This window comes from Aythya ferina (genome assembly GCF_964211825.1).
Source record: "Aythya ferina genome assembly, chromosome: 2".
Classification (NCBI taxonomy): Eukaryota; Metazoa; Chordata; class Aves; order Anseriformes; family Anatidae; genus Aythya; species Aythya ferina.
This window is the reverse complement of record NC_140297.1, coordinates 136,268,768-136,340,856: the sequence shown is the minus strand read 5'-3', so window position 1 is coordinate 136,340,856 and position 72,089 is coordinate 136,268,768. Positions and strand designations below refer to the sequence as shown.

The following is a 72,089-nucleotide window of genomic DNA, read 5'->3' as shown; positions in this document are numbered from 1 at the left end:
TGCTGCTCCCATGCTGGTTCAAGGGGTATTTCACACTTCTGAATATTCAGCTTTTTTATAGAGGTTGAAACATCTTCAATGAGACAAGCAGAGACTCTCAGTCCCTGGCGCCTCTCTAGGGGCATGAAAAATTCAGCTTTATGGCTCTTTTAAGTGCTTGTCTTCTGAGTCAGGCAGAGCAGGTCTGGAAGCTGGGGTTTTGTGCAAATACAGTTGTACCAGTGACAAGCTCAGAGACAACATCCTTTTTCTCAGACGGACCAGAAATTATATCTTGCTGTGGAGACTGACTTGCTGACAGGAGTTTTGCTGAGCCTCATAAACCATAAAAAGTTTTTATGTAGATGAAATAGTTTTTTTTCAACTGCTTTGCCAGAAAACTTGCAGTTAAGGTCTATTTGTGTTAAGCTCTATTTGGGGATTGGACTAGATGACCTCCAGAGATCCGTTCCAACCCAGATCTAAACCTGAACCTGAACCTGAACCTAAACCCAAACCAAGCTATGCTGTGATTTCATGGCAATGCATCTGTATTAGAGACTTGCAGGAAATTATTATGGGTTTGAACACATGAAGGAGTAGAAAAGACTGGATCCAAAGCCTGCATAAATCTGTGAGGATTTCCCCTGCAACCTGTCTTCCCTTCATTGGGTCATCATCCCGTGTACTCATGAATCACTGAATCACAGAATCACAGAATTTTCTAGGTTGGAAGAGACCTCAAGGTCATCGAGAAGCATCAGCTTGGTGGGAACCCAGAAATTCCTAGTTGCTCTTTGAAGTCCCCTTCCCACAACACAGATAGCTTGGAATAAGTCAACTAAATTAGCAGTTTATCTCAGCTAACGGCCTCTTGAACTCCTCAGCTGTCGTTCCAGTCCCCAGGGCAGCCTTATAGATGCTGATCACACTGGACAGGAGACAGTGAAGCTGGGTGATGGGCAGCCTGTGCTGAAACAGAGCACCTAGCTCGGCTTGTCAGCTTTTTCAGCCTTGAGGATGAATATTATTGCTGCAAGAGCAGCAGCTCCTGTGGGAAGAATTTTCTTCTCACATTATCCACTGGAGGCCCTTTTAAAATTAAAATTCATTCTCCAGAGAGACTGTAACAACCCACAAGGATGCTGAGGAGAAGAAAGACTATAAATAAGTTCAATTGCCCCGAGACCAACTGTGCTACTAATGCAAACTCCCTTTTCAGTTCTGCGCCCAGCTCAGTTGCTGCAGCCTGGACTTTGGGTGTTGGTACCAGAGGACACTGAACATGGTGTTGTGTGGTCTGAAGCTCACACCAACCAAGCAGGGCTCAGCCAGGTAGCAGGAGGTCAGCAGGCACCAGATCTCCTCTCCGTACGGCAGAAATTTCAGCACGTGTCCTCCATGGGGACGGCTGAGAGCTTCAGTACCAAACCAGATGCAAACAGCATATTTGTAGTCCAAATGTGGCTTACAGCCTGCTTAGCCCCGTCTTTGTGAGGGATAGGAATGAAGGCATCAAGCCCTCTGACTTGGGCTTGAATTTCTGATCTAATACCAGATTGACTTGGGCTTGAATTTCTGATCTAATACCAGATTCTTCTCTGTTTCTCGTGTAATTAGTCTCACTGAGAGAGGCGCTGGAACTGTTGAGAGGTCTTAGGATAATAGCATGAATATTCCTTTTGCCCAAAGCTTGAGAGGAAAAACCTTCATATTGGCATTCCTCAACATGTTTTCTGAATAATTCTTTTATTCATGTTTGGACGCAAATGATCTTTTGAGGCTTGGAACGTGTGAGGCTACTGCTACTTGTTTTATATAGGGGATGTAGACAAATACGGATGCTATAACAAAACCAGGGCATCTGGAGCTGAATGCAGCTCTGGGAAGTCTGGCAGTGTATCTTTACTGGGACCTTGTCCCACTGTGGTTCTGCAGCTTTTATCTGTTCTCAGCACAATTACAGTGGATTTGCAGGAACTTTGAAAATTCCCCTTCAGGCTTGATTTGGGCAGCCCTCTGATTACAGAATTGATTTCTGCCTTTTAAAAATTCTTTCTGATCATCCCATTAGTTGAGCTGGGTGGAGAACGCAAAACACAAAGCTACATAAAACTAGGCAAACCGTGTTTATTTTCCCCTCCCTCTGATGGCTCATTCTGCACCCTTTGTGGGCACACAGCCTTTATGCTGGCCAGTCTAGATCTTAAAAGGGACAATAACGATTTAAACTGCAACCTAACAAAGCATCTATAACCATGCATCTCCTCTGGTATGTGGGTAGCCCCTGTGACCATCAGGGGCCTTACTACCCTTGCTGTCTTTGTGAATAAGAGATTTTTCCATGTATCTCAGCAGAGATGAGCAATCAAAGAAACTAATAAGAAAAGAAGTGGAAACCACCTTTGAAATGCTAAGTGGGTAAAAGACACATGTATTCATTTGATTTTGATGCTTTGAAACTATTAGGAACCAATGCCATAAAATATTAAAGATATTTATATTTATGTTAAAAATATTTACTTATATGATTTAAACATAAAACTAAGGGTACAGTTTTAATTAATATTTCTGTGTGAATTTCATTAGTTGTGGAAACCAATTAGTTTTTCTCCTGGTATCTGTAATAGAGACACTATCCACCGAGAATTTGGGTGAACTTAGCTCATTTCCCATAGGGCACTTGACACCCATAACATTTTTCAGGGTCACTACTGGCCCTGAGTGGTCGTGATGAAGGGAGCCCTCTCCTGCTTCCTCCTGCCTTCACCTCATGTACAGGGATGAAGGAGCAAACATTCAAATCCCTAGATTTGACCATCTCCAGAAATGACCTATCCTCCCATTACAAAGGGCTGTAAATACAACACAATTTACTAAGACAAAAGGATGTTAGACGTAAATATATTTTCATCCAGGGTTTCCTCACAAACCTGGTTCCTTGGAAATGATGATTGACTGACTAGCTTGCTTATTTCCCGTGGTGTTATTTGAGCTTCTTTTTTAGCAATTGTATGTTTTTATTTGAACTACAAGTAATTTCTTGCCAATTATGCTGATGAAGTGTGAAGCTCATTCACAATTCCTTTTTCAGATTCCAGTTCAGTGCACAATAATGTTCAAACTACCTACGGCTGGATTGTCAAGGTAGAAGTAGGTTATTTGCTGCTGACATGATTTGACCTACATTAGATGGCGGAAAGAATAATCTCTCCCCTCTTTGTGGGTTCCATAATCCTTATTTACAAAAACGTGTGAAGTCAAACTTCAAGCAGAGAATTTGGTACCCAGGCCCAAGAGCGTGCCAGAACTCTGGTTAAGTGACATTGTAGTGACTTCGCTGCAGATGTAAGGGGAAATAATTTAGCAGTGGTGAAAAATGTTTTAATTTGAAATTTGTGTATGCACATGTGTCCTGCAGAGCAGTTACTTCAAACAACAACAACAAAAAAGGATCAGCATCCTGAAGGGAATTCCCTTGGGGTGTAACAGCCATGGTTTGAACACTGCATACTAAAAAAAAAAAACAGATTCAAATACAAGGCCCTTGCTATTCAAGCGAATGCTTTAACCATGCCCAAGGTGATCAGTGCTGGCACTTTTTACCTTGACATGCTTTTGTATGAATGTGCCCAGGGCTGGTGCCTTCAGGGATGAAGCTAGTGCTGCTGGTGCAGTATTGGCCTGATGGAGAGGAGGTTTTGGTGCCCCTTGTACTACCTCTCTGAATTACAGCAGTGCTTTGGCAGGGTGTGGGTCTGCTCAAATCTCGTGCCTCTGAGTGACAGCAAGTGTCTGTGCGTGGCCTAGGTGATGGCAGAGTTCAAAAAGCTTTTTTTAAAGTGTGGCCAGGGACAGAGGGTGGTGGAAAGCAGGTCTTTTAATCTCCTGCCCAGGCTTATGGCTGCCTAGGATGCAAGCTTAGCTGAGATTTTTTGTCTTCCGTATCTGCACTCTACAACAGAAAGTTGTTGTACTTGGTTGGAGTAGTTGTGTTTTTGGACTGGATTGTATTTACTTTATGGCCTGTCTGACAATAACTCTGATAAAATCTGATCTCACTACTGGAAGAGTTACTCCAGATGGACACCGGTGTGACAGAGGGCAAAACTTATCCTACAAGAATTTAGTAGCAGAATTGTTTTGCAGGGGAAGCTGAAGTGACTGGATACACTGGAAGCTCTGCAGCTGATGTGAAGCCTGTGCTTCCCAACCAGTTTTTGTGTTGGGTACCTAATCAGTTACCCAGCCAGCCTGAGCACTAATAAAGCCATGTGAATCAGTTTTTACCAAAGTTCAGGTCACAGTCATCTTACAATGAATAGCACATAAGCCCAAAGAAAAGCCCACTGCAAGTGGGAAGGGAAGGGAAGGGAAGGGAAGGGAAGGGAAGGGAAGGGAAGGGAAGGGAAGGGAAGGGAAGGGAAGGGAAGGGAAGGGAAGGGAAGGGAAGGGAAGGGAAGGGAAGGGAAGGGAAGGGAAGGGAAGGGAAGGGAAGGGAAGGGAAGGAAAGGAGAGGAAAGGAGAGGAGAGGAGAGGAGAGGAAAGGAAAGGAAAGGAAAGGAAAGGAAAGGAAAGGAAAGGAAAGGAAAGGAAAGGAAAGGAAAGGAAAGGAAAGGAAAGGAAAGGAAAGGAAAGGAAAGGAAAGGAAAGGAAAGGAAAGGAAAGGAAAGGAAAGGAAAGGAAAGGAAAGGAAAGGAAAGGAAAGGAAAGGAAAGGAAAGGAAAGGAAAGGAAAGGAAAGGAAAGGAAAGGAAAGGAAAGGAAAGGAAAGTCATCCAACTGCACTTTGCACATTATTTGTGGGATTTCACCTAGCAAATGAAGCTACATGATCTGCTAAGGGGTTAATCAGCTTGGTTTACTTAAAAATTCTTAGCCACGATGAAAACATTTTAGCACCTAAGAGGAGAGATTGTGGGTGAAAAACTGAAGATACATGATTTATCACTCCCCTCACAAATAAAATTTATTCATTGCATCCACCAGCCATCACACAGATGGTCAGAAAATTGGCTTTGTGTAGGGATGTGGATTCAGGCATGAATATTAATATGAGACAGATGTAAACGCATATTAATATGCATTTGCTTTGCATGGACTGACATTACAATATTTTCATTAAAGAAACCGCATTTGAAATGGAAAGTATAGGTCACCTTTTAAAAACATAAAATAGTAGGGTACGGTGTATTTACACTTTCCTGAAACAACAGAAACAAACTACAGAAATATTTTTCTTTTTTAAAAAGAGCAGTGCATGACATTTTTTGTAGCAAAATATGTTGGATGCCACATAATAATTAATAAATCAGGAAGACGTTTCTCACTTTGTGCTTAAAACACGTTTCCTCCTTTTTGCCCACCTTGTTACGCTGGCAGCAATGCAAGCCATAATGCTCAGGTGAGAGATGCAGGGCTCCAGATCAGTGTATGGTGAAGTAAAGCTGAGCTAGGCTGACATACTAAGCTCACCTCAAAATGCACCATTCAATACATTATTGTTTTTCCGATGGCGGCAATGCATAAGGCTGTGAGATTTATGAAGTTACGGTATTTCACGTGTTTTATTTTTTTTAGGGGACAGCATTTATGTTCACAGTGGCGTTCACATCTGTGCATTGCTAGTGTTTGTTCATGGTAACATTTGCATTTGCACAAAGAGAAACATGGTGTTATTATATATGTTGCATTATAAAAGGCTATTCCACTGAAATCGGCTAAACATTTTTAACAAGGATTTGGTGATAGAAATTGCATTTCAGGGGGGAAATTGTGTCAATTTTATTCTTATATAAAACATCCAGGTGTTTTCTGGGTGGTAGTCGTAACACTTGAGTGTCTAAAAAGGTTTATAGTTATACTCACCAAGGAAAGGTGGCTGAAGGTAAGATGGAAGCTGTCAGAGGGCTGTCCAGTGTCTTGTCACATCCTTTGCATCTTCCTAGAATGGTTAGGATCAAAGAATGGTTTGGGTAGGAAGGGATCCTTGAATATCACCCAGTTTCCAACCCCTCTGTCATAAGCAACAACACCAGACCAGGTTGCTCAAAGTCCTATCCAACCCAACCTTGAACAGTCCTAATGATGGGCTATCCAGATCTCCTCTGGGCAAACTGTTTCAGTGCCTCACCATCTCCATCATGAATCATTTCTTCCTTATATCCAATTTAAATCTATCCCTTTCAGATGGAAACTCTTGCCCCTTGTCCTGTCACTATGGGCCCTGGTAAAAACCTTTCTCCATCTCTCTTATAAGCCCCCTTTGTGTACTGAAGGTCACAGTAAGGTCTCCTTGGAGCCTTCTCTTTTCCAGGCTGGACAAACCCAACTCTCTCAACCTTTCTTAGGAGAAGGTTCTTTTCTTAGAAGAAAATAAATATAGCTATGGAGTTTAAAATCTGTGGAAGCAGGCCACTGGCTTCTGCTTGGTCTGAAGTCAGGAGCAAAGCCACCCTGTGCATCCTGCACATGCAGATCTGACTTAAAGGTGACACAGACGTTGGTGTAAGCAGGATGGAGAATTTTGTGCATGTCTGATTCCTGTGGCTACTGATGAAAACCTCATTAATAAACTGGACATAATTATTATGCCAACTGCTGTAAATTGCTTTGAGTGATGAAGATCACTGTAAGGTATGGGCCAGAACCTGGACAAGGTGCTGTAAAGCTGTGACATTTTTGTGTCACTTGTGGATTACCCTAGATAGGGAGACTCTTTGACTGGCTTCTGTAGCAACCAGCCATCCCTTTTGTGATACTGGGGCAGTTTCTAATCCACCACTGTATTTTGGAAACCTGCACAAAAACAGTGGCCTAATAGCTCTTCAAGCTGTGATGGTGTCAAATGCCAACTGAGGCTTTTTGTACTTCTTGCAGCAGATGCTGGGTAAATAAATGTGTACTTTGTGACCTTTGCTCCAGCCCTCCCAGGTGCTTGGATGACTCTGAGACTCCTGCATGCATGTATGTGTGTGGGTGTACATCAGTTTAATGATGGAAGGGGAAGAGGAAAGTTTATATTTGCTTTACTTCATGTTTTTTTTTTACTGCTTCCTGAATTTAAGAAAGTTTCACACAGAAGATTGCTCAGCAGCTCTCTAGAGCATGCTGCCCTTGTTTTCCCAGTGGCTGCCTAGCTCCAGCTCTGCTGTCAATCAAGTGGAGCAGCTACAGAAAGGCAATGCAGAGGGGACCAGGAGCTGGGCTCATTATGCACTTCTGTCAATAGAACAGAAGAGATCTCATTCACATAACATATTTTGTATCACAGGTAACTTTCTCAAATTCCCAGTCATAAATCTTGCTCATTCAATATTCTGTGGTCTGATTCAGTTGGGAAGCCAGCAGAGGTTTCAGCAAATCTGGCAGCTCCCTGCAAAGATTGTCTCTCTCCCTTTCCTCTGCCTCTTGGGTTTTCTTTTCACAAAATCCCAAAGAATCAGCATCCTGATTCAGCAAGTTTCTTCGGAAATGATTTTCAACTGAAAAATATAGATTAATAAAGGATGTAGGTAGATAGATATTAGTTAAATTAGTTTGAGTTTGTTGAACACTCCTATCTTATTTCTGGCTCAAATCACCTCTGATTCAATTGGTCTCCCTGGGAGAAGAGGTCTTTTGGCAGAGAAGCTGTAGTTAGGGTACCCAGTTCCTTGTGTCTTCCAGATGGCCAGATGTACTGTCATAAAGTGAGGACGGTCTTCCCTTGTTGACATTGTTTATTCTCTGAAAGTGTTTGTTTTTGACATCCTCTTGAGATCTATGCCTTGAACAGTGAAGTGCATGATGATGGTATCAGTGTGGGACAGTGAGGAAAAACAACTTGAGGGTTGTGCTGAGTTTAGGTTGTTGCACCTGAGGTGTTCCCCAAAAAGAAAAAAAAAAAGAAAAAAAAAACGTTATCTAATGGCCCAAAATAAAGACTTCTTGTACATGAAATATTTTTGAATATTTTTGTATATTTATTTCTAGAAGTAGACTGACTTGGTGAAAAAGACAAAGGACCTGGGTTCTGTCTGCCTTAGCTCACTCATTTTGTTTTTCCTAACACATGAAGGATTCCCATGGTTCCCACCTAATCATTTTCAGGACAATGGTGCTGAGACCAGCTTACTAGCAAGATTATTAGATTTCTTTGGATCAGACTGCAATGTCCTCATCAAGATCTTTTCTTTCTGTCCCAGCAGCAGCAGGAGAAGTGGGGATTATGGAACAACATTCACCTCCATCCAGGATCTTCTGTGCAGTCTGTTGGCTCTGCCCCCGACTGAGTAATTTTATCCTGCTCTATTCAACCCACTGCATATCTTGAGGCTTCTGTTCCTTGTACCATTTGCTTGTTTCCTACTCACATGGAGTTCTACTATTCATGAAGTCAAACTCTTTTTCCCTTTGAAGAAAACATAGGTTTTAATGAACAGTCTCATTGTGAGCGGTGTCTTGAGGACCTTTGGGGCTTAAACAACTCCCTAACACCCTACTGAAGGCCAAGGAGCCTTCTGGCCTTAGCCATGGTCATCAGAGGACCTAATTCGTGTTGCCCCCTCATTGCCAGTCTCTGTGGGGCTCTGTGCTGCTTCCTTCTGGGTACTCCGGGGAGGATGCTGGTGAAGTAGGACACCTCTTCAGAGGTGCTTTTTTAGTTGCCTTGAAATCACACTCAAGTCAAGCCAGGGTAAGGTTAAACACCAATTCAGCATCCCCAGCACCCAAAATAGATAACACACTTATAAATGTTTGTAAAAATTCTGTGGACAAAACAAACAAACAAATAAACAAAAACTAACTTATGATAAACTTCCTTACACAGGGTTCTGCCTTTTGGCAGGTGGATACCCCTCAGAGCCCTATCAGCTAGTGCCTCCATCCCCATGTTCAATGGGGTCAGGGCAATTCATCTTCACCCCCAGGCTCATTTCTTTCTGAGAAGACAGACAGACAGACCATTGCTCCTGGTGAAAGCAGAAGCTATTTCCTTTCCTGAGAGATGCTGAGGATTTGTCTGCGTTGCTACCACTCCCTGATTCAGCAAGGGTAAAGCTTTCCTCCCTTGCTCCTCTGCACACCCTATTGAGCATTAATAGATAAGTTATGATATAAAATATTACTTCCTCTCAACCTTACATTTTAACCCCTTCTGTGCTTTGTCAGCCACGCTTTTACAGCTGCCTGAATAGGGCACAGACATTTTGTGCTGAAACAACCTTGGGAGGATTGGACCCCAACACCTTTTTCTTTGATGAGGACTGAAATAACTGTGTATTTCTGGTTCAAGTCAGTCAGGACTGTTTTCTGTCTGTATTGGATTTGCAAAGACAGATGGCTTCCAACGTCTAGAGCTCAATCCAAGTTAAAAGTGGAGGGGAAAGTTGTTTGATTCTTTGCAGGAATTACTGTCTAAACAAAACCTGACTTCAACAGATTTCTATGTAAAATGCTTTGATTCCCATTTTCCATCTGTGAGAAATTTGGGATGTTATTGTTGAGTTTGTAGCTTTCTTTTGATAAACATATTAAAACATTGTTCAAAATAGTTTTTATCACGTTAAAGATATAATGCAAATGAAATCCCCTCTCACTCCCGCAGGTTTGGAAGCAGTTTTCCTGCTTTTGTTACCTTTGCACCAGGTTTCTGCAGTTCCTTGCTTGTGGCTCTCCTCACATTGCTAGTGCAGAGGTTGTGTTTGGCTCAGGCAGCAGCCATAAAACTGACTCTGGTACCTAGAGATATTGATATTTCCCTCACCTTGACACTTTCACTATTTTTTGCTTTTGGTTGCTACTTCCACCAAGAGTGAAATTCAGTCTTGGCAGGCAGTGGTAGAGCGGGTTGCTGAATACCACACTTCTGAGGTCAGCCTTAAGCTCTTTCTCAGCATAGGCCTTAGTACCCAGACAGTAAGAACTCAGAGCCTGCAATCTTTAATCTTTTTTATTTGTGTTTTCTCTGGTCTAGCAACCCATAGCTGCAAAGAAAGACATCACGGTTGTCAAGAGCTTATGGTCTGTGTGGTGATGGCTCATCATAGTATAAAAGTTGGATTTTTTTTTTTTCATACCATAATGTAGACAAAATAAGAAAAAAATTCTTCAGCATTGATGCATTCAAACTTAAGCCATGGTCAACTCTTCACAGTTCTTTTCCTGTGAAAATATCCCACTTTTTAATGTTTTCTCCACCAGTACTACTACCAGTAAAGGTGTCATCGTTAATATCACTAGTAGGGCTATGGTCACGGACTAGCATCTGTGTAGTGCAGTAATCTCAGCTGTTGGCCTCTAGCTGGCAGTGATGCTGGGTGTGTCTGGGATGTTTCAGCCAGGGGCATCCATCTCCTCGAAGCAGGCGTGAACCCCATGCAGTGGCTGTCCTGCATGGTGCTGCCACATCAGAGTTGGGCAGGGTGCCTGGTCCACACCTATTTTCTTCTTAAAAGCCCCTTCCTGTCACAAACTGCACCCTTACCCTTGTCCTCCTGTGGTTCTCTGTCTGCCAGTCCAAGGCCAAATGCAAAGACCATTTTGAGAGCTGGATTCACACCAAAGCTCAACAATTTTATTCCTGCTAAGCTTTTGGTCAGTGTTGACACACTGTGTGCTTTTGCTTCAGTTAATGGGTTATTTCTGTTGTGCAGGGAGGATTAATTGCACTGGGCTTATTTTGCTGTTAGTATGTCATGGATATTAATCAATCTTAGTCTGGAAAATGATGAGTATTGATCTGTAATACTTGAGAGAAGCACAGTGCCACTGCCACCTTTTTGCCTGAGATTTCCCTTATGAAATAAAGCAGCAGCGCTTCCACTGAAATAATTTGGTTGTGCGAGTCTGCAATGAAAATTCAGTCACGAAAAGAGCTAATTAAAATAATTGCCTGTTACTATTTTAATACTAATTCACTTTTCAGCCACTCATAGCACCACATGCCTTCCTGCCATCGCTGCAGGCCCATGCGATGGGCTAATGCAGGTGGAAATGCACAGGAACCCAACCTGGAGGTGTCAGGCAGTATCCAGGTGATGTAAAACTGTATCCCCCATCCCTATAGCCCATGGTCCTCTTCTTCCCACTGCCCTTCTGCCACCAGGGAGCAGCTCCATCTCCCCAGGGTTTGGTGCAGACCCCCAGGTGCATCCCACAGCACATGTGGAGGGAGGATGCCATGGGGGACAGGACACTCTGCCCTCACAATGAAGCTCTCCTTAACCCTCCTGTTGGTCACAGACAGGCAAACCATGGAAAACCCCATGCCAAAAATGTGACCAAGGCCACCAACTGTTCTCACCAAGGCTTCAGAATAGCTATGAGCTGCTGGGAGCAGCTTTTGGGCAACACCAGTCTGGAATGAATTTAAAAAGAAATCTGTCTCAGTGGTTTCTCTCCCTCCCTTAACATTCCTTTTTTTTTTTTTTTTTTTTTTTTTTTTTTTTTTTTAATGAAAAAAATCTTAAACACTTTAGAGCTGGTTTTCTGGTCTTTGGTTTTAGACAGATGAACAGCAGGGTTTTATAAGCTGATTGTGTTCAGATGTACATCTGCAGCAATAATTGGGATACACAGGGAATGGTGTCACTATAACGTTTCACAATAGATGTTGGAATGAAACCACAAATAAGAACCACATTCTGTTGTTAATTGTTTGAGTTAAACCCACAAAAAAAAAAAAGAAAAGAAAAAAACAAGAAAAAAACAACACCCTCAAAGATGTAAGAACAATAAAATATCATGATGATGGTAAAAGTCATGCAAGTTTGGGGACTGTATTCTTGTCCCCACATTAACATCAGGTGATGCACAGGCCTTATGAAGCAGGTTAGGACATAAAACCTTTCTTTCCAGTCTGCAGATACACACCATAGCAGAAAAACTGAGTGATTACCTTCCTGTCTGTGTTTTTGCAGGGTCACGGGTGTCACTCCAGCCTCTGCCTTGCAGCACTCCCTGACTCCTTCCATCAGTGCTGCAGGGGGAAATCTGGGAAGACCTGAATATTTTACAAATATGGAGAATTTCTACCCTCTGTTCTCCCCTTTCTTTTGCTCTCCCTCCTCTTCTATGGCTCTTCTCCCTCCAGGCACCTCCTGTGGGAGAGCCTGCTTTGACTCAGCCATGCTTTTCCCTTAACCACTGTGTTGTCCTGAGGAAGCAGCATTAGGGAGGTGCAGGGCACTCCATGCAGCTTTGTTGTAGCCTCATTAGACTCAGTGGGAACAAAAAAGAACCTTTTCATAGGGAAAAAAAAGGCAATTGAGATTTCAGCCATCCTTTGGTAACAGAGTATTCTGTTTTCAATTTTTTTTTTTTTTTTTTTTTTTTTTTTTTTTTTTTTGAGAAGAAAATAGAGGATTCTCCTTCTGTTCAGCATAGCCTAAAGTTGCCTGAACTTGGTTCTGTTTTTCCCTATTCTGACTGTGATGGTGAAAAAAAAGATGCTGTTCCCAAACAGGAATAATAAAACTCTGCCGAAGTTAATTCTTTGCAGTCATGGGCCAGGAAGATGAGGGGAACTTGAACTAACGATGGTAAAATTGGTCTTAAGTCTGAAACAACCTTGACTGGGACTGATGAATTTATTACCAAAAGGACAAAACCACATGAATTTGGCCTGACCTCATATAAAACTTTTTTTTGGAGAACATGGTATATACACACACATTATATATAGGACGACAAGTGACAGAAGGTATAGAATTTGGTTAAGTGAATAAATAGTTCTACTCCATGCCAATAAAGTGGAAAAAGGGCTCAAAACAAATCTAAATCACCTTTTTCAGACAACTTAGAATCCAATTAGAAGCTACCATGCTGAAAGCTTTTTGAAAGTAGGTCTGGTAAAGCTAAATAAGCCCTGCACATCTGTGAGTTTTCAGGTAAACTGTGAATAGATAATGCACACACATTTCCTTGCATAGGTTTTAACCATTCATATTCAGTCAGGTCCTTGTATACCATTCAATACTTTCTTTCCAAGCTTTTTCATTTTTAATTTTCACTCATTCTGTGATCTGTTTCTCCTCTACTCCTCCACAAAATCATATTCTGGTAGTTCATCTTAGTGGAAAAACTTCATTGCTGCTTCTCTAGATCTTGCTTGTATTATTAGTTATAAGTCTATTTTTCTGCTTTGCTTACGGAGATATGAAAATATTCCTATTTTTCCCTTACTGATATTTGTCATTTAACCCGATGAGTGCATTCATAACAGCATTTCTGTCCCAAAGCCTCTGTGACTGTGCACCAAGGGTGGCCATCACCCATCCCAGAGCACTGTTACTTCCAGGATCCTGTCTTATCATAGCTTGGTACAGGCAGAGATGTTGTGCAATGTCAACTGAATGATGAACATCAACGTAAAACATAATTAACACAGACAGGCATTTATTGTCAGCAGTAGTAGGAAACAGTTTTATTCCCTTACTTGTTGCCAGCTTTGGCAGGTTAAAGAGCCAAGTGTATCAGAACATTGTCAGTATATGTGGAGTTCTGTGCATGCTTTTACATCCAGTTTAAAAAAAAAAAAAACAGTAAAAAAAAAAAGGAAGAATAGCTTGGTGTCACTTTTGCTGGTGTGGGATTTTGTAGGTAATGTATTCCTATGGATTGTTCCAGTTTATTTTCCATACACTTTTGTATCACTAAAGTTCCTTTTGTGTGCCAGTGAACACTTTTTTATGAGAAATTAGTGAGGAGTAACTGATACACTGTAGGAAAATGTACAGTAAACAGAATGACCTCATTACGAATTTTGCTTCATGTGTTCAATGAAGAATATGTATATGAAAATAAATAGTAAGTCAGGAAGAAGATTATTAAAGTGACATTCTTCTTCCACTTAAATCATATCTTCACAGGGGGAAAAATATTATTTTAAAAGTATCATCATCCCCAGAAAAGATTACTATGCAAAAATATGGCAACTCTACATAGTGGCTTTGTGAGATGGGAAAATACAAATATATATGTGCATAGAGTAACATTCATTACCTTTTCCTGAACTACAACTTTGGAAGATTACTGTTATATTTCCAAGCTTGTCACTGACACTCAATGAACCCGAGAAACCTTCCCTATTTTTTTTTTTTAATAATCTCATATAGGTTTGTGGGATGGAAATTCCTAAAAGATTTCCAACCAGCTCTACCTTGAACTTGAATATGTCATTGTTTATAATTCAGATAAATATCATGTAAGAGTGATTTAAATACAATAATCAGGTAGAAAGATATAACAAAAATTCAGGTTTGGGGCAACTACAAGCATATGTTTATATAGTAGTAGCTATGAGATTAGGCCTTATAAGTAGTGGGCCTTAGGCCTATAAGCAGTGGGTTGTCTTTTCTTCTCTGAAAGACAGAAGGGAAAATCAGGATGACACAACAAATGTGAATCCTGCTTCAAAACTTTTTGAAGGAAGCGTACTGAATAAGCATAGAGAGCATTTCAAAATAATTTCATACTCTCACAGAATCATGGAATGATTTGGGTTGGAAGGGACCTTAAAGCCCACCTGGTTCCAGCCCCCTGCCATGGGCAGGGACACCTCCCACCAGCCCAGGTTGCCCAAAGCCCCATCCAGCCTGGCCTTGAGCACCTCTAGGGATGGGGCATCCACAGCAGGGCAACATGAGCCAGTGACCTATCTCCTGCATAGTGAATATTTTTTTCCTGATGCTATATTCAGTGTTTTTGATGCCAGGCAGGCTTAGTTTTACTTAAATGATGTTAGCCCATGTACGTCTGGGTACTTTCCTGGACTTTGCAGAGGGCAGGTGCCAGACTAGCCTATGCCTCTGAGAGTTTAGGCTCGTGCTTTCCAGGAACAGAGCTGCTGTGGTTCCTCCACTCAGGTTCTTCCACTTTTCAGAACCTGCATGACAATATTGAAAATTAAACCCAGTTAATAGAAAAAAATGTTAAATCAATGGCCATAAAATTTAATGGGTTTATAGCAGTCTTAACACAGTAGGACTGAATTATCATGTTAATTTAATTTCCATTTCTAAATGAACCAGAAGGCACAATAAAGGTCAATTAACCACTACCTTCCTTATCTTATTTTTTCATTTACTGCCAGTTTTAAATCACAGTCACCCCCTTTTCTGGAAGTTCTTTACTTTCTCTTAGAAAACCACTATAAACAGAATACAGGCTAGCAGCCTTCAATGTGCTCAATCACACTGATTGCTTTACCTTGCTATATCTATATCTGTTACATCAGAGGTAAATAAAAACTGCTGAGAGTTTTTGTCTGCCGATAATCCTTGCTGTGTCGTTGTGGAGGGCTTTGGGCTTTGGCAGATTGTCAGCAGCTCAGTCTTGCACCCTTACAAGCAAGAGATGTGTGTGCATCCTCTGCTCACAAAGTGCTCCCCATCAAGTTTGCGAAGCTGCTCCAATGCCTTGCTTAAAATTAACATATGCCATGATGCCTAAAGAAAATCATAGTAGGTAGCCTACCCACACTGAAAATGCTGCTTAACACATCAACCAGGCTCATCTCTTTGCATCTGCTCTTCTCTACAGTCAATGCTTGTCCCTTGGAAAACACGAAGTCTATGGCTTATCTGCCCTTACTTTTCTTCTCATGGTAAAATGGAATCACATAAACACTAAATAGAGCAACTGATATATTGGAGTAGTGTTTTTATTTATTATTTATTATTTATTTCTAAAGTTTGTTAAGGCGTTGACAAACTTTCCTGCCTCATATTTAAATATTTTAAAAATAGTGGCATAAAGAGATGATGAAAAAAGATAAAAATTCAGTTTTACAGATTCTTCTGTCTGGAATAGCACAAAGCATGGAATATCATGATATAAAACAATGCTATTTGTATGGTCATATGTGCAGCATGAGCAGAAAGTTGAACAGGGCTAGAGGCAACTTAAGTTTTTATATTCAAGCAGCAATATTATTCAGGTCCACAAAACACCCACATGCATGCACACAGCTGACCACATGGGCTCTGGAGCAGCTGCACCACCCATGTATTTAGTAAATCTGCCCCTGGTCTTGCTAAGTGATGTGTGTTCTGCTGGGCTTTTAAGGGACATGGTTGGTGAGGGAGGTGACGTGTTAGCCTAAAATTTAGCATAGTTTCCTGAAAGTTCAAACTTTTTCCTACTTTGGGAAATGAAGTAAATCATGCCTGTTGTGTTTCTTAAAGCAAATTTCAGACTGCTGTTATGGCAATGTAAAAGGAGAGTAAAAATAAAGATAGTGAGCCAAAGTTTAAAGAGGTTTCTGTAATTGTCGATTTCAGATGCAGAAGGCCCTTAGGCAAGTGTCAGGCGAGGCTGGTAAGAAACCAAGAATAGTCTAGAAATAACTCCAAACTGCCACAGAAAAATAGGAATAAATCAATTATATGGAGCTCTTTAAACTTTCCATTAGAGGAAAATAATTCTCTGCTAAATGCCATTGCATGAGGCAAAAGATCTGCAGAAGTAACTTTATTCCTTTTAAACCTTCTCATATCTTCCATCAAGGCAGCAATGCTATCCGTTGTTCTGTGTGAATTCTTCAAGATGTAATTCTAAAGAGTTTTTCTGCTGAAATGCTTCAAACCTGTATCATAGGCTTTCTACATGGGCTCATAGTGGTGACTTTTTTGCCTTTTCAGCTTTCAGCTTGCCAGGTCCAGGTACACCAGTCATCATATTTGTTTGTGTGAAGGCTCGTGCTGGGAATGTCTTTGTGGCTATCTCGACATCACTTAGGTTTCGGTTCATAAAGGCTTGTCAGACATCTGGAAATGATAGCTCGTGGTCCGACACGAACAATCACGCACTGCACCTATCAGCTAGCAGACAGACAGCCAAAGGGAATAGCTCGGAGGATGAACTCTTTGCACAGAGTGTGCTTAGCTCGTCAGACAATTTTGAATAATAATCCCATGAATTTCAAACCTGTCCTGGAATTTCCTGAGCAGAAGAAAAACCTTGGAGAAGTTATTTGATGTCCATAGTTTTAAGTTTTTGTTGAAAAGAAGTCACAGTGGAATTGAACAAGCTGGACATGTTCAATATGTTGGAAAAACAGGAAAACTGCTTGTTAATAAAGTGCATGCAAAGGAAATCTTGGTTGATAGAGCTGGTGATCATTATGTACCACCCTTGACTCTGATGTGTAACTTTTAATTCCAGACAAGGTTTAGAGAAGTTATTTTTTGGAATCTGATTTTGGATGTGCCAGATCCAAGTTTTTTTTGGTGTTTTATCCACCTTAAAAACAGCTTATTCTCACAAAGTGCACAGAGTATGTGCTGACCACTCTCTTCCTTTCCAAAGGCCTTTTGATGGGGTCGCTGCTCCCCTGCTAAAAGCCAAGCACTCAAGAGCAAGCACCCAAATATAAAAGCTGCTGTCACTTGGAGTCCCTGCCAAGGGCATCATAGTGGATCTAGACTGATGGTTGCAGTCATTCTGCACAATATTTATTTTATGTTAGGATTTTAAAAATTACTTTCCTTCCTTTTTGAGTTTTTCACAGCTTTGCTTCAGATGACAAAGGATCACCTCATCTGCTGAGTTCTTAACATCATAACAGTTAAAAAAAAAAAAAAAGGAAACCAGTTTCTTAGTTTCTTAATTCTTAAAATCTAAAACCAGCCATTTTTAATCTAACTTCAAAGCTGATTTCATTGTGTTTTGTGTTTATTAAATTATACAAAAATGCATGCGGTTAGCTGCCTTTAATTGCCTTTTATTTAGTAAAAGTAGCTCCTTTGATAATATCAGAATAGCTAAAGCTGCAGAAGTGTATTTTGCAATTTCTTTTTCTAAATGTTTTATCATATTTAGCACAAGAATCTTGTCCTAGTTTTCTTAATGACCTTCTATTTTCTGTTTTTCTGTGAGATAGATTTCTGATTTTTGTGTGAGATAGAATATTGTTTTGAAAAGTTTATTGATGTTTCTTGTTCTGTGCTTGAAAATAAACAGCCTTCAGGTTCCTTTTCCCCCTTTTTATGGATACTTGTTAGTTCATTCATGTGACTGGAATGACTTCCTATGACCAATTTAATTTGTATTACAGAACATGCAGTGTGAAAACTGTATCAATTTTTCCTGTTCTTCAGACCAAAATGGCTATTGAATTAGGCTAGCAGTGGCTTGTGGTGTTTTTAGGGGTGATTGTTATGTAGTTTCAGCCAATTAAAGGAGAAACTTAGATATTGAATGTGTGAGAAAATCATTTTCTTTGACCAGCTTGGCCACTGAAAGGAAACTGCCGGTAACATGATTTCTCTGAGAGGAGTGTAACCTATGTGTGCATATGTATTTGTTTTCAGCTGCGTCTGCCAGGAAAGCTGGAGAAAGATGTTACTCATTACCTACTTGGAAACATCTGTCCATTTTCAGAGCGTAGCTTTTACAAGGCATGATATTAAACATTGCATTTACACATCCTGAAAAGATTTACAAGGGGAACAAAACTGTTACAAACAGTGAAGGGAATGTGGTTAGGCTTAGCAGACAGAAATGAATGAGCGTGTGTTCGTGAAGGAACGCCCTGCAAGGCTGCTCCTGGAGAGTCTGGCTGGGACCAGTCCTATGCAGGGGGCTCCTGTCCTGCACCCTGACTCCCTCTTTCTCTTTTTCCAAATTCAGTGAGCCTGTACTGCCCACAAGGCAAAGGCTGGAAAAAAAAACAGAAGCCTTGAACTGCTATTGTGTGTATGCAAACCTATTTCTGCCCCGGTTTTGTGATTTGAGTGTGATGGGTGAACCATTTGCAACATTGCAAAGGAGACCAGTTGCTTGGAAGCTCCAAGAAGAGGATGATGAAAAGATCTGAAACTCAGCTACCAAATGTATCAATTACTCTCAGCTGTTATTGTTCCTTTAATAGTTACATACTCCTGTATTTTCTGCTCTCTTAGTCATGAAAATTAAGCTAAAATACTGATTCAATGTCCATTTTATAAGCCAGTGTCAGAAGGCACCAAGAAGGAAGAAACCTCACTATTGACTGAAAAACAGATGGTATAATATCATAATATACTTTTGTGCAGGGAGGTGAGCCAGTTGAATGCATTTCTCCCTTGCCTCACATCCCCTGCACAGACATATAGAGGAGGGACACAGATGACATCTCTGGGCCTAATGGCCCTTCTTCTATTTTTATTTCTCAGCTGGGGGTTGACTGCTTACATTTTTATAGTCACTTGTCCTTTTCAACTCATAGAAGGGCTTCTTCTTTTTCTTCCTTTTTTTTTTTTTTTTTTTTTTCCAGGCTAGCTGTCTTTCTCTAGAAACCTTTCTCCTTTCAGAAAATCTTTAGTGGGATTATTGCATGCATTGTCTCTCTGCTGATAGTGCTGCTTTTAGCATTACACAACTGCATTTGTCTAAAGCTGTTTATTAAATACAGATATACATTACTCAAGTATAAGTTTCATGCTATAATTTTAACCATAGCATCCTGCAATCCACAAGGGCATGATTTGGTAGAAAAATTACGACTGCTTTATGAACTCTGGAAGTCCACATGTGTTACTCAGTGCATAGCTCCATTCTCCAGAGACTCCCCACAGGTTTACACAATGCCAGAATCAGATGTCTTTTTTTAGATTTAAATTAGGCTTTAAAACAGTGAGAGCCTTTAAAATTATCCACACCAAAAATATTTCTAAGTCTGCAAGTCTGTATCTAAGCAGCTTTTGGTTCAGTAAGTTGCAGGAAACTATTTCCAGGACTTTAATTTTTCCTTAATGCATCCAAATACTATATGGGAGCATGAAATAAATGGCAGTAAGATTTATAATTTGTAAGTTAACAGTGCTATTATTATTGTAATGATATTCTAGTATGCTTCTTTGATTACAAACGCAATCATTCTTAAAATCAGTACTAGATAAATTTTAAGAAAATTAGTCTTAAATCTCTAATATGGTCTCATTTCTTGAGAGTCTATTTAATTTAGTTGAAGGTTTAAAGTAAAAAAAAATAAAGCAAAGCAGTCAACCTGCTCAAATTTTTTTTTTTTTTTTAAAAAAAAACAAAACGAAATATAAACATTTAGATTTTTATTCAGAGAAACATTTATTCTGTAAACTTGAAATTAAAATGGTAACATGCTTTTGAAAATGACTTATTGTAACATGAATACCTGGGTACTTGTGTCAGAGTGATGGGAAAAAAATGCTAATTGACTTTGCAGTTTACATATCACTCAATGTGGGGAATATGGCACAGGTCTTTATTGTAATCTAATCGAATCATCTATCAATTTTTGGCTCCTATAACACCAATCATGCTAGTAAGAAAGTGCTTATTATTACAGAGCTTCACAGGGCCTTGAAATAAAATTGGGCTTTGTTTGAGCTTGTATATACCCACTCAACCAAGACTCTTACCTAAATCTTAAAATAACTCAATATGCTGAAATTTGTGCTTGCACTGTGTTGCAAACATCCACAAGGCATAAGCTCAACATCTCCACCTTCATAGATACATTCATTTGTGGGTGCACAGACATTTGAGACTAATCACATGTGCTCATGAGATCAGCTCATGCAGGTCAGAGACGAGCTGCCCAGTTGTCCCATGCCTGTCTGTGTAGTCTATTGCAGGTTTCATTTTTTCTTTGTCATCTGAATAAGAAAATCCATGGCTTACCTTTTAAAATAAAGACTATGCTCTTCAGATTTTAATGGGGACACAACAGATCCTTTTTTTTTTTTTTTTTTTTTTTTTTTTTTTTTTTTTCTGGTGTTGTTACCATTTCAGATGGATTCAAGTATGTGATAAAATGCTAGATGACAATATTGCTTCCTTTCCCGGTTTCCATGCTGACTGCCTGTTCTAGAAGCTTTCTGTGCACCATGTTATCTATGTATTATTTAGGAACTGAAATTCAATGTGAGGGCAAAAATATAACAAGCAGTCTGGTTTCTATCTTCTTCACCTGTCAACAAACAGAATTCACCCAATAAGAAATGTACAGTAGGGAGAGTCATGTTTAAAAGGTCTCACTCTGCAGCCCAAAACTAGGGAGATATGGACCAATTGAGGTGTCAGCAGGAACATGTTCTAAAGATAAGCCTGTTATATATCTGACCTCCCTGATTTTGTATCCTGTACATTCATGTCTGTGAGTCAGTAACAGAAACATCTCCGCATATTCTAACTACTGAATTCAGACGGATACAAGGAAACACCTGGGTATCATGTTAGGTGACCTAGGAACAGCTAAGCTGGACAGATGAGGTAAAAGTGTGTGAGGGAAAGTGGTTTCTGAGGTGCTTATTCATGTGGTGGTCTGTGATAGTATCCAAAGAGCTTTTCATCCCAAAGGATCTGAGGATTCCTTACAGATGATGTACTGTCTTGAAAATCCATGTGTCTAGTTTCCGGAGCACATCAACTCTGGGATGAGACTTGTGAGCTGCTTCCTTCCTTATGTTGCATTTGCACTGATATTTTTCAGAAGAACAGAGACAGTGCTTGTCTGATCCCTAAAAAACCTTTGAAAAACTCTAAAAACCTGCCAGTCTTTGGGGTGTCCTTCTCCCAGGGTCATCCTGGGGGTGGTGGTCCAAGGCAGCAGTTTGCCTGGGCCCTTCTGCTTGCTTTGCTTGCCCTAGACCCTGGCCAGCTGCCACTAAGGAAGGGTGTAGCTCTTCTTGCATCTGTCAGAAAGGTCCAAAATCTCAGGTATTGCTTTGGCTGCATCCCCCAGTCTTTCCTCAGGAGGCACTCTGTCCAACTTCTGCTTCTTCCCAAAGCCTGATTCCAGCCACAACTCCTTGTCTGTAGGGAACCACGTGCAGTTTCCCCTATGCATCATTTGAGGACTGAACTGCCACTGCTTTTGCTTCTATTGGAATTTATGACTAAGAGTACAAAAGGCCTCTAATCTGTGTGTAAGGTATGAACATGTAAGCTGTGATGGCCCCTTTTGTACAGAACCTGATCTCTCCTGAGAAATGGGGTGGACTCTAGTGTGCTGAATCCAGTTACAGTTTGAGGCATTTTAACCACTGACTGAGGTCAATTATCCTACATCTTATCAAAGAGACATTATGAAACTAGGGATTTTAATTGCAAGGTGCTGTATTGGCCATTAACACTAAGACTATAAGATTTTGAAATGCTGACTTCAACTTAATCAATCAGTTGGGTGTCTGCTGAGAAATTCTCCTGTAATAAGTTGCAATAAAAAGAATATATATATTTTACTGTACATGCAGTGCTCTCATGCTGTAGAGACGATGGTCCTATGGTTGCACACCACTGAACTAACAAAATAATTTAGTTCTGACAAGGTGCTGTATATACTGAAGTTGTTAAATGGAAACAGCCGTGTTAATTTCACCTTTGCAGAAAACAGAAAGCAAGAAATAAAAATCAATGTTTGCCAAATGGAAAAGAACAAAATGGATAGGAAGAAAAAAAACATTTTCCAGCAACCGTAACAGAGTGCTGCAAAAAATGGATAGAAAAAAGCCCCCAGAGCAGTTATGAGGCAGAACAGGAAAGCAGAGTCAAAATATTGGTTTTCCTCTGAAAAAAAGGGGATATTTTAGAAATTGTAACTGCTCTTCATTCTCTTCTAATCTAACACGATCATGATTGAAAAGGTATTCTTGGAAAAATTAACATTGCGTGGTGTTAAACACACCTTGTTCCTCATGGAGGGAGGTCCACTTTTTTTTTTTTTATGCTGCAAATTGCGTCATAAGACAGCTAATGTTAGGCACTGCATCTGGGTAATGACTTGATAAATTACTTGACTCATTGGTCGCTGACCCCGAGTTTATAACGTGGTTTCATAAGAACCTTTCTAAAGCCCTAATGGAGATAGACGTGGTGCTTTTCTAAATATAACAGCAAAATAGAGAACAGTAAAATAGGTAAGTACAAAAGTTACTTGGAGCCCCCTGAGTTTTTTGCTAACTGTAGGATACTTGGTTGTGAAAACCTTTTGCTGCTACCACCGTCAGTTGTTTTAATGTGTTGGAAAATGTTAAAGTACCTTCACTGGGCTCTGAAGGTACACTGATAATAATTAATAACAGGCCAAAACATGTAAAATCTAACTTACACTCGTGGTGACAGTTCACTGGGAGCCTGCTGGCCCAGCCCTATGGGTGACCAAGAGCAATTGCTGCAGTGACTGAGGGGAGGGAGGGAGAAGCAAAAAGCATCTACAGAACTGAAGGATGGTGGGGGCTGAGGACCAGGGCATACTCTCATGTAAATCCAGTAGAAACAATCCATCTCCTAAGAGGTATTTCATCAAGGGACGGCAATAAATTGCAAAGGGGTCAATAGCTCTCACATCCAAGATTTAAATTTGACAAACCACATTAAATGGAGTGGTTACAGGCTCCTTGGGTTCAAACACATACATTCAGTTTATTTCTCATGGTAGCTGAATACATAAACTGTTTTCTTTATTTTTAGGGACTTTTAAATGTTTGGGTCATACATGGTGGTGCTCCTTGTGGAACAGTCATCAATTTGCTGCCAAAAAGAGAGATTTCTTACAAAGGCAAGAGCTTTCAAGGGACATAGTGTAACACTAGCAATATGGAAATTTAATCCTGACCTCAAATCTACCAGTTTTAAACTTTATAAGATTGATTCCTTTCTAATTAAAATATTTTTTAAATGCTTCCCTTTGTCTTTTCGGTCTCTCAATCTGTCTATTAACAGGGATGTACTTAAATCACTAAATCAGGTCAAATGTTGACACATTCATGGATATGGAATCTGAGTTTTCCTCCTATTATTAAAGATGACATCTGTAGAAACACTAGGGAAATTTGACTTGTTACAGCAGAGTAAAATCTAGACTGCGCCTCAATCTTTGGTAAAGAGGAATTTAAATGCTACAACTTTCTCTTGTTTTAAAAGAATTTGAAACTTTGAAGAAACCTGAAGGTAACATCTTGTTAGTGTTAGGTCAGAGGTTGGACTCGATGATCTTGAGGTCTCTTCCAACCTAGACAATTCTGTGATTCTGTGATCTACTGCCAAAACCAGAACATTCTGCCTGCTCCTGCTGGATGCAGTTCAACTATTGCACTCCTCTAACGATAACCAAATCAGTGATGAAACTGGAAACAACTGGGATAAAAGCCCTTTGAAGTATTGAAGAAGTTTCTATTAGATAACTAATACATAACTAATATAACTAATATTAGATAACCAATATAACTAATATAACTAATATGCTCACCATAATTTAACTGTAAGTCCAGTCTTGCACTTGCTTGTGTCTGATGTGGTACAGAATAGATTTAAAGTTCTATTAAGTGAGAATATATGTCAATACAGATAATTGAGAAAAGTTTATATCTATTTTCTTAACATACTCATTATAATATTCTTGGATTATATATGTTAAGCACAGAAAGTTCTGGATGAATATGAGGGGGCACATCTTTACTGTGAGGGTGACAGAGCACTGGAACAGGTTGCCCAGAGAGGTTGTGAAGTCTCCTTCTCTGGAGATATCCAAAACCCATCTGGATGCTATCCTGTGCAGTGTGCTCTAGGTGATCCTTCTCGGCTAGATGATCTTCAGAGATCCCTTCCAACCTCAACCATACTGTTGTGTGATCAACACTTCTACAAATTGCAACTAGCAACATTTTTATTTTTTCATTAGAAAATCCAGTAAAACAATTACCAATATTTAAATATCCTCAGATCTCTTTTAAATAAATAAAGATATCTGGTTTTATGTTTAAAACCTATTCTAATTAATAATTACACTTTTCTAGTTTCTGATGGACAGTGTAGCAACGTTTTTGTATGGCAGTTATTCACAGGCTTGGCACACTGGACCTGCTCAGCTGAACTTGTAACACCTGAGAGATAATTTTATTATTACCATTATCAAAGTTCCTGGCTATCAAACTTTTAATTTAAGGTCTGACTTATAGAGGTCAAATGTAATATTTAAAAAAGCTCACATGCAAACTCAATAATCCTTTGCCCTTCTGCAAAAGACTGCTTTCCAGGAGCTCAGAGTTCATTACTGAAGTTAATGAATTGTAGTTCACAGCACTATTATGGGAAATCCTATTCATTGTATCTTACACCTGAGGAAACAGGAGTGGAGAATTTGAGACAGATCTGAATCAGAACCATGTCTCCTGACTCTCAGCACTCTCCTTCTTCTGCTCTCCAATGAATTTTTAAGATACTTCCGCTCAGTGGGAGTATAGAAAAGAAGTATAGAGTATATATAGAGAGAGAGTATACAGAGTATAGAAAGAAGGTGTATTTGGCTAACATCTTCTACTACATCATATGGAGTGAGCAAAGGGATCCTGCCAACTTACAGCATGAATTGATTGACATCTATTCTTTTCTTTGTACTATGGCTTTCCATCGGTAAAATGTGGAGTGATACAGCGCTGCATGTGCTGACAGCTCCTTTCAAGCTCTGCAGGCTTTGAAGTGCAACTACACTAAATATGACAAAGTTTAGCAGGCTTGATTCTGTGTGGAGGGTCCTTGATAGCAGTGCAGGAGAAGCATTTGCCAATGGTGTGGGCCCTCAGCAGAGTAACTGGTGCATCATCAAACCAGAACACGTCCAGGGGTCTCTGATTGCTTTGGTGTTCCTTCAGCCAGGAGTTAAAAGCATCATATGCATCACTTTTGGAAACTTTAAACTCGATCCAGTCTTGTCTGATTGCAGTCACCTCTCTGCAGTCCCCCAATCAGTCACAAACCCAATTAGCTTTGGCCTTCAGTTCTTCTTTCCAGCTGTAGGCCGAGGGAGGGAGCTGAAGTCCATTTTGAGCTCTGAGACACCACCTGAGTCCTGCAGCCAGCTTACAGACGTGCTCCAAGGGCAAACACACCACAGTGCCCTTCCATTCACTTCACAGTTCCTTTTTTCCTCGAAAACAACTGATCTGTGTGCAGGAAAACCATTTACTCAAAAATAAAGAGTAAAATGTTTTTCCTCTTCGATAATGTTCCCCATTCTTTCAGTAGGTATTATGTTCTGTAATGTGCTGTGTGCACCCATTTTGTCATCGCTTTGGGTCATCCTTGCTCACAATTGGTTATTTACTCAGGGGCTTTTGAAATTATTGAGTTGACACATCTGTCAGACGGCAAAAGCAGAAATGCTAAAAGGTCACTTGGAGAGAAACCAGCTGCTTCAGACAAACCTTTCTGCCTTCAAATAGCACAATCATTATGGTCTAACAGATGGGGCCTCTGCTTTCATTTCTGTTTTTCTCCTTCACTTCAGGTATTTAGATACGACTACCTCATTGCCAGGTCAACATAGGCCTTCTTGTAATTACCCACACAATAGGCTGCTCGCTGCTTAAGAAAAAACAGCTCCATTTTCTGTAAATGGGGAACCTGTTTCCTCACAGATATGAGTTACAGAATGCTTGCCTCAAACTTTCCTATTAACAGATTAATTTTGACAGCGGTAAGTATGTTTTTATTACTCCTGCTTCAGCCATTACACTATGAAACATGCATTTAGTACTGATCTAACGGTTCTGAGAGCCTGGAGGCTTTTGGCAAAGATGGTGATAAGTAGAAGTGACTGAATAATTCTTAACAAATAATTTATTCAACACATTTGGACTCCCTCTCTGTTTGGTGAACATTAACCAGGTGATTGTGATTTCCTCTGATTTATTCAATATCCATATTTTTGGAAAAGTGTCTATCCAGATGATTTATATCGCAGCTTGTGAGTAATTGCAATTTTGAATTGGGGTGTTTGGCCACTGTGAGTCATAAATCACATGATATTACTTGTGTTTTGTGATTGGGCAAAGAGGAATTGCTTTTGACATAATTGCTCTCCTGTTTTAAAGTTCTCTTTGGGAGAAAAACTGTCAAAAACTCAATTGAACATCTGTATGTGGAAAAAGAACAATGAAAGGTTGCAGAAGCGTTAACGTGAATGGAAAAGAAATACACTTGCTAAGTGTCTGTTATAAAAGACCTGCTGCTCTTCAGAAACATCACATGCATCTGCACAATTGTTGGACAAGAAAAAGATAATTTTCAAAAGGAGGAATACACAGGGAAATCAAAAGCATTAACATTTCTGCCATTGTTTCAAATAATCCAATTTAATTTCAAAAGAAATGTGTCCAAGATGATAGTTATTTTTACTGAAAGTGTACTTTTAAACTGCATGAAAATCCTTAATTTTCCATAAACATACTTGAGCACAGTGTTTAATAAAATTCTTGCTCTGTGGGCACTAACAGAAAACTGAAAAATTCTTCTTTAGGTAAGTTATTGCTCTATAAATCAAGCAGTTTTGGAAATGATGCATTCAAACTAAGTGTGTACCTGTTAAGCATCCAATTTCAGAGAGTTTTAACACCAACTGGCAGCAGCAAATTTAAATTGAAAAATAATAAAATTGAACCCACTGTAAAACAGTGATTCTTTGGAAACATGGAAGGAGATGGAGGAAGATCTTTACTCTGCTGGGCTGATCAGCTGGTGTAAAGAAGGAAAAGACCAATTTAGAAGGTGTCGGAAGGTTTGGTGGTGGTTGGTTCTAATGGACTGTCTTGGTTTACTCATTTTGGGGTAACTGAGGTATGGCAAGGTAACCCTCAAACTATGGTTTGTAAATTTGAAGAATACTGTAAGCTGTATGAAAATGCATTACAGGAAATAAAAGTTTTAATCAGAAGGACCAATTTATGATGAAACTGGTCATAAAATTCTCCATTAGGGATATGGTTTAGTGGGGACTGTTAGCGTTAGGTCAGAGGTTGGACTCAATGATCTTGAGGTCTCTTCCAACCTAGAAATTCTGTGATTCTGTGATTCTGTGATAATGTGAAATCTCAACTACCAATCTTGCAACTTTGAAAGAGGAACTCCCTGGTAAGAGAAAGGGCTGGAATTGCAATTAGTGTCAAAACGTGTAATATCTAGATTTTATTTTGATGTAACATTTGAATTTGAAAAAGGGCACAAAGATCTAGTCCAGGATAAAGCTTTGAAAAAAGAAGATACTCCTTCCAAGTATACTTGAATAAAGCCAAATGATTTTAGAAAGACTTCATATATGAGGACCTGCAAAACTCAAAAATTAAGTCAAGCAAAAATTCCCCAAAATGCATACAGCTACAGCTAACCCAAACCAGAATAATCTCTGACAAATGGAGAAAGATGCAAAAGAGCAGTGATACGTTTTCATCCTTTTAAAAGAATTTATAGGGGCTGACGCCACAGCATAGCAGAGAACTCTAAGAAGAGTGGGCACTGCATAGCAGTACTAATCTGTGTTGGGAAAAGTCCACATAACAGCCGTTTGAAATGTGCTTTACTCAACAGGTAACAACATGTTGCAGGTGCCTTGGAAAAATAAATTATGAATGAATATTAACACTCCTTTTCTGTGAATAGGATTTACTGCTGTTACTTAGTAGTATAGTTAAAATCACTAATGTAGTTAATATATAACAAACAATGAAACTCCGTGTGGTCAAAGAAAGAGGTTTTATGTGAAGCCAGTCTTGGAGAAAACTTGACCAGGTGTCACTTACCATAGTACCTTTGCCAAAGTGAAAAAAAACATAGTAATGAAAGAATAATTATTATTATTTCACTGAAGTTTTCTGATCTTGAACCAAAATGCAGATAGATGAGTGTGGAGTGACAGGATGCTCTTGGGACTACTTGCCAGTACTTGAAGTAGAAACAGGTCCAGAGCAGTCTATCCATATGAAGTATATCCATATGGCCAAATCCATACAAAGTCTGGACAGAGACTGAATGATTTCTGTGGAAATAAAAGGTCAACAGCACAGGATGGTCAAGAACCCTTGCTCCAGTCTCTTCTTTCACAAGTAGAGGAACCCCTAGGTCTTGAAGTGCCAGAATGTACCCCCTATAATGGTACAGAATAAAATATATTTGCATCAATATACAGAAGCTGTTCAGGAACTGAAAGATGCAAGGAAGGGCCAGTACTTGTCCCAAATGAATACTGACACTGAGGAAGTTGTCAAGGCTTGGAACCTATGCCAAAAATACAGGCCAAGTCAAGCAAGAGAGACTGTGTTGGCACAAGAAAAAGTGTTTTCCTGGAGCAAAGTGTGCATAGAATTGTTTAGAATGACTGGAAAACATTATGTACTTGTCCTAGACTATTATTCTCATGTCAGTAATATAGCTTTACTAAAAGATACTGGAGCTAAACTGTGATTATGCTTGTCAAATGTGTTTACACTAGACATGGAATGCCTGGCATAGCAATGCTTGGCAAAGAAGTGCAGCTTAGTCGGCATGAGTGCTGGCTGCTGGTGGTAACTTTGGTAGTTGGATCTGTAATCCCCCATATTTTATTTACACCAGGCCAATGGGCGAGTTGCAAACAGTGCCAGTGTAATAAATTTCCTCTTAAAAGAGCTTGTGAAGTCAGACTGTAATCTACAGTTAGGATAAATCGGTGAATTGCACTGAGAACACAATGCTGCCTGCAGCCCTGAGCAGAACCAGGAGCTGAAAACAGCAGTGGTGCCCTGGGACTCATCAGTCTGATGACATGGCCATCACACAGAAGGGAAGCCCACAGTCCCACTGCTTTCGAGCTTGCAAGGTAAGGAACAACATCTTAACTATTTATTTATTTTTTGGCTTTTCAGAGAAGGCCTTATGGGGGTAATATTTATGGGAGGCTAAAACATGAAAGCACGTGGATGTTGTGCTGCTGGACCAAAGCAGGCTGGGTGGTAGCTGCTGCTCTCAGGGAGGCGATGGACTTGAAGTCTGTGGAGCCCTCCCACCCCTGTGGCAGCTCTGTTGGAGGGTGTCCGGCCACACCAGAGCAGGAAAAGCACCTAAAACAACATGTCCTCGCGGTTCTTGTGTGAGCATCTCCAGGGATCAGGGCTGTGGTGAGGCCTGCAGAGTCTTTTCTATTCAAGTTAATGGCTTGAAAAGGGTTTGTGCAAATCACTGAAAGTCATTACCAGCCTAAGGTTGTTCTATGTCCAATGTGAAATGAATTGGTTGTGCTTGACAGCTGGGAGAGAGAGTTTCTTCTGAGATGCAGAGCATATTGCCATCAGGTTTTTTCACAGCACGCAGCAGAGATTCTCCTTTTTTCACCTCCCCTTCTTGCCATCAAATACTCTGTAAGGCTTGCTGGGAGCTGGATTGGCAGTGTTCAGCCTGGAAACTGCTCCCCGCACTGCCTGGGAGTCTCTGGTCAGGGGTAAGCCTGTGAGGTCTGATAAAAGCAGGGCACAGGCTGAGATGCTTTGAGGAATGGTAACAGCCTGAAATCACTAAAAAAACACTAAGGTTATGGAAGTTGCACCAAAGAGAGCAGAGTTAGCATTATTTCAGTAATGTCAACTTCCACTGGCCCCTTTTAAAAAATATGTAAAGTAAAAAATGCTTAAAATTTATACCGCCTAACTTGAATCCTAAGTGTTTCGTGATGTGAAGAGGTAACATTATTATCATCCATCATTAAATCCACTGAGTGTCAAACTTATCACCTTGACACTTTAATGATCCTTAAGATGTCCTTGTAAAAGCTTGGTACCATGACAACCCCTCAAACACAGGGCCTCGGCGCTGCTGAACTTCTCTTAATAAATCAGGCATAATTGGCATCTATGTATTATAATAAATTAAAAGTTATTCAACTGGAATGATTTTATATTGTACAATATTAAGTCATTAAATTTGCTGTTCTGATCTCTCCTTTGTGATATAACTCCTGGGTGTGCTTTTTAACGTAGAAAATGTTATCTCCTCCTCTTGCAAACCATAACTGGGGGGACTGAAGGTGCAGCACATTAGCACGCAGTCCGTCACCCCTGACCATGTGGGTTCAGCTTCTGGTTAAACCAGGATCCCAATGAAAGGATTTATACCCAAGGACTGAAGTAATTAAATTAAGTGGATAAAAACTACCCATACGTGTACACAAGGCACCGCGTGGTCCTTCCGAGGTGATCTGTCCTTCTTCCCCTTGTCCTCTGCTGCATCCTCCTGCTCAGACTGCAGACCCACAGAGCAGCTCGGGATGCATGGGCTTGGATTTCCCTGCAGATCCCCCAAGAAGCACCCAGGATGGTGCTTCAACCATGCCCATGATGCTGATGAGCTGCCAGCGATGCCCTGCTCTGCTGCCTGCTCCACCTCCACTCATTTCTGCCCTACCTGCTCCAGGTCATCCTCGGGACAAGGTCCAGCAGGGAATTACAAACCCTCAAAGGCAGGAGCCTGTTGTTGCTTGAAAGCAGGCAGCTATATACATGCAAAGAAAATTGCCATATACCCCAGCTATTCCTATCTATTTTGTCCTCTATGGCAACACCAGCTGCAGACAACAGGGTTTGAATTCATTGCCTTTGTGCTGCAAAAGGTCACTGCACTATCTATGTAGTGTTTGCTGGGAACAGGCTGCCTGAATGGAATATCAAATGTTGGGTGCAAAACCTGCAAAGCATTTTAAAAATGTTCCCATGACAGTATGATTAGGGCTAAATTTGAAACTTGATCTCCTTTCTTTCTTTAAAGATTTTATTTTATTTTATTTTATTTTATTTTATTTTATTTTATTTTATTTTATTTTATTTTATTTTATTTATTTCATTTTATTATTATTATTTTTATTTTTATTCCATAGATTTCCTGAATGGTTTCTTCATATCACTAAACTACTAGTTATTTCAAACATGAATTATTTTAGCAATAGGATGTCTGCAGTGAAATTTTCATTTTCTTTATATTTGTTTTATTAAACACCTAGATTTTAAAATAATATAAATTATTCTAGTTATGGGACTATGAAACAGAAAAACAGGATTTTTAATTATACAATACAATTGTTCCTTAGCATCTGGTATTGTTCTCAATAGCTGAAAACATCACTGAACCTCAGCAGGTTGAGCACAGTGATACTCAGTCATGCCTGGGACCCTAGCTGACTTTGCAGAGTTGTTGTCTAGAAAGAGAGCTTTTCCTGGGCTCAAGTATGAAGACTTGTAGGATAAACTGGAATTTAAGCAAACATGTGGGGTCTTAGGCTAGAGCTCCATGCTCCATTATTTTTGTGACACAGAGGGATGGAGAAAACCTAGTGCTGTCACTGGGCTTTTCCTAAGGTACTGCAATCTTCACCCAGGAGACAATCAGGTCCCTGGTGCTCCAAGGGGGTCTGTCTGAAAGCTCACGTTACCTTGTGTGACCAGATTTTGTGACTCCATGTACTAATTTTTTTTTTGACTGATCCTTTTTTTTTTTTTTTTTTTTTTTTTTTTTTACTTCATGTGATGGCTTTGTGACCTTCTTCTGATTTGATACTGAAAATTAATACAGCCAAAATAAATAGTCATTTAGAAATGTTTGTTAATCTGTTTATTAATAAACAAATCATATGGAAATGCCCTTTTTGTGGACCTGAGGTCCCTGTACACATTAACAGTGGTGGTGTAGTAGGCATATAGCACATTTCTGGATAGGTTTGCCTAAGAAGTTCTCAAAACAGGAGAGTATTTGTGCATATATTTAATTTGAAACCTGTTTCAATATTTCAGTGATTGAAAAGTCCTGCAAATACTTATACAGCTGTTTATCTTGTCGGTTGAGCTACTTAGGGCTGGTCATCTAGATAGTGAAGTTAAATCAAAACATAAACACCCACTTATGTCATTGTGATTTTAACTACTATCCTGACTGCCCTTCATATCCAATTGCTTCTTAGGCTTTTCAATTTTATTTTATAATCAGGTATAAGCTCTCAAGGACAAAGAGTGGGTCTCAGTTTTTGGTGGTAAACAGCTTTAGCACACTTGAAGGTGCTCAAAAAGAATGTGAATAATTAAAGATATGTTAATAGTCACCTTCTTTCTCCTCCAAAGTGTGCTTATATCAGACAGTACATTCAATAATCGAGTGAAGTAAAATAAAAACATATCCTTGATCACAATAACGCACAAATTTTACACTTTTACACGGGAAGTTTATTGTTAAAATATGTCAATGTTATCAACATTTTTATTTTTAAAATCTGAAATTAAATTAATACTGAATTAAAGACAGCTGAATTTCATTACTGAAATTTGCGTGTTTAAAACTGAAAGCCATGTTTCAGCTAGCAAGGAAAAGCACCTCTGCTCTTTGATTCCTTGAAATGTTGATTTTTCTTCCCAACTTCAAAAAGTCACAGAACTTCAAACATGATATTTTCATGAAACCAGTTTCCTAGTCTTATACAAAATTTTACTAAAGGTATTCTGGATACTGATTTTCAAAGACTAATGTTCATCTCTAGAGAAATATTAAGATCCCACAGAAAAATGCAGTGCCCTATAACTTAATGCAGTACAGTTTGCTACTAATGAACTTATATAGTGTGACAGATGCTGATATTTTAAAAAGAACCTTCTGAGTAGTGTTGCTTGGAAATCACTTCAGGATGATTTTAGGATATTCTTCCACATGCTGTTAAAACTCACTGCTTTCACAAATCTTTTCTCTACTTATGAGCTTTGTTGTGTAATTGGAAACGTGCTATGCATTATGCAAAAAAAAAAAAAAAAAAAAGCACGGAAAAACTGAAGTAGAATCAAAGTCTGCTCATAGTAGACATCTATAAAGTTTAGGTGATGGCCAGGAACTGTAACAGTGGCACTTTCACTATTTATTTATCTGTATTGGACCTCATGGTTCTGCAAATGGAATTCTTGTTTATTTGGGTATATTAATGTATTTTTAATCAGATCAGAGGCTGGACTCAAACTGTTGTTGCTATCCTAGCTAGTGATTCCAAAAAAACACCTTTTTTAAAAATTCTGCCCTTTTTATCTCTTTTTCTAAAGAGAAGCTGTTTCTTTAGATATGCCAGGAATTCTTATGTTCAGTGATTTCCCTTGATATCTGCATTAAAATGTTCAGTTTGATCTAATGTATTTAATGGAAGAATGATTAGCAGGTTGCTATGTGAGCTAATTTATAAAAAGCTAGTACTTTCCCATCATAATCATCATTTAGGAATCTTTGGCACACCTCTGTAGTATCTTGTAGACGCTCTCCTCCTGGCTTGTTCCTTGTTTTGAGGGTGCCACTTTGGTTCTTTAGAAGTCTGACTTTTATCAAAAACAAATAAAGTTAAGGGAAAGCCTTAAAAGTATGAAACAGGTGCACCCTGATGCAGCTGATGGCAGTAATGCTGATTCTGGTACAGCTGCGTGCTCATCTCAGTGGTTGTCATGTTAATGATTTAAGTGTCTACTGCGTTCGAAACTTCAGTGGTTATATAAAAATGAAAGAAAGGAGTGAGAAATTAGCCTATGATGTGTAGTGGCACTTAATTTTTGATCTGTTACCTACGTTAGTGTTTCTGTTCACAATTTCCATTGTGAATTTCTATTTCTTTCTATAACTTTCTCTTTTTCTTTTTAACAGAAATTCTGATGTATGACCAAGGCAGCTGTGGTAGCCTATGCATCTGCCCATGCTTTAATTCAGCATGCACCAGCAGGTGTCCGACACTCACTTCTTGATGCTTATATATTGTGTTTCAGGCACGGTCATCCTCAGAACTAAAAAGTGCTGGCTCCTCAGTTCAAGTTTTCTATCTATGCAGGAAAGCAGAAGTGTGAATGTGACTGCAGCTGGTATAGATCCGTGTGGCACAGCTTTGATCTGGTTAGTTCCAGCTTCCAGTTCCAGTTTGCAGCACAAGCTGCAGCCTCCCAGTAAGAGTGAAGGCTCATGCGACCCGTGCAGAAATAAGTTGTATGTTGCCTGACCTCAGCTGAGGCTTTTTCTTCCGAGCTGAAGTCTTGCTGCATTAAAGCATATGTCTGATTAATTTTCTGAAGTGCTGAGCAGTCAGAGTGGCTTCTCATCTACGTGTTAATGGCAAGCTAAGAAGGCAGAAAATGGTTGATGGGTAGTGTCGTGCAGAATACAACATTATTTTTGTACTTGTTTGTTTGTTTTCTTCTCCCGTTACGAGTTCTGATTTGTACATTGTCAACATCACTCTTGTGTGGTATGTGGGTAACAGCGAGAGTGTTACAAGGATGGCTGTGAATAATTTTACACCTAATCATGTTGTGATGCATGCGGACTGTGTCTTTGATAGTTGTGATGTCTTTGTTGTGTGCTTATAACTGAAGGGAATTTCCTCTCCCCAAGACAGAAAGGTGACTGCTCTGTCATTCAGACTATGAGCACTCACCCTGTGGCTCCAGTGCAACCTTTTATGCTTTTTTCCTATTTTCCATGTTATAAAATCAATTACTTTATGGTAAGAGTACTTTTATTTTCTTTTTCACATAGGAGTACCACTTGCATCATTATCTGTGGACACATTAGCATTGTTCAGTGCTGGTCTGTCTGTCCCTAAAACCTGTTCAGAAGATTGACTTTGGGGAAAAGTAACAACAGGAAAATCAGATAATCAGAGTTAAAAATATTTCTAAATCAAGATTTTATGATTGATCGTGTAAGTGTATTTGTTCATCACCACTTACCTGGACTTGTCAAGTTTATTGGAACTTAGCAGTTTTGAGTAGTGATGAAAAGGCTGTTTTTGTGCTTTTGCAATAAAACTGGTAGCTGATATTTAGAACACCTCTGTCCCCTCATCATGTTGCAATGATGTTGTCACTCTTATCATAAAAGAATTATGTATCTCTGTACATGAAAAATGCATTCTAGAACTACTCTGAATTAGTTTTTAATGTACTGTGACCTTGAATTGCCCCAGGATATTAATGCTAAATGATTACTTCTGAATGCTTTTCGAATAGCTGCACAGAGCAATTAAATGCACCATACATCACACATGACATAGTTAAACGCCTCTTCTGGTCAAGGAACCTAAACAGTTCTTTCAAATGATGGTAATTCTGTATTACTGAAGATGAAAAAAAGAAGTCACTTCTTAGTATTAAGCTAAGCATAACCTGGAAGAGGTTATAACCTTTGCCTGAGATTGATCAAAATAAAAAGAATTTTTGTACGGTGATCTAAATATAAGTTCACTACAAAACCAGTGCCCCATCACAGTGTGGTTTCTCTCTAGTCAAGGGGAGCTGTAGCAATAAATCCTTCACTTTCTGATAAGTTGCTTTTTTTTTTTTTAAATAAAAAAAATAAAGAATAGGGCTCATAAAACTAGTATAAAATATGGACACTGCTATTTGGACACCTCATGTTACACAGCAGTTGATTTTATAATGTGGAATGTCATAAATAAATCTCTAAAAACCTACTTATGGCACTAGCGGAGTCCAGAATTGATCACACGGGCCAAGATGACTCTGGGAGCTAGCAGCAAGAAGAAAAAGAGTGTTTTGCTTGGGTTATTGATTCAAATCTGACCTGGTTTGGTTTCCTCAAAATGCTGTGACTACTTGAAAGTGTGTGCTATTTTGGGTGCAGTGGCAAAGTTAACCCTGGTCTTAGCAGATGTATCACCCTTCTTAATGCTCAGTGGGAGTAAATGTTCAGCTTGCCTGTTTTGGTGTGTTCCCAGTAGAAATCTGCCCCATTTTTTATATTACACATCAGACACTGGTGACATGGGCCTGACAGACTCAGCTTTCAGACTGCTCCCAGCCCACTGCTGCAGGCCATATTCTCCCCTGCAGCCTGGCCACCAGCAGTGATTCCTGCCCCATGCTGAAGCTGCAGCATCCCCATCCCTATTCCAATTCCCAGCCTCTCCTAGGCTCTGCTGAGTTTGAGATGTCATCATGTGTCGGGCAAACTGTCAAAACCACAAAAACATTGATGGCAAATACATATTGACCTTGGAAATAACTCCTGAGCAACTCAATTTTCTATGTGATCCCCAGCTTTTGCTGCTGTTCTTGCTCAGGACTTGGAATGGGGTGTATTGTGTCCACTGGATGAAGAAGGGTTAAGGAATTGGGGCTGGGAAGTCATGGCAAACAGAGCAGGTTTTGTAACCTGGGCTTTTTTAGCTGTGCTGCTGTGCCCCAGGGCATTGCTGGGGGAAGGCGGAGGTAGGAGGCAGGAAAGATGATTGCTGGAGGCAGCAGTCCATTATGGCAGTCCTGCAGCAGGAGAAGCACAGAAATAATATGTCAAATAAAGAATCTCTTTCTCCCCATGAACGCTTTAACTTCCACACACTGACAAGAAACAACACAACAACTTCCAGAAACACACGCTGGGGGAGAGTTGGGAGTGAGAGCCACCCTTCTTAAGGGAATTGGTTATTCAGCTCTAGCATCGTTTTCACTGCATGTTTTCAGTGTGAAGAAGCACACTGTTGTATGACTGGATTAGAGTGTGAAGACAAGCTGTATGTGCTTTACAAAAAGAGCAAGAAGAGTTTGTGATGAAACAGATTTGATGCTCCAGCTACTAAAATCAGCTGCTATGCAACGAAATCTGCTCTGTGGCTGCCCCATGTCAGCCACTGAGGATGTAGGCATAAACATCTTTGGAAAGTTACAGCAGAGTAAGACTAGCCCAAGGCAAGCAGGACATGCATGACTGGCATTTGCATGGCAGGTAATCCAAGCTGACACTGACCTTGCCGACATTACATGACAATATTTTACCAGAGTAAACTGCCCTTGAATTTCCCAGCAGTATTAGGCTCCAGTAGGCATGAGGACAGCACTGTCGTCTTCTGTTTATTTTAGAGTTGGAAATGCTTGATACAGCCAATACGATTACCTCCCCCTGCCTTCTTTGGTCTTTGGTTTGCCCTTGGCCTCAGAGATTGTATCACAATCTCAAATGATAGAGATCACTTATCATCTCACGGCCTTCAGGCCATCTGCGAGATTATGACCTGTCTTTGCAGTGGAAAAGGAGGCCTGGGGAAGGGTCAGTGACCATCATAGTCTATATCAGCAAAATATTCTGTAAGTAAATTTCCCAAAATCAAACAGGAGGAGGCAGGACTGATGCCCTTCAGATTCATTTTCTTCACTGGAAGGGGGTAACTTGTGCTTTCAGCTGGCAGAGGCCAAGTGCCTCCATCTGTCACAGCCTCCTTTAGACTCAGCTCCCTTTGTGTGGCCTCGTGCAGGTTTAAAAGCTCAACTTCATCTGCTAAGACTTAAGTTTAACTAAAACTGGGCCATGCTCGTAGCTTTGTCTTAGTTTCTTTGTTTCCCAATTAGATGTTAAATGTGTGTAGTTAATCTGAAAAACAAAAACAAAAAAACCCAAGCTTTTTAAAACATTACCTAAATGATGAAGATATCAACAATACTGTAATTTCATTATTGTTTGCTTCTTTGAAAAATTTAAATCTTCATGAAATGTGATTCCTTAAATTAGGCACAGAAAAAAAAAAAAAGAGAGAATAAAAAAAAGGCAGAAATTCCTATAAACTGGTTTTGTGGGACAGAGTTAGATTATAGATTAATTTTGTCAGCCTTAAAATGCAATAATAGTTTTTGAGTAGGTAGATTTCTCTTAGCTGAGGTACCTTAGAAAGTTTCTGATGCGATGAAGTCCAGGCTCTGTGGAGAGGGATGGTGCTCTCTGCCTCTTTTAAAAAAATGAGAAAATAAAGCAGTTTTTTTTCTTCTCACATTTATATTCACTGTATGTCTTCTTCTGTGAAGGCAAGGCAGTCTAAAGGATGGAGACCAAAAGAGGAATCTACTTGGCCAACTGGGAATCTGTTTCCTGTTGTTTGTCTGGCAAAACTGACAAAATCAGTCTTCTCATCTTTCTTCATTAATTTCTTTATCTATCTCATAACTGTATGTAGAATAATTAGTTAATGGGACTAATTCTGTTTTCATTCACACTAATGTTATTATGTGTGATACCCGATGAGATCAATGAAATCAAATAAACACAAAAAAACTGCTGAGACTCGGATCACAGACAATATTTGAAAACCAATATATACAATTTTTCATCCTGCATATAGAGTCTTGAGGCTTTTTTTTTTTTTTTTTTTTTCCTTTGGGTATCCAGAGCACCGGTCAATGCCATTATCTCAGTCTTGTCTTTGTTCAATGACATTATCACATTGGATGGGCAGTTATGAAGCTTTGTTGTACCACAACACTAACATTGCCCTGAAAAAATGAATCAAATGAAATTGTTCCTTCTTCTATTCTGGAATGAGAGGGTAATTTTGAAATACAAGGATAAGGTTCAGTTCTGCATGTATGGCTTTCAGAGATTAAGGAAGAGGACCAATGGTTTCACCTGTAAAAACTCTGTTGAAGTAGATTACTCAATTATTTCAAACTTAATTTCTCTCCTATTTTTAGGTAGACTTTAATGTAATCTTTAAAATTAAACCTAGCAGTCTTTATTTTAAAGTTAACAAAATTCATTTATTCTTTTTTTTTTTTTTTTTTCTAGGTCACTGCATTTTTTCTGAAACTATTCTCAGTCTGAAGCACATTTTTAATGCTGGTGTTGGCTTCACTTCTTCATATCATTTTTATCTCTTAAACTATTATAAATTTATTATTATCATTACAGTAATGTGGTGACCAGAACTGAACACAAAACTCTAAACTCCCTGCCAGAACCTTATATAATAGGAGAACAATGGATGAATGTTGTTAATTTTAAATGCAAAATTATAAATCAATTACAGTGATGGCAAAAGCCCTTCGTGACATGCCACAATTTACTTTCAAAGACATTTAAACCTATTTCACATGCTGAACAATCTGTAATAAATTATGATTTTTTTCCTCCTGAAATGAAGCTATAATTATGACAGTTGAATTCTTGTTCTGAGAAATAAGGTGGCATTTAATTCCTTGAGAACAAATGACACTCACAAAAGAACAGTTAATTATTCTCAGCTGCAAAAAAAAAAAAAAAAAAAAAAAAAAAAGGAGAAAGGAGAAAAAGAAAAAAGAAGAAGGGGGGTAGGGAGAGAAAAAATATGAAAGAGAATGTGGTAGCACTTTATGTGAAGTGTCTATTAATGAATCCTTAACGAAAGCTGTGCTGCAATTGAACTTTGCTTGGTGTCCATGTGATTGAGTGACAATCTTTAAGTCCAAGTGTTCCTACAAAATCAAAACCATGTTCAGAGCAGGAGTACAATGAAGGCATGCATCTTCAGGAAATATTACATATCTGTCACCAATGATTCAATAGAAAGAACTAAACACAGAATAACTCTGATACCAATCAGATGAGCTAAACGGATGTCTAACAGTGTTAATAGTTCTTAATTTCCATACTTACTATTGCAATAAGATGAATCATTTTGACTTCTGCTGGTATTTGCAGGGCAATAAAAAGGAGTGCTAACTAGTCAGCTCCATTGTGCTACAAATTTGTGACCACACGGTTAACTCTTCTTGCAAGCACAATTCCTACCTTGCTTAGTGGGACCACACAAGTATTACTAGATAAGGATCTTACTGGGTCCAGAGCTTATTCTCTGAAAGTACATATCATCCCAATTTTTTGCTTTAGTCTTGTGGCAGCTGGTGCACAGCAGAAGATATTAGCGCTGGTTGTGCTGCACCTCACTGTTGACTCTCACATACTCAGATTTTCTGGTTGGTGAAGCCAGCCTTGCTAATATGCCTTCCTTCCTTGCTGGACAGGGATGTTTCAGAAGGACCATACTAAGCAGAATAACCTCACCCTTTTTAGTTCAATTATGATTTGTGAATTGGCTAATTCGGGGGCTCTCTGAAATGTAGTAGGAACAACATGGTTGCATGTAAAACAAGGCCTAATGCACTGAGTTACATTAATGTTAAATCAAAGATGATTGGATTAATTGCTGTTTCATTTTATCTTCCGTGCACGTGTGGAGTTGGCAGAATTTCAGAGCTTTTAGAAAAATTAATTGAGGACTATAGAGAAATAATACAGGCAAAAAGATGTTTGCATTGGGTGTTTCTGCTAGTTATTAAGAGATATACAGTCTACAACTGGAAGGCTATGATGTATTTCTTAATATTTATATTTTTGTTATTGCTCATAAAACATAAAAAATGAATTGATCATACAGTATATGAGTTACTGGGTTTTACAGTTACTGTTTATACCTCAGAGAGAAAGCACATTTTCCATGAAACTTTCACTAAAACAAAAATATGAGGGAAAAAAAACACCTAACACCGTTCATTTCTAATGTGGAAAATGGAGATACTATTAAAATGTAGAAGTACACACTTCAAAATAGTGCTCATATATTTTTCATTTTGCCACCTTTATATTCAAATCTGGTTAAATCCCTTGGTAGAGTAACATAATAGAACAGTGTTAGACCCATGTGGAAACTCATACTATTGGGTAATTTATTTTATTTGTCCATTCAATTCTGATAGCAAACAGAAAATTTATTAATGCAGTGTAAAATATTAGCTGGCAGGTAAAAGTAATTCTGTTAATGAACACGATTAGAACAGCAGCTGGAATAGAGAAAATGCAGTGTTTGCAAGATCCGTGGAATTAATAGACCTTACAATACTTGGGAAATCAATTAAAATGCATCCTTAAGATTTCAAAAATGACTGGGCATTTTAACTTGAAAATGAAAAATAAAAGAATGAAAAACATACTTTCTCATCAAGAATAATTCAAAGTGCCTTTTCCTGACCAGTAGCAGAGCTTGCCAAAAGATTTGGAGAGCAGCTATTTTTCTTTGACTTTTAATTGGGAAAGTACAATGCCAGCGAGAGCTTGAGGTAATTGGAAGTTTGCACTTCTCTCTTGATCTCCCTCAGGGCATACTCACAATGACTATGTATTTCTGTATGTATAAGATTATTTATATCCCTGTGTGTGGGATAAATTCCCATTAAATATATTTTACTGTTACTTCAGCTGGAGTCTTGGGCAAGGTCTGATTGCTTCTGAGGGAAGGGGGCTTGGTGCTGAGGGTGGTGGCATGACCACAGAGTGACGTCCCCACCGACTTGGGCACTATCCCACTGCCCTGTAACAACATGAGCAAGGCACACCAGTGGACCAAATTTGTGGACATCATGAGTTGTGTCCCCATCTAGCTGCTGCTGATGCCATTGCCCTACCATCTGTGGAGGAACACTGAGCCATCAGGGCAATGTTCATGGCCACCAGCCCACCAATGGTCAGGCACGCCTTGGCACACAAGGCTGGTCAGAAGAAGGTAGGAGCTGAAAGAAACACCAGATTACATTGTCATTTTGAAGAAGTACAATCAAGTTCCATTTTGGGTTTGGAACATGGGTGCCAGCTCTTTTGTGAGTGAACTTTTGGGGCTCAAAACATGACATGGTGAGTGTGTGCTCCCCTGGCCATGCAGCCTGACCAGATATTTTGGATGCAGACCAGTGACCAACCAAGTTGGTGTCACTGTTCAGCCAAATGAAGTTATGCTTTGAGACGGCCATTCAATTTCCCCTGCTTTCCCAAGGCTGGCTGCTTCACTGTAGGAAACATTTTCCCAGACAATCAAATGATTTTTTTTATTACTATTTATTATTTATTTAATTTTTAATTTTTAATTTTTTATTTTTTAACTAAATATAATAGCAGATATTTTTTACTCTGTGGATTTTTAGTGCCACTTTCTCTCTCTCTCTCTCTCTCTCTCTCTCTTTTTTTTTTTTTTTTTGTTTTTGGGCAATATATTACTGTAGAGCTCTGTCCCTGTAAAGCAGAAAACTGGTCTGTACTGTTCTTTCTCATGCAGTCAGTACTAAAGACTTATGGATGTGATTGTGATTTCCAGTTGTTAAGCCTTTTAGCTCTTCTTGGCTCCTAAAGGAGTGAACTTAGCACTCTGGAAAGGTCTGAGAATGCAAGGCAATAACCCCTGCTTGATTACATTTTTGGTCCAGCGCGAAGAGCAACATGCATTCCTGTGCTAACCTATTTACTTGTTTATCCAAAGATACCATCTATAGTGGAAAAAAAAAGCAAAAAAACAAAACAGCAAGACAATTATTATGCATTTCACTTTCATCTATGGACCTTGTATGCAAACACCTTCCCTTGAGACACACTCAGGGGCTTGGGATTTTATTAACCTCAATATATCTCAGATTATCTAAAACTGACAAACCTGGTACAGATTTCGAATATCTCTCTGCTGTGGCAATATTGGATACAATCAGGTTTTATTCACTAAAATTTAGATCTGCATTACCAATGAAAGTATTTGATACAGCAATATTGTTAATATAGTTTAAGGCCAAAGATTGCAGAGGAAAAAATAGAACTGAAAAAATCCAGCATGAACCTCATGATGTGGTGTATGTGGTTATGGTAACCTAAGTGTATGTCTACACAGAAACTCCAGTGAATAAAAAACACTGCTGTTTCATAATCCACCCCAAGTTAAACAAATGCAAAACCCAATATGGAGAGAGCATTTTGGGACTGTTATGTTGCATGTGCTCTTAGTCCTATGGTCTGAATTTTTGGGTAGACCTGTGGTGCCAGGAGTTGGACTCGATGATCCTTGTTGGTCCCTTCCAATTCAGGATATTCTATGATTCTATGATCCTATGTGAGCAGGTGGTGGTATTTAAACGGAAAGAAAGTTTATGAAGTTGATTGACAACTCTCCTCTCTGTAAAGAACAATATACTTATGTATACTTCCAGAAGAAATGAGAATTCAAGGATCTCATTCAAACCATGAATAGTTGGTTAATGTCTGGGTTAATGTCTGGCTGTGTAGGCCTTTTTTTTTTTTTAGAATTTTTATTTAATTTGTTTATTTTTTTTTTTTTTTTTAGAATTTCCCGAGAAAAGGAAACTCATACTCATAGGCCATGAGTAGAGCCTGTACATAGCATATACATAACTGTTTTTTTCAGATTGGAAGAAGAAACAGGAAATGTGAGGAAGAATAATAATTTTGGCTTGGAGAAAACATTTTACTTAACTGGAAAAGCCCTTGGCCATTTCATTAATCAGGGAAAATTAAAAAAAAAAAAAGAAGCCAAAAAGAGAAAAGAAGAAAGGAAGCAGTGACTGGTCTCTCATAGCCCTGGGACACTGCTGTTGAAATTTTTCATTGAGAAGATGACATCCTACAATACTTCAATACATTCCAACTTTTTGAACCTAAACTGCAACCATATTTGTAACACATTTCAAACATGTTTTGACTGACCCTATCTCACATTTTTAAGCCAGTAAATTACTTGCCTAGAAGATTTCAGCCAGATCTGTTCATAAGCTTTGGGGAAACTCCAGCTGATGTGCCCACATCACTGCATTGGCACACAGTGCTTGGCCTCTGGAGGAATCTGGCACAAGAACCAATCTTTGGAGCCTTTGTTTGCCCTTGGCATGTCTGCTTTAGAATTTTGCACCAAGAAGGCACCACAGAGTTTCCAGAAAATTAGAAAAACTACAAAAAAGAATGACTTTTCATGTAGTGGTGCAACACTAGCAAATATTTATAAAGTATTCTGACAGAATTCTTGGCATCTGGCTGGCAATTTCATGTAATCAGGTTTCTCCTTTAGTTCCTGTTATGTTAATTTATTAGTTTGTGGATCTGAAAAATTGCAGTTCACACTCTGTTCAGCTTCCAGGTTCAGACTTATCGTTTTAAAAACTGAACAGTGCAATATGGAAATCTGGGCTTTTTAATGCAGTTAAATTATTTGGGGTGGGGGGAAAGACACATCCATGGATAACACCTGTTTTGATGCAATTAAAGCCCTACAGCAATGTATGGATAAAATACTTCCAGAAAACCTTGCTCTGTAGATTTTCAAATGACTACAGGACCAGAAGGGTTGTAAATAGTTAGTCTCTGGAAATAGATCGGTAATGATGGAAGCAGATTGATTTGAACTAACTATTGCCTAGGTGCAATGTAAGGTGTGAGATGGCTACGTTTAAAAATGTAAAAGAGTAACTGGAGAGACAGGTGCTGCTTATGCTGAAACTCACCTGTTGTGGCGTACACTAAGGTAATGCTGCTAAAACAACATCAATTGAATTATTTTATTTTAAAAAGTGATAAGACATGTCATTGGCTCCTCTGTCCTTTCCTGCACTAGTGTCCCTTAGCAACTGTCTCTGTGAAAGTCATAAATTTGGAATAAATCAAATACAGCACAACTCTCCCCAAAGCAAACTAAGCCTCCCATTTATTTCTGTGCCAAGTTCTCTCCTGCAGCAAACAAGTGCAGTTCTTAAATCCTTACAACCCAGCCTGTTGTTTTCCTACAGAGTACATGTGGGGAAGGTGTAGGTCCTTGCTTACACTGAGATTTTTCTCCTTTGTCTTCTGAACTGGCTTGATATTCACTCTGGATCTGTCTTAAAGCATAGTATGGAGTACCCCAGGCTTAGGCTATTGTGCATCCTCTTTCTTTCCTCTCCTCACGTCCCACATATGTTGTGTCCTCTCTGTTTGCTCCCAAGCTTTCGTTTAGGTGGATTTTTGATCACTGTGTTTTTTGAAATCATTTCAATAAACCAGCAAGAAAACAAATGAACAAGCAAAAAACCCTGCTGAGACATTTTCTTGCAGGAAAAGCCAAATGTGTAGTGGTTTCAGCTGGCTGACATGGCCACTGGATGATGAATTTGCCCGTGACTGGTTGTAGAGAGGGAGAAGAGACTTCAAATGGACACACAACCAGCATGTGTGTGGCTGTACAGTGGGCAACTGAGGATCTGAGGAGAGGAGGTCAGGGACCCCAGGCTGAGAAGATTGGATTCTGGGTGTACTTGAGCTCTGGAATGGGGGCTCAGTTTTGGGAGGCACTAGAACACCCCTCTACCTTGACATCTTTCATCATCACCCTGGCCATAGACAGGCACCCATCTCCTTGGCTTTGCTGCATGGCTCCTTGGACCTTCCCACTTGTGGCCTTCCCATGGCAGTTATTTGCTGGGTGCAGCTCCCTCTTCTCAGGAACTTTGGGGAAAACAAGGTAAAAGACAGCTGTGCAGTTCCTGCAGTGCCTCAACCCTGTACCTGTAGCCAGGTGTTCCTCTTGGTAGCAGCTGTTTATTTCCATGGAGAACTGTGTTGTTTACAGATTTAATCTTGAAAATCAGTTCAAGAGCTTTAAAAAGCCACTAATACTGCTGTGTTCTCCAGCCCTTAATACTGTAATGAATAACTGTAATAAATGTGATTATTATTATTTTTTTGATAAATGCTATACCAACAGAGCATCCTAAGAAACTATAGTAACCAACTAACAGCAACAACAACAAACCTTCAGAACAGCCCCACCAAAGCCCTGCTTGGATGTAATTTGCTCCAACCATACCTGGAAATCTTTCTAATCTTTGCATTAAATCCAGCCACGGCAAACAATCCCTTATATAAATTGACAGTACAGAAGAAAGCCAGGAAAGTATGCGCTAAGAGCTACTTGCTCCTCAGTTTAATTTCAGATCATTTTGTGATTCACTTGCTTTGACCCTGACTGCTCACTTGGTTTTGTTAGACTTCAGTTGCCTTAGCAGCGGGTAAAGGCAAGATTAAGATATTGTCTCCCCAGTCATAAAGAACCTGGGTAGAAAAAAAATGCAATGACTCTGCCGTTAGGTGGGATGGAAGGGTCACTAACTATATTAAGACAGAGTGAACTAAATTCATCTGCAATAATACCATGTGTGGTTTGCTAGAGTTAGAGCAGGGGTTGTTTTGCCCCAGTATGTGCTGTTTCCTCCCACCTTTAATGAACTAGAGTGATCTGTCAGGGTTTAATCCAATTACTGATGACACTGGAGAAAACAGCAGCAGAAGTGGGCAGGATGGAAGAAATGCATTAACACAGGAAAAACTCATCCTTCCCCAAAGAAGCTGGCTGAGAACAAATATAAGGAATCGTCAAGTACCTCTTATTTTGGTTCTTTGCATAATTTAAGGTTAATCAGTTCATTTGTGCTTATTTAACCAATTAAAATAGAGTATACAAAGGAGCTGACTGCAGTTCTGAACAATAGCTGAAAACAACTTTTTATTTCTATTTGCTTTATGCAGGGTTTTAAAATAATGACAGTAAAAATAAAAGTAAGGTTGTTTAAAGAGGTGCCACTTTTGAGAAAAGTCTAAAGGACTATATGGAACTAAAGAACAGTGCCTAGCACCACCACCAGATGTTCCTCCAAGGGCTTCGACAATGATTTTTTTTTTGTGTGTTTGTTTTTAAAGGAGGGATATTACTAATGTGTTTTGCTCATTCTATTAAAATTAACTGCAGTTACTTTCTTATTTTCAATGATTTTTATCACATTTGCAAACCTAGCATATGCACATAATATGAAGTCAGAAGTACCTAAACCAATAGCTGTCCTGTTGGGTGTAGGATTTTTCTTGGCCCTGCGTGAAGGTTGTATGGTGGGGCCCATCATTTGTAGTTATGCTCCTTGCTGGAGCAGGTGATTCCCACCTCACAGCTCTCAGGACAAGAATACAAAGTTTGGGTAGTTGCATGAATAGGTATTTGAATGAGTCCGTGCATGTATATGAATTTCCCATTTTTATTTCCTCTGCAAGGATATCCTAGCAGCCATAGAGGAGCACAAAAGCTGGCAAAAGATAAGAGCTCAGAAATTTACTCTCAGTGCTGCTGAGGTTCACATCATTTTGCTCACCCTGGTCCCCTCAAATAGCATTCCTGTTAGCAGCAAGGTTTAAAGAGTGATTTATTTTCTAACATGACTGTTTTCAGCAGTCCTAATTGCCGGAGATATCCAGATTTCTCATGCCTGCAACTCGAGGTCTCTTTGAAGCAGGTTAGTCCGTGTAGATAGCTACAAAGAAACCAAATGCCAGGTCAAGTCTGGGGACAGCATCTCACCCCCGTGTCACACACAATGGTCTGACTGTCACATCCAGAATTCACTGCTGTGACTTTTGGCAGTTTCAATTTAATTCATTGGCAATAATGAGGCTGGTTCAAGCCCATGGATGAGTTCTTTCCGTGGCTATGCTGCCTCTTTTAGACAGGTGGTAAAAAAATGCATTTTGTAGCGTGACTGATATCTGTTGGGCTACTATATTTAAGTCTAATAGACTTTTAAAAATACTGTCTTAGCCAGCAAGACTTAACTTCATTAGTTTTGAAACAGGAGATAAATGTTAGCCACTGTGCAGTCTTTGATTATACACTGGGGAATTTCCTAGGGTTAAATTAACCACAGGGGAACCCTACTCCCGTTCTTCGAATGCCAGGGAAACATATTGAAAAATACAAGGGAAAAAATAATTATAAAACTGAAATGTAAAAACTATAAAGTTCATCTTATGTATAATCCCCAGTGCACAATATTTTCTGTATACTTGCACCATTTAATGCTAATTATACCATTTATTTTATATTTTGTTTTTGCTTTATATATATATAAAAAAAAGCCACACCACCATCAAGAGGATTTGACCATAAAGGGAGTTTTGGAAAACTACCATTTCACCAGACTCTGTTTAAATTCAGGAGGGAGATAATTTAGCCACTAAATGTCCTGCCTTATCCACAGCATCATTGGAGAATTGCTCTCTAGAATTGCTTTCATCCCCCAGCTGCTGACAATTTAGCAGTGCTGCTCTCCTTTAATTAATCTCTTTGAATATACATGTAGAAGGTCAGAGTCAATGACTATGATAGAATGAGCAAAAATTTTTGTCCAAAAATGTGTTTTGGAAGATGTGATGTCATTGGTATCAGAACCCATTTTTATCAGTGCATTTTATCTTATTCTTGGAAAATACAAAATGAAAGATTGTTTCTAATTTCATGTATCAACAAAGATTTCAGCAATTTAGTCTCCCCAAAAATGAAAATTAACCAGTTCTGTTTTTCTTTTCATCTGCTGGTTCTCTTTTCCTTTTCCTTTTCCTTTTCCTTTTCCTTTTCCTTTTCCTTTTCCTTTTCCTTTTCCTTTTCCTTTTCCTTTTCCTTTTCCTTTTCCTTTTCCTTTTCCTTTTCCTTTTCCTTTTCCTTTTCCCTTTCCCTTTCCCTTTCCCTTTCCCTTTCCCTTTCCCTTTCCCTTTCCCTTTCCCTTTCCCTTTCCCTTTCCCTTTCCCTTTCCCTTTCCTTTATTTTTCATGTTCCTCCCCTTCCCCTTCCCCTTCCCCTTCCCCTTCCCCTTCCCCTTCCCCTTCCCCTTCCCCTTCCCCTTCCCCTTCCCCTTCCCCTTCCCCTTCCCCTTCCCCTTCCCCTTCCCCTTCCCCTTCCCCTTCCCCTTCCCCTTCCCCTTCCCCTTCCCCTTCCCCTTCCCCTCTCTTTCCCTTTTCCTCCTCATCCCACAATTTTCGAATGGAAAATCAAGGGTGGATGACAGAAAAATGGAGTTACCGTGTATAAAAATAAATAAATCTTTCTTCCCTCCAAGAAGAGTTAAAAAAGTAAGAAATTATCTGAAATTATTTATTTATTTATTTATTTATTTATTTATTTTTCAGCACTCTTAAAAATTTTCTCTTCTTTTTATATGGATAAACATATTGAGGAAAAAAGCCCAGCCCAGATCCCAGATCCTCAGGTCAAAATTATCTTTTTAACCAATGTGAAAGAAACATGATTTCGTTGTTCCAAAAATCATCAAAAATAACACTGCTGAAATTTTCCTCTAGTTTTTCAATTTTCTTATCATGTGAATGAAGTAGAATTTCTGTCCAGCACATGAAGGGCCTGAAGAGCTGTATTTTATATGAGCCCAGGAAATAAAGAGGGAAAAATGTATTTGTTCTACAACTGAATATAGTATTTCATACAAAGATATCTAGCTGGTCCCTAAACTGCTCCTTTTCTCTTTGCTCTGTTGTACAGATACTTACTCCAATCTTTACTACCTTTTCTCCTGTTTGATATTATGCTGTGATTTTAAAGAAGCAGTCCATGCCTCTTCCCACAAGGCATATAAAAACGATGAGTTTAAAAAATATAGCTGTATGTATGTCCTATGCAAGAAATCTGTTATGTGCCTGGACACTCAATGCCACTTAAATGTATCAGGCTAGTGACATGCCTCTTTCCTTTATTTATGAAGTAAATGAAATATGCATATATATTTTTTTTAATTTTTAGTTTTTCTAAGTCCTTGTGGTCTGTGCCCTTTTTGCACAGAACCCACATTACTCATGGCTTTTACCTACTGCTTATGCATTTATGACTGTCAAAAAGGTCATGGTGTTTCACCATTTTCCAGACTACAGGATATATGGAAGTTGGCTGCCATTTTCTCTCGTTGGGGTAATAGGAGATGCTTCTGGCAGTCTTCATCCACACCTACACTCCTTTTTCAGTGTAATATCCTTTTAACAGCATGCAGGCTTCAGACTAGTCTTGGCAAAGCTTTTTGCTGAGAAAAGGCTAAACCACAATACCAAATGAGAGAAAGAGCATGGCAACGTATTTTTCAAGATTGATTTTGAGGGTCTGGGCTAGCTTATGACTTCATTGTCATTATTTCAACTTCACACACCCCTGCAAGGTAGGATGTACAATATTGCTCCTATTCTGAAGATGGAAAAACAATTAGCTGATTTAATTTAAACCTAAAGAAGAATGATTCGACACTTGAGCTTCAAATCAGAACTTCATTATTCCTAATTTTACAATGAGTCTGTAGCTGCAGCTCAAATAACATATCTTTCCCTATAGTATCCTTATACAGAAAATAAAAGATGATCACAAAAAAATAGTTCATGACCTGAAAACCAGAGGTTTGTAGATAAAATCTGCAGAAGATAGGAATTTTTGTTATTTTTTTTTCCATAACAACAATAGCCCTAATTTTCTCTAGATTCTGTTAAAAATAAATAAACAATTAAAAGATAGGGGAAAAACATCTTTCAGTAGGGCACATTCTGAAAAAGAAAAGATATAATAGGTGTAAGAAAGCAGAAGAATAGGATAAACCACAGGAGAGAATGGAGACACATATGTGAATTGGTATCTATTGTAAGATAAAGTGATCCATGAGCACGGGCTGTGTGTGCTTTTTAGAAATAAAGATACCAGAATCCAGAGGTCAGGGTGGATGACTCAGGAATACAAAGGGTCACCCCAGACACAAAGGGGTGTGTGTAAGAAAGAAGATGGTTGGCATCAAGCAGTATCTGGGATGAAGTTAAGACAGCGTAACACAAAGGAACAGTGAAAGAAGAGACTGTGAAAAGAGTACTGACTATGCTAAAATAAATATTTCTTTTTTAGATGCTGGGGAGCGATATGGTCATGTAATCTGCATATTGCCATAACAGTTGCTATAGCGAGTGTAATGTACTGTATTTTTTTTTACCACCAGGGAGACTGTTGCAGCAGACACAGAGCTACATTAGGAAGTTGTGCTTAACAAGTCATGTGTGATTTTACTGTCAAACTGCAAAGTGCTGTTCTCCTATGGAAGAAGGCTGCGAGTACTTTCTAGGAGTTGATAAACACCACATGATGCAGCTTTCTGGGAAAAACAGAACCCTTTGAAGCATTTCCAGCAAAACCCTTAGAGAGGGGAGCATATTTTCAGATGCATGATTCTAGGTTAAACAGCTATGTCCCCCACTTGTTTACAAAGCAGCTCGACAGCTGTTGTGAGCCGCTGGCCCCCTTTGGACAGACAGGATGCATTTGGATCTGTCACACGGAGCCACCATGCGCCTCCGCCGCATTACTCTACAAAGATCTCATCTGAGATCTGCTACCGGCAAGACTGAAAGCCTCACCGGCTCTAAGAGCAGCAGATGAGTCGTTTCATCCCTGCTTTAGCTTCCATGTTGTTTTTAACTCCCGAGTCAGGGAAGCATTTTGAGTGGGGAAATTTGTCCTGGGAAAGCTGCACCTTGCTTTATACGTGAAAAGTAAATTATGAAAATAAGCGGCAGTAGTGGGTTGTTAGCAGAATTGAATTGAAGAAAAGCCTGCAGCCTGTCTGAGCACAGAAATTGAGAGTTTCCAATTGGAAAATAAAAAGTTTAATTAAAAGAGCAGAATAAATATTGATTTTGCATCTGTATTCAGTATTTGGGAAATCAGGCTGAGAGGACCCACCTCCCGAGCCATGGTCCCAGCCACTGGGGAGAGACCCAGAAAGCATGGCTGAAAACAACCCCAAAACAGAATATCTTGTAGACCCCAGTGAGATGGGGAAGGGATGGTGAGATGTCTCTGTGTAACCTCATATTTTAGATGAAGACACGTGCCTGGGTATGCTGATTTTTGGGGCTGTGAAGGGCTGGGAATGGGATAACCTGGTCTGGGTGGGAAGCAGGGGCAGGGGGTGTCTGGCTGTTGGGTGGGGGACAGACACCAGGACATGCTGCACCTTGGAGAAGGATGGAAAAGAGCAGCTTTCTACTGAATGAGGAGCACAGCTGGCCACAAAACCTGTGTCTGATTGCTGTATCTGGTCTCCAGAGGTTGGACTTCCCCAGCATGTGTGTAGGATGTGCAGCACACACAGGACCAGCTGGAATTTCCCTGGTTTCAGTGCAGGCTCTCCCCTTGCTGCTACAGCTGCTGGGGAGCAAGAGGCAAACAGGACAGGAGCGGTGAAGGGCCAGAGCCACCAGCCTCACACCAGCCTGCTCAGCAGCACATGGATTTTCTGTTGCCTGCCCTGCTGGATTTTTCCTGCTAAACAGCTCACAATGAACTTCTAGTACGATGCTGCCTGTCCATCAGTTCTTCCGCAGCCTGGTTATGAAGCCCATAGTGATCCTTTAGCTCTAGGTAATGTGTTACTTGAAGCATTTCAGTCTATGCAGTATCCCACTGCAGGTGCTTCTGCTTAACTCTGTGCAACATATTCCTCATTTCCACCCTCTAATGACGTTTTTCTTCTAACCAAGGCAAAGGCAAACAAGTGATTTGATAAATCTCTCTCGGCAAGAGCTGCATGTCCATCAGGGAGGGTGACAGGGGTCCCCTCCGCCTCCAAAGCCCACACATCACAGGCTGCTGGTCCCTTGCAGCCAGTGACAATACTGTTTCCTTTGCCCTTCTTACAGCAAGTGGTCATAGCAAAAAATTATGGCTGATGGCATGTGACAGGCCTACATCACATTTTGACATTAGCTTTTAGCTACTGTTTTTCTTTCTTTTTATTTATTTATTTTCAATAGCTGCCAATGTGTCCAGTCAAATACCTGCCTGTCATCACAATCAGAAAGACCCTAATGTGTCTGAATTATGGAAGGGGACCTCGTCTCCTTTCCAGCACTTTGTTATGGCCCCGGCACAGCTTTTTATCACCAATTCCTTACGCATAGCTGTCCCTGCTCTGCCACAGAAATCTTCCAAGTTGGCAGCTCTGGTGTCGGCTGCCATTAATCTTCCCTGTGCTGCAGAGAGCAGGGGGCATGGGATGATTTATGGCAATTACCTGTTCTGACACAGGTAAGTGGGGCTGGATCCTTGCTGCTGCTGTGAGTTGTGGCCCCAGGCAGCCTGGGAGTGCAAAATATGCCTCCGTGCACCTGCATCTGCTTTCCTCCTTAAACAGTTAAACAAGGGTGGGAGGTGGGTGGAACATGCATTTTAATCACATTTTAAAATAGCATCGAGGTGGTGGTGCACCGGTAAGTGAAAGGTTAAACACTTTGACACCAATTCAGAATTAAAAGCAGTAATCAGATGTCTTTGTTAGTTTTGTGAAAGCAATATTTTTCCCAGGAAGGCTGTGAAATGCACATCTTCTACCTGCGATTTCCCAGGCTGAGGAATTTCTGGCTTTTATTTTAAGTGCTGTTGTCAGGTTTTACTCCTGATTTTTTATTCTTTGAACTGGCAGGGACCTGGAGTGATGCGCGGGAAGTGAAGGTTGTGCCAAGCAGAGATCAGCATCGAAGCCTTGAGCCAATTAAGGAGCAACGCTAATGGGCTCTCTGGGACTCCCGCTAAGCCTTCCACGCCAGAAAAGATGATGCCCACAGCACAGGGATGAGCTGAGCATTTAAAATCCAGAGAAACGAGAGCAGGTCTTCAAATCTTCATTATTAAGCAGCTTCCCTACTGGTTGTGGTGAAAAGGAAGAGTGTTTTATAATGGGGAGACATACAAATGATTTATCTTCTTCGTGAGCGTGTGTGTGTCTGTGTGTGCAGGTGTGTGTTAGAGCATCTCCACAGCTGATATCACAGCTCTGTGGGGACAGTGGTGGCTGGCACGTGGCCCTCTGAAGGCACCGTGCTGCGCGTCCTTGTTTTCACGTGGGAAATCCCGGCGGTGAACGACAGCCCGGCAGCCGTGCTGGGGTGGGACACGCTTGTTGGGGAATAAAGAGTGGCTCTTTATTTATTTTTTTTTGCTCAGCTGCTTCCAAAGTTAAGCTGAAAAAAAATGTTCGTTCTGGAATGTGAATCTGTGAGGGCCTTACAGAAATGTAAATATAGCATCTTATCTTGCGCTGCTACAAACTCCCACACAGACCAGCCCGGAGGCAAGGGGAAGAAGTGAAGGCTGCTCATGGTAGCTCTGGCTGCCGGTGTGGGCAGCTGGGGCTGACATCTGCTGATGGCATTGACATATGGGAGTGGAGCCCTGCCATGTGGGGCACAAAGGGCCTGGTATGGAAGCCATGTTCGCTAGGGCACCCTTTGGCCATTGAGCCTACTATTAAACACTGTGTATGATCCACAAACCTCTTATAAACTCCAAAGTGCATCTGTGGCTTTCCTTCAGGATAACTGAGAGCAACAGTAAGGAGTTTTGGGGCTATCTTCTTCTCCAGTGGCTGGACCACACGTGCCCTCTTAGCTATGGGGACCATGGCTTCCAGCCTCCTTGCTACCTCAGGGCTTTCAGGCCAGTGCCACTGTCTGAGCAGGCCTGAAATAGCTGGCTAGCTGTGCTCTCAGAAGTGATTCAATTTTTTAAACATTTCATTCTTTTTGCAGTCTAGGGCCATCTCCAACCTGAAGCCTTGTCATAATCTGGTGGCACGCTGGGGCTTGTTTACAAGATAAACTAACAGCTGCTTTCCTCTCATCCCCTGCCCCTGCTTCGAACTTGAAACAGGAATTATCTGTGTGTGTCAGAACCAGAGGAGTCAAAGCCTCCTTGGAGATGCCCTTTGGGCCTCTCTTTCTGCTACCTTGTGAGCATCTTTCTATTTTCAGGGATGGCAACCCAGCACCTAATCTTCCAGAGGCATATGTATTGCTCCCAGGGAGGCATGTTAGGAATGAAGGAACTGATTTTATTTTTTTCCCCATGGATTAACCCACTTCTGCTTATCAGACTACCTCAGCACTTGGTGTTTGAAATCTGGATCAGAATGTATAGGTTTTCAGGTCCTACACGTGATTTTTCAAAGTGGTCTCATTTGCTTTCAAAGCAATTGACAGAAAATCCATCCATTTTGGTTTTCATGCACCTGTAGTTAGAAATATACAAGGAGAGGCCTTAGTATTTTTTTTTCCCCCAGAACTGATGTTTAACGACTGCATTAAAAGGCCACACACAAGCTTCTCTCCCATTTGCATATCAATACTTAGCCTATTAGAAGCCAATGGAGTGAGGGTCTCACAGTACATACCCTCTCGCAGCGTGATGCTCAGACTTCCCATGACATCCTTTCTTCAGCTTTCATGTCAGTGAATATTATATTGCGATGCCTTGAAGCCAGGATAAACTGGGGCCGTTAAATGTTCAGATGTATGCTCAATCTGTGAAGCTCACAGCTGCTCCACTCTTTTGATAATGCTAGTAAGCAAAATTAGTAAATAAAATAAATGCTCAAGGTTCATTTGCTGTGCACCCCAATACATGAATGAGAATAGAATTGAAGACATCAAAGAAAAATAAAAAACAGGCAAGTAATAACATGTTCCCCTTAGGCCTTCTGCTTAACCTAAATGTTATGTTAAAGGGATAAATGGGTGAACTGAATTATTACACACAGTGAAAAGGCAGAAACAAGCTTTGAGATCACACCTCTGTTAGTAAGATCAGCATTACCTCCTTAAGACCAATGTATATATATATTTCACCAAGAAAATGTGATATGTTTAACATTAATTTTGCTTGTTATTTACCCAGCAGAGTGAAGTCCTGGTGTGGCCCATGAGGCTGCAGCAAGGTCTTGCTTCTTCCCTCCTGTTCCACCACACCTTGCTGTGTGGCTGAAACATTGGAGAAATGGTGTATCTGCCACAGCTGCTTGTGACTGAACTGAAATAGGAAGGTGTCCCAGGACAGGGCATTTTCAAGAAGTTCAGATGACAAAGGACACCACATACATAAAGGGTGAGAGCCCACAGGCAGCGATGATGTAGCCCTGTGTGGTGGAGAGCAGTTGTGCTGGTGGTGTGAGATGGGACCTGAGGCACAGGCAAGGAAAAGGTGATGGCACATGCAGGTGACTGGCAAACCGTGGCTCTGGTGCTGCTCACACACTGCCATGTTCTTCTTCTCCTCCATGCTACTCTTCCATTCTCTATGCAAAGAAAATTGTTGAACACTTGTGAGAGTTGAGTTTCACTTGTACCACTTGTGACACTTGCGTTTCTCAAGGCAACACTCTCCCAGAGCTGCAACAGCCCTGAAGGTGCACAGCCTCCTCCTTCTATCCTACTAGACTGTGGACATAAGAGGAAAAAATGCATTGGCTACATGCACCACTAACTCATACTGCTGCTGGATTAAAATGTCTTAAAACATACATCCAAGAGGTTACACCTTTGAGAAATATTCCTCAAGGAGGCTCATGTAGTTGGACTAATGAGGTAACCACAAGAGATGGTGCCTGAGGTCATGACTCTCATCTGTGGCAATGAAGGTCTTTGTAAGCATTACATATGGGACGATCCGGGGGCACCAATGGGACAACAAGCAACCCGAAGGGGAATGGGTGGAGAAGATCCTTGTAAGCCTCCACTCGCACTCAGTTGTCATGCTGAACTGGAGTTATTCCCTTTACTGTTATAAATTAGCACATAAGAGAAGTTCTGCCAGAACAAATTAGTTACTTTTTGTGAGAAGGTGTCTTAAATAATAATAATAATAATATATTGTCTCTGCTTTCTTCAAAGCCAATGGAGTGTGTCAGGTTGGTATGTTGCAAGATGCAGAAGTTGTATATTTTTTAAAGATCATAAAGAAAAAAAAAAACTGTGTAAAGATTGAATAAATCTGAAAGTGATTTTACATGGAACATGCAGAAGAACAAGATCAATGAAATGCTGGAGTTACACCCTAGATCTGCTGACTGGGGAAGGCTGCATTTCTTTCTCATAGCCCATGCTGCTTAACATATGATATGACTCATGGCCCTGTGAAATATTCACCTCTGTTAAACCCCAGCCATCTCCTCTTTACTATGAAGTCAATTAATTAAAAAAACACACCCTTATAATAGGAAAATCAATGGTAGAATAAAGGATTGCTTTGGGAACAGTGATCAGATAACCTGGAGTCTTACAAAGGTGAGGTAATGCACTAGTATGAAAAATAAGATCTAGCAACAAACTCATTTAAGAATATGCTTTCTCAAAAAAGACACTGACTATATGAAGTGATCGTATCCAAAAACTGTACTTGAATATGGAGGAAATAAAGTGAAGCATAGCATTACTGCAACTCTGGGGTTGAAGACTGTGTTCTAAAAAATAAAAAATCATTGGACGTTTAAAGTTAATTCATCAAATTTCTCTCATCTACAGTACATATTCTTTTTTTTTTCTCCCTCCAGTGTTTGAATGTACCACTTGCAGTGTTAACACTAACTCCTAATCTGATTTTCTGTATGCTTAACTTTACACTCTATGAGTTCTCATTAAAACTCAAAATGTATAAATTTAAACACATGCTTAGCTCTTTGCAGAATTAAGGTTGCATGTTGTGAAATACGTAAGATATATAATACAGTTGCATTAAAATTACAACAGAATTCCTGGCTGGATTTTCCTGGTCACTTTTGTTATTTTAATACAGTTTTAAATGTGAGTGCTTTTTAAGATTGCGCTACAGCCGAAAAATGTCATTGGAGTTTTAATACAGAATACAATTTGCTTACCTAAAACAAATATTTGACAAATACAATATTTTTTTCTCATTTCAAAGTTATGCATGAGTAACTTACACTTGTACAAATTATATTTGAGATTTTGTCCCAAATTTTCCCATATCTTTTTCTGCAGAATTTACATAAGTGGTTCATCGGTAATGTTCAGTGGGAGACTATTAAGATGTCCCTTATCTTTGCCAGGACAAGTCATAACTTCCACCTGATTTTTTTTAAAAAGTGGTCACTGATATTTCTTCAAATCTCACAATATTAACAAGCTTTCCTACCAGGTATCTCATTTCCTTAATTGCTGGTGTAGAACCATGGAGATGTGAACAATGCAGCACGAGATTTTCTTTCTCTCTCTTTATGCTTTTTGTCTTATCCAATGTCAGTGTGGGTACTTCCATTTTCCATGGAAGTGCATAACCCCTTTTCTAGGTCCTGCCATGCTCCTGGCCTCAGTGACAAGGATCTCCTCTGTGGCAATCTCATGTGATGTCCCTCCTTTTCCTCGCTGGAACCTGTTAGCAGCCTGAGATATGGAGAGTGGCTTCTGGTGTCTACATTTAGGTTTGATGTGCTGATAGCAAGCAAAGAGTAAGATAAAATAACTGACCTCTAGCACATCTCCTTAAATTATTAGTATTTGTATTATCTGTCATGTTTTCAAGCCAGTTTTCAGCGCTCCTTGGGCAATTTCCAGGAAGACCTAGCCCTACTTGGGCAGGAAGAGAGGAAGAGCAATCAATGGGACTAATGCATGGTGCAAAGGGGGACCTCCAGGCTTCAACCCTCCAGGGCTTCTGTTATGCAAAACTTTGGGCTTCAGATTTCTCAAATCTGGCCCCAAGAATGGTGTATCCTCAGCATGCAAAGCAAGGCAGGGCAAGGCAAAACAAACAAAAAAAAAACCAACAAGGGTGGACAAGACAAGGCAAGGCAAGGGGGAAAAATGAAACCAAAACACCAGTCAGTCAGAGGAGCAAAGAAAAATTAAAAATAATGGAAAGATTCAAAACTGGGAGCATGGTTTCTGCTCTCTGCTGAGAAAGACAGAATTGCAAAGGCTTCATCAGGTTTCAGGCCAGAAGGGGACCATTATGAGCAGTTGCTCAGACTTTCATGCTGCTCTTAAGGATGCTGAGGCAGCCAGTTTTGCCGTAAGGCATCCCCAGAGAGGTGGAAGACTCAATGCTGAAGCCCATGGCCTCAGCCAGAAGTGCTTTTTGAAGGCCAGGAGTTCAACAGGCAAGGACTCCCTCCCATTGCATGTGCAAACCTTGCTTGTATGCTGCTCTGCATGCAAGTATTTCCCCTTCACCCACAGCATCCCTCTGCCTGGCTTGCCCTCGGCTACCACCACCTCCCCATCCCTGCGCTGCCTGCAAAAAGTGAGAAGGAAAGCCTTGCCTCACAAAGCAGTTGGGTATGGTTTTCCTCAAAAACAAACAAACAAACAAACATGTTGTTTTGGCTGCTGCTTGCTGTTTTGAAAAGCAAGGGCAGCCTGGGCAATGTCAGGGTAGGAGACGTGGGGTGAAGCTGCTACTTCTTTCAACTCACTTTGCTTTGGTTTGTCTCATCTGCTGAATGTGCACAAGCTAGGAAAGGACTTCCAGGTGCAATATTCTGTCCATGCAGTCTCAGGACTTCCTTAGAGTCATGGTTTTCTCTGGATGAAGGAGGTGCATGCTCTGCTGCCATTGCTGTTTGTGCTCCTGGAGCAATCTGTGCCCTTACCGAGGCTGCCAAGGCGAGGAATGAACATCTCCCTGCTTCCTCATCGTGTCCTAATGATTTGCACATTCCTCTTAGCAACTGCAGTGAAGATTTTAATGTAGCAAAGCCACAGTTTTTATATGTAGCAATTACATATTTTGTCCTATATTTTACAGCAAATACTGGCAGCTGCTTACGAAGGAGTGGTGAAGGAATGCAGTCCGGTGGGTATACTGACTGTTCATTTATCCAGAGGGAGTACACTGTAGTGAACAGCATTTGGACTTCAATTTAGTATGCATCCAGCCGAATTATGCGATTAGCTGATATGCAGTAAACCAGAACAGAAACACTTGCAGTCAAATGGTGCCAGATAAAAAGCATATGATTCTTATACAGGTTCTTATAGTATTTTATTGTTAAATAATAAATATGGAGTTATATTGAATATGGCTATCTTATTGTTGTACAATAAGATATACAGTATAGTGAACCATACTTCTGGTTCACTATTTGTATATATATACATCTGTAGCTGTCTGTACAGAAATGCACCTATTTCGAGGCCTTTATATTATCCATTAAATAATCTTTTTTTTTCTTTTCACTTTAACTATGCCAGACTTCAAATGCTGCCATAGTGGAGTGTTTTTCTGTCACTTAAAAGAGGATATAAGAGTTAAAAGAGAGTCTTTTATTAAGAAAAGTTTCAGAGAAAAAGTCTCACCCAGCAGAAAAAGCTCAGTGATTTTTTAAGAACAAAGACAGAAAGAGATGTTTGGTTGGCATTGAAGCTTTTTACAGTTATGTCATTTAAATACTCAAAATTTCCATGTTTAGGTCTGGCAGCTGGTAGGGAAATGGCTCATAGCTTTGACCTGTGCTGATGACGCTCCTGTTCAGATAGATTTGAGTAGTTAATTGATTTTTTTTCCTCTTCCAACTGACCCTCCAGGCTGCCTACCACTTCCAGGACCCACAAGAGAGAAAAGGACCCTCCAGAACTCCTGGCACCTCTTCTTTGTATATGTGAAGGGCAATTAGTTTTACCTACTCTTCCCAACATCCCCTGACTGTACCTGTGGGAAATCTGTGAGCCACCAGCCTTCTGCCTAGCAGTGAACTTGGCACCCCAAATGTCCCAGGACAAAGCTGCCATTCCATTTTTTGCCTCATGTCCCCCTGCCTCATCCCAGCCCTTCCAGCAGTGCTGCCTCTTCCTAGGACGGAAAGAAGAGAGGTGGGAAGAGGAGAAGAAGAGCTAGAAATGCCATCCTACGGACCAGCTTCAGGCAGTAGCAGGGTTTTGATGTAGAATGGGTATGAACTTGGTCTTAGAAGTAACAAATGTGGCACACTAAATCAATGGAGGCTGTTTAATCCACATGTAACTCATTCTCCTGCCAGCATACACATGTAAGATCCTCTCTGTCCTTCCATATCTACAAGATATTCTGTTCTTGCCTTTCTAGCTTTATCACTTAGACAGATATTAAAGTGATCAGTGCTCTGGCAACTCTCACAAGGAAGAGAGCCTTTCCTTGTCTTCTTGTTTCGCAAGGCACAAAATATTGGCCACATTAGAGATGAGAAAGAAATAGTGAACAGCAGCTTGTATAATAATCACCATTCATTCTGTGTGCTGTATGAGGCCTTATGGAAAATGCCATGTACACAGGTAATTAAAACTATATTGTTGTATGTGCCTAAATAGGCCGAAATATGACTGTAAGCAATTCTTTCAAAATGGTGTGGTAGAAAGATTCTTGGCCTCATGATGAGGCTTAGTATTGTAGGGACAATCCGATGTCATCCCCAGCATGTAGAGAAATACCCTTACATAACAATATATAATCTGGTTAAATATACAACCAAAAATATGTAAAAATAATAATTAAAATACTACAATGTAATGAATATTTTGCAAGTATTGTAATGATAAAAGATAGTTGAATATCTTTCATGCTTTGAAGGGTTCTCCTTTCTTACAGATTAAAATAAATCAGCAGTGCTCTCTCTATTCCTTGCAACAGTTTCAAAAATGTGTAAGATTTATATAAAAATTCTTACAAACATTTTGCCAGCTTGATTTTTAATTTGTAAAGTGGATTTGCATCAGTCCCTCAGAACAGTGGGAGGTTTGTGGTCCATTCTGTATATAACTGTATTTATTTATTTTTTCCATATTTTAGTTTTATGGAAATTTAGCAGAAGATTAAAAAAAAATATTTTCATGAAATTTTGATGCATAAGCATACAGAAAAAGAGAGAGAGTGAATGAATGCCTACGAATTACATGATATTCTAAAATTGTGTTTCCAAATGCCTTTATCTGAATTCAAGCTGTGACTTAATAGCTGTAGCTGTATCAACACTGGATCATTTTACCATCAGAGGAAAATATATGAAATGAGACATAACCTACTAAGGTCACTTCAGGGGCTATCATCGAGCGGAAAATGAATGCTAATATTTTCAGATTTAACATGGGTAAGCTCGTCAGAACCGATAGTTTGGGGCTGAATTCTGAAATGCCCTTGGTGAAAGCAATGCAAGGGGGATGGTCAGAGAGATGGGATTATTAAAAGATAGGGTGGAGCCAAGCCCAGCCATATGGTGAATGCCATAACCGGGGCAGACCTGTCATGGCTAAGCAAGCTGGGAAAGCAGGCGAAAAGAAATTGTCCTGAAAGAACAACATGCATCCCGCCATGAAGAAATGAGGGCAGAGGGCTGTGGGCAACGCGTTGGCCAGTGACTGACACTTGCGCTGATGAAAGACAACACTGGAAGTTGAGCCCCGGCTATGCAAAGTTGATTAGGGTGGATGGGACCCTTCATCATGCCTTAAAAAATCATCACAGCTCAAAACACTCACTTCCAATATGCCTAATAAAACACTCGGTCATTCAAGCAAGTTAGATGAGTGACATATCTATCAGCAAAATAGCTGCATAACTGGGTGTATCAGGCATAGCTGTTCATAACGTACAAAACCCAAAGTCCTTGCCACCAACAAAAGATGTGAGGGTCTCTGTCTAGCTAAAACTGTGACAGAAGTCTGAGGTTTATTGATTATTTTTTTTTCTAGTTGTTCTTTTTGATGAAGGAATTTCTACATTAAAAATGTGTAGTGTGTAATGTCTAAAAATGTGTAAAAATGTTTATCTGCATTCTGGTAAGTGTTGTAGTTAACAGAATCATTCAGTAGATTTTAGCTATGAGAATTAGGGGTCAGTCTTGAAACACTTTATTGTTTGAATGACTGATGGGATGAGTAAGCTGAGTAAAATGTACTTGGGTGTTTTCAAAACTGAGCTCTCACGCAGCAAAAATTGCAGTGCATGCAGCCTGCTCCTGTGCTCCCCAGTTTGCTCTGGATCACTCTCTGGATTAAGAGATTCATGGCCAAAAAAATGGATCTACATTGCTGGAAACACCTGAGCTGGTCTCACTCCAGGTTCTTGTGTCCATGTGGTCAGTGCCACACTGATATGGACTAATTCAGAGCTGGCTTGGCTACTGATAGTCCCATTTCTTGGTTTATGGTATGGTACAGTAGACATGTCTTTTTGCCTATAACCAGAATTGCATCAGGTTCTAAAAATCCCAAAGTACTCTATGCTAAATTAACGTGGTTCTTCCACATGTGTCTGCAACAATCCCTCTCTGTGTAGGCCATAGAGGGAAGCACTGGCTTTGGTACTGGTCAGGTGGGTGCATCTTTGAACTGTAAGTACAGAAAGAGAGCAATAATCAATCAGTAAAGGCCAGGAAGACAGGTTCCTTGTTAAACTGCAGTCATTGTCCATGTTCTCCTGGGCTCAGTCTGCACTGAGCTACTGACCACAAGCACGAGCACGTTCAAATGTCCTTGTATCTGTAGTATCTTAGAGGAAAGCATTCTGTTTAATTCTGATTATTTTCTTTTTGCAGCCTTATTTCTTTGTATGTTGTTGTATATGTGTTGTTTGTATGTATATTTCTTTGCCGTTTTGTCAATATTCACTTACATTTTTTTTTTCCCCTTCTGTAAATGCTACAACTTTGAAATGCTCTTTTGCTCAAATAGGAATACTTTTCATCCATTCTCTGTTGTCTGACACCTTATAAACTGAAAAACTTTACATGGTTTTGCTTTAAAAAATGCCCCTGTTAGTTTTTCTAGAGAAAATATACTTCCTTTCAGGTGGATAAGAAAGTATATAAAAAAGAAATACATCTCTATCAGGTCTTATTTTTTTCTAGTAATAATCCATCCACTACAGCTGAACATCTGTGAGACTTGAGAACAGGTTTTCATACCTCAGACAAGCATAGAGAAGTAAAGGAATTTTCTAAGAAGCCAGATATAATTTCATGGCAGTGAATTGCTACCCTATGAACTCCGAGGAACTGTAGCATTCCCCTTCTCATTATGTATGCCCACAAGAGAAATATTAAACTAGACTTTTCTTTGACTGTTGCCTTCTTTCCCTCCTTCTCTTGTACATACTTATAAAATAAAGATCAAACTTCCTCAAGTCCTTTTTATCTGCTTTGAAGTCTAAGGAAAACTTTTTTGGAAATTCTATTTTCATCTCTGTGAATTTATTCTCTAATGTTTCTAACTTGTCAAATATGGACTGTGCTGTTCAAGGAGCAGTTAAGGAAAAAAAGCCTATGTTTGAATCTGCATGAATGGACAATCATTCTTACCATTCACAAGAGCCCTCAAAAACGTGAACTTACAATATACTCCTCTTGTGTTACAATTTCTTTTGGACTAGTTCTGAGGCAAGTCCTATAGATTCTTTGGAGGGGAAAAAATGTGGTCTTTTTGTCCTCTCCTTGCCCAGAAGATTACTTTAAGTGTGTAAAAGAAGAAAATCCTTTAGCTTTGAAAAATCTCTTTTAATATTCTTGCCTTGTTCCTTCCCCAGAACTGATTTTTTTCCTTAAGAATTGTAAAGGAATGAGATATTGTAATTTCATAAGGATAAATCAAAAGTATCCAACTCAGAGCTGTTGGCTAAGCATGGGAAGTTAAAGAAATGTGCCCTTGCATCCCATATGGTTATTTCTTAAACAAAATTAATTTTATTGCACTGTGGAAATAAAACCAAGGCACTGACCTAGGAAGACCAAAACATGCTAGCAAGTTTTTTTTTTGTTGTTGTTGTTCCTTGTTGATTTAAAAATAATAATAATAAAAAAACGATGCTGTTTTGCTTACTAGGACAATGGAGATCTTCTTTCACAGAACTGTAAATCTGCTGTAATAGTGTGGATAGGTCCTGCACTGATGATCTCTTCACTGACAATGCCATTTACAAACTCCTCAGTATAGTACTGTAGTACTGTACTTATACATGAAGAAGACACGTTATGCATTTTTCTTTGTGAGTAAAACTAGTGTTAGGTACTATATGGACTGTATATGCCCTGTGATAATACTGAGTTGAGCTAATGTGTGAAAGGATCACCCAGGCAGGGTGCTGCAGCCCAACTCTCTGGTGCATCTCCAGGAACTCAAAATTGCTGTCTGAGATAGTACTGTGTCCCACTGCTGAAATTCAGCCCCATCCCTGGGGCTGCTGCATTAAATTGTCCTCACTTGTATCCTCCTTCTACAAAACTAGCTCTTCCTTCATATTTTCCCAAACACCTGAACACAACTCATGCTGTACAACACGATGCTTCTTATCCCATCCTCTCAGATCTACTGGTGCTCTATGTAAACCATGAAACCATCTTTTCAGGTATTTGGTTTTGTAGGCCAACTGGATTCTTTCGAGGAAACTCAAGGTATGGGCAAACAAAAATTCATTTTTCTTGGAGAATTAACAAGTTCTTGGTGGATGTTCTTGGCGGAAACATGAGGTACTGCCTTTGTGGTGAAACAGTGCTGGGGAAAGCTTGTTTGGCTTCATGAGCAACCCAAGGACCAATGCTGCTCTCTGAGGGTGACCTCTATTGGGCTTACATTGCATTTGTTTGCAAAGGCACTTTTTTATTTTCTTTTGCAACTGGTGGCCAGAAAAAATACTATTTATTCTTCAAAGATGTTTGCCATGCTGTTTAAAATCTGCTCGGGTCTGAAATGTATGCAGTTTGATCTGGGATTGTCTTTAGTCTAAAACAGTGTTGTAGAAGTTGCATGGATATTATGGGTGTAAGAACTTCCAAAACGGATATGTAGATTTTTCTGCTTTGCAAGTGTACTTATCAAATGGTAGATGTGTATAAACACACACTCAGTTTAGACCTCATCAAAAGAATTATAATGGTAATTATAATGGTAGTTTTACATCTCTTAAGTGACAGGACAGTCTTATAAGGCAACATATCTAACTCAAAGATCTGAAAAGGCATTGTATGGCTATGTTTTTAACAGGGAAAAAAAAATAAATCCTGCAGTAATAAAGTGCTTAGTGCAAGGTTTCAGTTCTCAACCTTACAGCTATTACTTTTCAATTTGATGCAGCATAAGATTTTGCTGATCCTAAATTAGTGAGTGGCAATAAGGAAATAACCTTCCCCTTTAAAGCGGGTGGTTATTGTTTTAAATTCTTAGGGATCTAAACCTGGCCACCATCCAAGATATATCATGGAGCTTAGGTCTTCAGCTCCCGAGTGAAAACCACACACCTAAATACCCAAATATTTGATCAAAACATATTCTTCCAGCCTTGCTGACAGATTAAGAGATGACAGTACAGATTACAATTTTCTTTCAAAATCAGAGGCTTTTTTTTTTTTTTTTTTTTTTTCATGAAAGAATTAAAGCATGTTCAATCAGAAAGGTCCAATGTGTCTCTGGTAAGCAGAAAAAGTCCTCAGGGATCCAAATTAGAAATAAAACAAGTGAATAAGGGGGCAAATCACAGCAGTGTATAGACAATGCCTCTTGTATGATTTTACTCTTGTGTGTTTGATTGCCTGTGTGAATTTTGCATCTTGTATGTTGTTGTTTATCAAAGACCAATCAACAAGAAGGAGAATTAGAGGGAAGGAAAAAAGGAAAAGAAAAAAGGAGAGGAGGATGAATCTTACATATGTGTGAGGCTGGGCGGTATTGCCTTTCAGGGTTCATGCACTGTTATCTTTAATTTTTATCGTATTTAAAAAGAATGGTAATGAGTATCAGAGTTTAAATATAAGGCTTGATGATTTCAGAGAAACTACACTGCCCAGAATTAGCTAAGGCAATATCCCTGGGGCTTTTCTGGACCAATGAACCACCTTTAACCCTCAGCTGCCATGTGCCCTTTGAGGAACCTACCAGGGCATTTTTCAAACCAAGTCCCAGAGCAACTGTGCAAATTGCACTTTGCTGAAAACTTCCTTCTGGCAAATCAGAAAAGCTACATGGAAAATAGCAGCATGGAATGCTGGTAGAAACTGTAAGTTTGTACATTTTTCTGTTTATTATAGTCTACGGTCCATTTGTGATTACTTATCCTAGGCTTTTGGGCCACTACAGAGCCATGGGCTACAGTCTGTGGACCACTGAGCTATGGAACCAGCCCTCATTAAAGAACACCTGCCAGGGATTATTCATCCTTCAGGGTAACTTCCATATATTGAGTCCTGTTGGTAGGAATACATGAAATGAGAATTTTAAAAGGCCTCGATTGCTGGGAGGTGATTTGCTTTTGCTCATCGGGGTAGTTCAGCTGATGATGCCAACAAAGTTCGTGTGCTTCGCTGTTGCTCAACTTGGACTCTGGAAAGCCAGTTCTTCCTGAATATGCTTTTAAAAGAAATGCTCCCAAGACCTTGTAGCAGGGTCAAAGATGTTTTTAGTGATTTTTGAGCTTGATAGGTGAAATGCACCCAATTGCAAGTTTGGGTCTTGATTTCTTATGCCTGCTGATTTTACTGGCAAATATTTTAGGTGTGTTAATTTGCTTATGCATGATCAGATTTGTTTATGTGTTTTAAATAGCCACCTATTGAATTACTAATGTGACAAATGAAGACATGTTAAACACCTGCCTACCCTGGTGGTTGTAGGACACTAGGACATTCTTTCTATCAGTTGGTTACCAGATGCAATGATCTCCAACCCTGCAATGAATGTGGGTAGAAGAGGAGACTGCAGGAGCAGATTTGGTATTCTGAAGATACAGATAAATATACCTGCATATCTCTTGGGCACGGTAATGAAAAGCATTCAGAAATTGGCTTTCATTCTGTGAAACCAGCTTACTACCACTGATCTGACATGCAGTCTGCTCATGGGCTGCTTAATATAATGACAGTGTTGATGTGAGATCCTTCTTGTAGGGCACAAGCAGGAAGGAGAAGAAGCCTTTCATTGCCTCTCCTTAATTTTGTGCATTTGTCAGAATCCCAGAATTTTGTGAGGTATTGGTTTGTGTTGCTGGTTTTCGTGATCCTTAAATGATATAATGCTATGTAAAGCATTTTAAAGAAAAATGCCACAACGTTGCATTGGAACTAACTGTTCTGTCAATAAGTAGTGTAAGTGCACCACAAAACCAACTCACCCTTAACATGACAGCAATTTCTTCAGTGACATTTACGAGCTCATTGAAAGAACAGTAGCAATTTTATTCATTGTTTGGGACTTACTACCCAATGTATAATGAAAGTGTTATGAAAATTAGAAAGTGCATATAACACAGCTCTTTTGTAGTGTAAATAACACAACCATTGAAATTATACCCATACTAGAATTATATTATACACATATACAGTACACACGAGCTAGAATAGACCTTTTACCAACCTAAGCTGTACTTTAATTAGGAGAGTGGTAACAAGCCTCTAAAATCAACCAACACTATATTTTGGTTTTAACTCAGAAATTCTAGGGCTTTATGAATTCATGACAGACCCTCAGGGATACATTTTCAAAGCACTGCACAGGATTTTAGCCATGCAAATCCCATTAAAATCAGTGGTAGACATGTGGCTAAACCCACACAAGGCTTTGGAAGCAACATGCCCCTTAATGTTATCTAGACAGTGTCTCGGTCTGTGAATTTCCTTGCTTCCAATTTTTACAACTGAATTCAAAAGGAAATAAAATTTGCCATGGGGATGTGAGAATTTTAACAGGATGCAGCCTCTTTTAGTTCCAGAGAAGTAGTTCTGATCTATCGACTACACTAATGCATTATGAAGATATATTTTCAGTCCCTGCTTTATGGTTTTAATCTGCCATTCTGATTTGCGATTAAATAATTTTAAGCAAGTAGATAGCTAACTGACTTTGAAAATATATATATGCTGTAGTCCTCAGTCAATTTTAATTTATTTTAATAAAGTCTTTGAACTGGATGGACCATAAAGTTTCTTTTGGAGCAATGATTGTATTTGACTTGAGTACCATGAAGCCTTAAGCAATGTTGCCTGCTGCCAGGCATTTTGGAAAGACCTAAATACACTGCAAAAGTCACAGATCCATGCTCAGGTGAGAGCAGTACCCAATCAGCATCAGCTTTAGACCGGCAGGTCTTCCTTGGCTGCCTACGTTATGGTGGGGATCTGCAGCAGGGAAGAGGTGCACCCACAAGCACGTTTTATTTAGGTGAGAGGGAAAACTTTAGTCTCTGTCTGAAGCAGATAGAAAAATTAAGTTTTCTCTAGGCTGTTTGTCTAGTTAACAGACATTATATTTGGAAATAAAAAGTACTGTGCTTAAAATGATTACTCAAACAAGGGCCTAAAATGCCAGGCTATTTATTCAAATTCAACTTGCAGTCAGCAAAGCAGAAACTCTTGATTTGGGAGGCTATTGTACATGAAAGTGGAGGGGAAAGCCTGCATCTCCTGGAGGTGTGTGTTGGCACAAGCAGCAAACCCAGGGCATTCCCAGCAATGCACCTGGAAGTGCATCGTCTGTGCAGCAGCGCAAAACAGGGGCCACAACTTGAGCCCCAGGCAGAAGCACTATCAAATTCCACATTTTTTGAAACCTTCATACGCAAGCGTCACAGAGAAGGCTAATTTCAAAGAAGTCCCCGTCTGCCTTCCATGTCTAAAAGAAGAGTCAGAGCTGCAAGGAAAGCGGGACAGCTTTGCCTCGGTTTTGTGAGCTCACCTAGGAACCTCACTCACTCTTTTTCCCGAAATCTCCCAAATTCCTCTGGCTGGGGGATGGTTATTCACCCCAAAACAAGGGATGCTCGCTGTGCACAGCCTTGCCGGGAGCCTGCAGACCCTCCCCAGCCCCTCACTAGGTGGAGCTGCAGCCTGCTGCGGGGAGCGCCGCCGCCGCCCCCCTTTGTCCGCCCGGGGGCTGCGAGGCTGATGGGGGGGCTGGGGGCTGCAGCATCCTTCCCCCCTCTTCTCCCCTGGCCCTCGGATACTGAGCGGTCCCCTCCACCACCCGGTGTAAAAAATCCTTTCCTCGTGGGTGTGCGGTTTCTATTATTTTTCATTTTTTTATTTACCCATGTTTCGGCAGAGCTTAAAACAAATTTTCCTAATTATTCCACCTAATACTATAATCTTGGTATTAAGACTTATTAAAAAAAAAAAAAAAAAAAAAAAAGAAGATGGTTAAAAATTAAAATTGTACTCCCACGTAATTTGCTGCGCAATTGTTGGGAGATGTCTCTGCATTTGAGAGACATTAAAGTGCGTTGCTTTATCTCTCTGTTTTTCTTAATTCCAAACGGCATGCTATGTTTCTCCAAATTATCCAACTACACCACTATAATGAATTTATTTATTTTTTTCTCTGTAGTTTTATCTCACTAAATTGTCCAGGGGAAAATATAAATAAGGAGAGTACCTTTTTTTTTTCTTCTTTTTTTTTTTTTTTTTTTTTTTTTCCTTCCCCCCCCTCTTCGTATATGTGCCTTTACTTTTTTCTACACTCTAATGACATTTGGCAGGCTCAACTGTGTAATGCTTGACTGGTTTTATTGTTGTCTGCTCCCAGTGGGGAATAGTTGACACTGCTCTCTGTTTTCAATTGATATCCATTTTCAACAATATTGCTTTCTATTAGATTCCTGCACAGTTTGTGCCAGCCAAACCGAATATTTACCATGTTGCCCTCAAAGCCTCAAATCAACAAACATTAATATAAGTAAAATATGCATTTACTATCTGACATTTTCAAATTTCCCTTTCAAATTATTATTTTGACTATATTTCACAACAAATGAATCAAGCGTTAAAGACACAGTATTGCCACTTAAGGTAACTCAGATTGATTTTGAGTTTTAAATGACAGGATAAGAGGGTGCACGGATACAGGAAAACCTAATGCACTTATCTGCATTTCATTAGCTTCTATGATCACTTCTCTGAAATAGGATGCACAGGTTTATATTGATTGTCATTTCCAATGCTTGCATTGAATGACATTGTTCGCTGTATAATCTTATTAATTTCAAGTAGTTTGCTCGTCTAATAAAAGACTAAATTCAACCCCTGGAATCTTTAAATTCTGAGTTACCCCCCTGAGATTAGCAGCTCCTGTGGGGCAGACTTCTGTTTCTTGTCATCACTTTCAAGGCTTGATATCTGCTTGCTTTTCCTAGCTCTCCAGCCTGGCTCTGTCTCAGTTCCTTTCACCAACCCTTTTTACCTCTCACACCTGTTTATCAGTTTCCCACACTCATCTCCGAAGTTTCTCCATTAATGGTACTTCTTCTTAATTTTCACTCACAAGTCATTTATTATGTCTAATTTTTGTCTCTGTAAAGCCCCACTTAGACATTCAGTCCGGTTGAACTGCACGCAAATTTTAGCGGATCAGGTAGTGAAACACCACATATGTACATTTCCTCAAGGTTTTCTGATAGCCTTTTCTTCTGGTCTTCTCCTTCCTCTTCCTTATGCTTCTTCTTCCCCATCTTCATATTCATCTTTGTCTTCTCCTTCACCTGAAGAAGCTCTCAGTTGTCTATACAAGTTTTCTATCAAAAGTTGTCTATCTTTTGGCAAGAAAAAAGCTCAAAACAAAGGGAATTCTTTTTTTTTTTTTTTTTTTTTTTTTTTTTTTTTTTGCTTTTTGCTTTTGTTCCTTTCTATCTCTCCGCAAAATGCCAGCTAGAGCTTTGGCTGAGATATATATTTTAAAAACTGTATGTTCCTGACTTGTGCTTGGGACCCTACATACATTCCCCAGTAAGTAGTGCTGGACCAGCTCTCCCTTCTCCCAGTATGAGGTCAGAAAAAGGCGATGCTTGACCCAGACACCTCTAAGTCATTAGAGAGCCATTCCCTGTCCACAACAGTCCAAGTCAGTTCCTCCAGCAATGCAGTATAATTAGCCTGAGAGCCTTGTTATAACCAGGGGGTTTGGAAGGATAAGTAAACTTGCATAATGTTGCAGCTGTTGTAAGTGCATCTAAGCTGCTTGCTTTTAAACTTTCTTAGTAAAACAGCAATAACAAAAAAGGTACCAACAGTATTAGATAATATATACAGACTACATTCTGTAAGATAAAATTGTGAAGTGTCCCAAAATTATACAGCAGAATAATTGAAGATGTTGTGAAAATTTATTTGGCCCTTTTGTATGCATAGCATTTGGATGCAATTTTGATTAACTGATAACATTCCCCTT

The 72,089-nt window shown here is 39.8% G+C and overlaps 1 long non-coding RNA gene across 1 annotated transcript; it reads left to right on the top strand.

Moving 5' to 3' along the window:
* The first annotated feature begins 29,371 nt into the window (after nucleotides 1-29,371).
* On the top strand, nucleotides 29,372-61,593 carry LOC311431959. The gene is made up of 4 exons (XR_014689725.1): nucleotides 29,372-29,550; nucleotides 53,615-53,801; nucleotides 59,728-59,775; nucleotides 60,507-61,593. It is a non-coding gene; the product is annotated as an uncharacterized lncRNA (long non-coding RNA).
* Nucleotides 61,594-72,089: the final 10,496 nt, after the last annotated feature.